Raw genomic sequence first — 71,496 nt, 5'->3', positions numbered from 1 at the left:
ATCAGGATCAATGATCAGTCTGATCAGCTCACTGTGGCACAGAAGTCGATCGATGACGCATGTGAGACGCGACACAACATCCTGACATAAAGACAAAAACATTTGACATTTGTTCACTTCTTCACAGCATAAGTGACTGTTAGCGTGCTATCTACTGTAGAGACACCTCAGCAGCCAATCAGCTCCTCTAATTAACAACAGTCTAATCAATTAACACACATCAAGCAGTCTGTGGAAGCTTTAAGCCTTCACAGTGATGCCAGAGAGGAGACAAACCGGAGGAATGATGCTTTTCTCACCACATCGGTGCAGTTAAGCATCGATAAAGTGTAAAACACACCCACACAGCCCTGTTTCCTTCACCTCAGACCAGAACTCAGAGCTTCCCCGGAGTCCCTGTCTCTGAAGCTCAGAGTCAGAGTGAAGCTCAGAGGAGCAGACGCTGCTTTAAAAAGCTTCTCTTTAAAACATAAAAGGCCGTCTGCAGGGAGAAAAATGATTTAAATGCAGAACAGAGCAACTGGCAGCTCTCTGAGGGCTCCAGCCCGAGAGACCACGCTGTGGAGGATCAGGAACAGAGCGAGGAATCAGATCAGGAGACCACTTTATGCAGATATTTGGTCTGCATCATGGTTCAGCCCATTCTGCAATACTGTTACTGCGAGGGAATCATCTGCACTACAGGACAATATCTGAGTACTCGCAGGAGAAATCGATTATATGAAGAGCTGAGAGTCTCACACACTGATATCGAACAGAGAGTTTGAGCTTTTTTAAGACTCACATCAAACAAACATCAATAATCTGCCAAAAAACAGCTCACACTGAAATATCCGCAGGAAAAGACATGAAGGAATCCTGCTCCAGCAACAGAGTGCATCAGTACTGGTTCCAGAGTACCAGTGAAGTATCCGATACATCACACCTTTAACCAGGAAGCCTCCCAGTGCTTCCAGTCTGACCAGTCGCCTTCCTCCAGTGTCCCAGCAGCACAGTCACACTGAAACGGTTTTCACCTGGATGGCTTCAACATGTTTCTCTCTCTCTCTCTCACACACACACACACACACACACACACCTGCCCATCTGTGTGTGTGTGCGTGTGTGTGTGTGTGTGTGTTTTCTGCAGTATTTCCCCATCTGAAGGCCCAGGTTGTGTTCCAGATGGGTTCGGCCTCCTTCTCTGTATCCTAATCAAAACTAACGACTCCAAACCTGCTCCGAGCAGCAGAAAACTCGCCTGGAGCTCAGGGGGGCTCCGACATTAATCACTGACAAAAGCATTCACAAGTTACAAGAGAAAACATGTCGCCCAGCTTTCATCAACACCTCGATCTCGCTGGTTTTTCAAAGTTAGCGGGAAGAGAAAAAGATCATCTGCTCGCCTACAAACGTAAAGACCTGACGAGAATCCTGCAACCGCACGTGTTGAAACAAAGGTCGAGACCGCAGCCTGATACCAGCATTGCAATCAAAGGCAGAAGCGACTTCAGTCCTTCAGCTGAAGTGTCTCCACTGGACCGAATGCCTGAAACAGCTGAAAGGTAACAAATTAGCATCCCAAAGAGGTTCGCAGTGAGCCCGCTGAAACAAAACATTCCCCGTCGGACGTGTTCACACATCATCCGTCTGTTTCTCGTATCCGTTTTGACTCCTCTGATTGGTTGGAGAGCTCTTCTTCTCTGAATGGGTCTCTGTGTGATGAGGAGCTTGATGAGCCTCCTGAATTTGTGCCCAAAATGCTCTCAGTGAAAAAACTCCTCTGCAGCCTCCATCATTCGCAGTACAGGAAATACAGAGGCGGCATTAATAAAGACTGATTTTAAAATACCACTTAAACAGTGTTGGAAAGGTACTAAATACATCACTGTACTCCAGTACTGCACTTCAGTACAATTCTGCAGTACTTGTACTCCGTTCCCTGCTGCTTTATACAGTTCAGAGGGAAATATTGTCCTTTTTACTCCAATATGTTTGTCTGATGATTTAGTTACTTTGCAGATTCAGATTAATGAGACAAAACATATTCTAATAAAGTATGCTGTGTTATTATGGATAAAACTTTATTGATCTCTTAGAAAAATTTATATATTTACAATCAGCTCACATTTACCAGCTGCAACATTACAGTGATGAACACATTAATGCATCAGTCTAACAGTATGATATACAATACTCTATAATGAGCCATTCTGCATGAAGAGTACTTTACTTTTGGCACTGTAAGAATATTTTGATGTACTTGTATACTGTTGTATTGCTACTTTCACTCAAGTAAACATAAGTACTTACAGGTGGATCAGTATTATCGGACAAACTGTGTATTTTTACTGCATTCACAGAGCAGTCTGTGACCTCTGACCTTTCACCTCAGTTTCTCACAGTGGCGGGAAACAGCTGAAGCTAGTTTGAGCCGCAGGAAGTGAAACATGTGAAGTGCGAGCAGTGCTGGTCCATGCAGAGTGAACCGGTCCCACCGGATCCCTCCACAGATCCTCACAGTCTCTGCGGGGCTGGCTGTGTGGCCGCCTGGCTGTAAATCCCAGCTCTGGCCGGCGCAGAGTCGTGTTCATCCCGGTTTTAATCCGTCCAGCAGCGGGCGGCGGTGGGATTTGGAGGACGGTTTGGCTTTAGTTTCCATGTAAACAGAGAATGAGGTTAAAGCCGGGGACAGCTGGACCGTCACTCACTGTCATCTTCACACAAACAGCAGAACCACAGACAGACAAGCAGCACTGAAAACACTGCTGCTGCTACAGAGGTGGGTTTAACACGCTGTAAAACACTAAATGTTGGCAAAATAAATAAACATTATTAGAAATAAAGCATTTTGAATTCACACCAGAATCCTGGACCAGTTCTGCAGAACAGCGCCTGCAAAGCTCAGAACTGGAACCGACCAGGTAACATAGGACCTGCAGCCTGACCAGTGATTTAACACACAGCCACTCACTGTGAGGAGCTTTTAATGGTGCAAGAGGAAGATGTTGTGTAGGATCATAATCCTCAGCTCCAGATCGATGTTCGCTGAATGTTGTCTGCATGTTTTCAGTCAGTTTGCATGATACAGCTGTTGGATCAGGCTGAAGCAGTTCAGCCCAGTCTCACACCAAAGTGTCTGACAGAATCACAGATCCACGGAGGATAACGTGTCCGTGTGGCGGTTTGCATCACCTACAAGTGGAAAGCACACGCGCGTCTGAAGGTGCAGTACCAGCAGGGGGCGCTAATGATGGGAGTGAAGGAAAAATGTATTGTAAAGGGCAACAAAGTCCATCTGGTGGTGGAGGTTGGGGATGATCTTTTCCTAAACCAAACTGCCACCATCACCTGGAATGTGTCTCAGCAAGCGGGTGCTTTGCTGAAACCACCACTCGTTATTGCTGCAATAGCTGTTCAGTGTTAACATGCAGTAACTAAAACAGCTTTCATTTGTGTGGCTGAACTATAAACAGGCCAAAACGCACCGTCAGTGAACGCACCTTCCTCTGTCGGCTGATGTCTGGATGGATTTACTTCAGTATAACATCATATGAGCATCAACCTTCTCCACATCCACCTGCGTGAGCTGAAAAGCGACGTTCGAAGTCACCTGACTTTCTCACCTCTACAAAGCTGATGAATCACTGCGTGCAAACGTCAGCTTGTCTTCCAAACATCCTGAAGCTGTTCAACCATCCAACAAGCAGCTCTCAATAATTATACCAGCAACTTAAACCGCTGGACCTGCGGCTCCATCCTACCCTCCTCCGCCAGCTCCACCGCCTGAGCATGCAATGTAGCGCTGCAGACTCACCTGTCGGGGGCGCTGCTCCCTCTCTTGGCTGCCGTGGTGCGACCGGCTCTCAGCTCGCCGTTCATCCCGCTGTCTGCAAAACAAAAACAGACTGTCAGATCACGTTAGACAGCGACGGACGACTGTTTCACCACCTGAGCCGAGCGAGACGGCGATGAAGGTGGACAGGTGACACAGTGTCACGGCTGCTGCACAGTAAACAACCAATCCCCAAACACCCCGTGGTTCACACAAGTCACAAAACTAAATGAATAAAGCAGATAGAGCCAACAGAAAAATTACCACACACACACACACCCTGCGGTCTCAGCCGGCCACCTTAACGAGCGGCCTGAGACTCTAATTGGCCTCCATCTGTCAGACTGGAATTAATTTCCTCTCACATTCATGAAGCTTCACCTCTTTCAGCAACAAACATGTAGCTATCAGCCTGAGAGAGAGATGGAGAAACACTCGTTCGGCCTCTGAGGTTAATTTTAGCACCATGAAGCTTAACTGACTTCATAAAATCCTGAGGTTTCAATTAAAGAACTTAACGAGATCTCCCTCCCAAGAAAATCAACAGCATCAGACAGACCGCTGTTCATTTCCTGTTTCCTCCCGACAGTCAAGTGTCTTTTGACAATGATTATGATCGTTCCTTAACCTTAACCTTGGTTATTAGTGTAACCATGACGACCTCTAACCTTAACAAAGTTCTTCTTTTAACCCAGACAACACTCTTTCCCTTCGCAAGTCAGCTTTACATCACCAGACCTTCACTGGGAAGTTACTAACAAAGACTTGTTGAAGTACATGAGAGGTTTAAGGTTTAAAGCAGCATGAATGACTGTTTTGACCACTGGAGGGCAGTATAACAGATGCACAGCCCAGTGCTGCCTTTTCGGAGTTGTTCTGACTAACTTGTTAGCATTTTCCTGCCTTCACAACCAGAAGACACAGAGCAACACGATCATCCAGTCTGATGTATTCTCTCTCTTTTAGCTCTGTTTTTGGTCTCCACCAACTTCTGAGAATCACATCTAACTTTTTAGCTGCTAAATGTTCCACTTTGTTCACCAGCTAGCCTCTCAGACATCATTTATATAAACAAACAGTCCAAGGTTGTTATTTCCATACAAACTGAGGGGTTCATTGATCAGCTGCAGAGGGAATCTATATTGATCGGCAGGGATCGTGGGAAACACTCCTCTGACTGATACGATCTCCTCAAAACCTTTTCTCTCTCAGTCAAATGCATATATTCTTTTGTTGTTACACAAGATAAGAATCAGCTGACCTGCTCAACAGATTTACAGACATATTTTCAGTTTCTTTTGCTGTATTTCCTTTCTACGCCTTTTCATGCAAACCGTCATCAGTCATGGCACTGTTCCACATTTACAGTAGTAAGTGTGATGCAAATACCTGGAAATATTCCTGCTCTGCCCACTTTACTTAGACTGATTTGGGAGCTGACCTGTGTATCAATCCCAGAACTCGAATCGTCAATGAATTCAGATTTGACATTTTTTAGGCTGGAAATTAACTGTTCATACACAAAAAAATACACATGTTGCATGAAAACAACCACCGTGAGGAGCTGCTAGCTGGGTGAGCTCTGCCAGTTAGCATCCATAACAGGTGTGTTCAATCACCTGAGCTCAGCTGTGCGTCTAATGTCCCAGTCACACACTGAATGTACCGCGCCCTCAAAAATCACAGAATAATTTTGTTGTTTTAGATAAAGAGTCTGCAGCATGCTAGCTGCTTTGTGAGGCTTCACCTACACACACCTCTGCTCTGAGCTAAACGCTAACGCCAGCATGCTAACATTCCCGTAGTGACAATGCTAACATGCTGATGTGTTGGCTGGTGGGAATGTAATTAGGTAAGAAGGAACGGAAACCAAAGTACTGATATTTTGACCTCATGGTGGCGCTAGTTAAGGCGCTAGCTAGAAAAGTCAGAGTATCATCAAAGTTTTTACAGTTTATTCTGAAGGGAACATGAGCGCCAAACCGCATTTCATCGCAATTCAACCAATAAATATTGAGGAATTTCACTCAAAAACACAAATATCAGCCTCATGGTGGCGCTACATGAAGAGTCAGGCTTTCCTTGTCATCGTAAAAGAAACGATGTAGTGATACTGAGACAGCAGACTTTGTTCAGATCATCAAGTATCTGCAGTCAGAAGAAAAGAAAACCTTGTTCCAGAGTCTTCTCTGGCTTCCCGCCTCCCCCCGTCTCTTCAGTCAGACTCAAGCGTTCAGTCACCATTTGGGTTTTGTAATTGAAAGCTGAGCGCGGTCTGTCTCTCCGTGACCTCCATCAGAGCCCGGCGCACGGCTCCGAGGACCCCCCGCATGTCAAGCCGTGTTCTGGAAGGCAGCCCCTCTGCCCGCCCGCAGCGCTGACAGTCGGCGGCGGGGTTGTTTACGGTTTCCACGCCGGCTGCAGCTTGTAGGACATTTGTCTTTTAGTGCGAGGTTTATGAGCACCGTCACTCACCATCTGTTAACTGCCGGGGTGCCTTTAATTGTCCCCCCCTCGGAGATCGATAGGGCCGCCAGGGCGCCGCGACTCCCGCCGGGTGCCAAGCGGGTGATTGTGCGTCATCATCTGAGTGATTACAGCTATTTGCTTGCTTATTGCTTCACATTGTTTGGACGACACATCAGCTTTAGAGAGCGGTGGAGAAAGATGGAGAAAGAGGAGGAGAAAATGAGAGTGGAGGGAAGGAAGAAAGAGTGATGACAGGACAATTTCACACCCTCATGGTTATTGGTTTTCAGGGACAGGCTATTCAAAGTTTTGGCAGGAGATGCAGAGGCCGGCCACCGGCGTCGGGATGAGGCCGCGAACATCTCTGCTTGTCAGGTGATATCTGCTCAGGTGTACAGTGAAGACGGCGAGGTGTCCGCCTCCACCAGAGCCAACAGATTCAGAGCTCAGAGGTCAAAATTGTGCATCGGGACAAAAGCTCAAAGTTTGCTGCATCTGATTTCACACAAACTGAGTCGCCGGGACTCAAACTGATCCGCTGGGACTCAAACTGATCCGCTGATTCAGGGAAAGATGGCAGAACGCAACGATCCTTGTTACAAACTGTGTTTCCTGCAGCAAACTGAAGCTTCTCTAAACTAAACTATCAGTGAAAATTTACTTTGCGCCATTAAAAAGAGGCCAAACACAACAGACCTCCACTTTTAGCTTCGTCATTTAGTCACTTAATGAACCGTTTCCCCATCGTGGCGTCCAGACAGGGCCGGAAACTTAAAGGGTTGTCTCAGTTTACTCTGGACTGGACCTCTAAGCACGTCAAACTGAACGTCAAACAAAGTTTTAGAGTCTCTGACGCTGTGCACTGCTCAGGTCACAACAGTACAGGACACACTAACATCCCAAAATATGCAGCTTCAGGCTACATGAAGATTTTCCTCACTACATTGTGGTGTTTGTGTGTTTTACACTAGAAATGGCCTGTGGCTGATTTGAATCAACATGCAGTAAAGAGCACTGAAATTATTCCATCATTAGCCTCATGCAGACAACCAGGCTAACAGGCTAACAGGCTAACGAGAGTCCACATTCTGACTCTGGTGCACGACTGGACAGAGAGTCTGTACGAGAGCTGGTGTCTGGCTTGTGAATTACTTCACTGTGATCTGACATTAAGAGACTTCCTGTTTAAATAAAAGAACTCACCACCTTCAACAAGATGCATACAGGAAATCTATCCAGGTGACCTGATCACATGACTTCTTCCAGTCAGGTGACCTTAAAAGGGTCCTTCTGTAAACTTAATCCATAAAAAGGGCTAAAACCAGCTGTTGTATCATCAAAAATAAGAGCAGCAAGATGAACCTGTTCAGAACATGAAAGAACATATTACTTTAGATGCAGCTGCGCCTGGATGACAGACGAACACACCTGCACGCTAACACGTCAGCCACCACCTGTGTGCTCCATCATGTCTGAAAGGAAGAAATACGTTTACTCATTCTGGATGGCTAGAGTGGAAATAAGAGACCGCTTTAGTTTCCTGTTGCAGAACTCTTTTCGTCTGCTCCACATCCTGGTTTTCATTATTTTCCTTCCGTCCGTCAGTCCGTCTGTCACACTCATTCAGAGGACGAACGACGTGTTTTCTGCTGCCTCGTCATCCGTTTTTATTCACATTTCCAGTTTGTGCATTTAAGAACTCGAGTGGAAAAAACACAGATGTCATATTTCAACCATGTTTTCCATCGTTTCAGCTTTGACCGCAGCTCTGAATGACGTCCTCTTCTTCCACAGCAGTTTAACTGCATCAGCTGGAGAATTAGCTCCACCTACTGTTGTTCTCCATGAGACAACTGGATGGAAACGCACATGAATCTACCTTCGCCAGAAATGTCTTCACTGCTGACGCAAAGTGCTTGTTGCTGTGATTCTGTAGCGCTTCGGATTCAGGCAGTTTCCCAGACTGTAGGTCGACTGCCACCTATCACCAAACTCCATTCTCGAATTTAACATTTTAAGGTGTCTTTGCTTTCATGCCAATGTAGAATCTTGAAGAATATTTACCAATTACTTTTGGAAGCCCACATGAATCACTCTTCACATCTGCATAAATTAGATCCCCTGCACAGCACTTGTTTAAAGCCAGTTCACCTGTTAGTCCGGTTACTTCCTTCCTCCAAAACCATGGCGAAGAACACAAGGAGAAAACACCAGGAGTTGAGTTTTCATTAAAACAAAGTTATCACTGATGTGTTCACTGCATGCCAAATCAATCAGACCACCAAAGGCCAAACTGCTTAATTTACTTAATTTACCATATGATCCGTTTCTGACAAGTAATGTAGCATTTAAAAGGAGGTTTTTTTTTAACAGTCTGGTGCAGTACTCGCCACACACAAAACACACATTAGATCACTTCTAGCACATTTTATGGACAACAACAAGGACAAAACAGCATCACTGATCTGTTTAAACTGAATATTCTCCAGTTTAGCTCAAGTAAAACTAAAAGAACACAAAATCTGTCAGCACGTTTGTAGCCGTGACCAACAACTTTATCTCCACGTCACCTGTCTCTGCTCTGCTGTGTGTGTGTGTGTGTGTGTGTGTGGAGGGACTAAACGATGGTGTGAAATGAATGAATATAGAGGAAACACTGTCAGGTAAGACAGATGTTTGTGCACCAGCTCAGAAGCTCTGAGTTTTTCTTCCGTCTTTGTTTCCGTGCTGAAACAACTTGAATTTTAAACGTCAGGATGAGCCCATGAAAATCTTCAGATCACATCTCATGAAGCCGGAGGAGACGACGCGTCTCACAGCTCATCTCAGACGTGTTCGCTGCTTCCCGCCACCGTCGATGCAAAGCGCTTGCTGCTGTGATTCTGTTGCGTTTTGGGATTGATTGAGTTTGTCTGTAGGTGAGCGGCCACCGACACGTCTGGCAGCCACTGCTCAGTCAGAGGAGCCAGTTTTTCTCAGAGCAGTAAAAACACATTAGAGTTTCAGGGTCATTTCTTCACACCCCGACGATCACAGCCGCCGCTGAAATGTTAGCAGCCGCATCCAGGCCAGCTTTACAAAGTGTAGCGCTGATGTTTCTTCTCATCCGTGACCGAGGACGCCGGTGAGGATGTGAGCGCTGACATTTCCATGATTTTATGGATGAACACACAAAACCTTGAACTTGACTCACGAGTAATGAGTGTGGAGGCTGAAGTGGATTCTGGTCTTCATCAGGGTTAGTGCTGTTTCCGTCTAAACAGACATCTGAGATAAACGCCATAAAAAGGCGGCAAATCTCCATCAGACAAGGAAAAAACAAATACAATGCATGCTGGGAAAAACACTAATAATGGGATTTTGCGGAGAAATTTTAAGTTGACTCCAATTAGATGATACAAGAACAATATTTTCATAAATGCAATGTGATGTTCTCCAGTGGAACAGTCCGGTACAACAGCTCAAACATTCAACATCACAACCATCAAACAGCAGCTGGCGTCTCTCAGCTGTGTCACTGTGCGCCAAACTAATGAAAACACAAGTCAGAAAACGTCCGTGATAGAAAACCTGCACTTCACCGTTCATTCGGACTGAAAACAGGTCGGCGAGGGGCTCGCTGCAGGCGAGACCGTGCAAGAAAACAAATGTGTTCAAAGGCTCATCAGACACCAAAACGCTGCACAGAGCGTTATATGAAAGATTATTTGTCTGGATTCAGCATCTCTGGAAACTTCTCATTTTATCTTTTGTCACAATGACAGTAAGATTTAAAAAAAATACAGCTTCTCTTTTAACGTGGTTGTCGAACAGTTGTATTTTGGTTCGGTTTAGGAAAAGCTTGTGCTTTGCTTTGAAATAAAAACGTTAAAGTCCTGCGTCAAAGCTTGACCCATCCAACGACCCGTCCTCCTCCATAGGTCACGAGCAGTCCAGGGGGCAGACAGGTTGTCGACACGCCCTTTTTATGCACACTTTCAATTTCTGCATTAAAAAACTTGAGTCGAAATGCAGGAAGCTAGGAAAAGAAGCGGAAATATTGTGGAAACGTTTTATGTTTGGATGTGCTGGAAAGCAAAGAAAACAGAATTAGTGAATGAACGATGACAGAAAACATCAGATCTGTGTGGAGCGATGATGTTTTCCATCTTTTCAGGTTCAACTGGAATCATCTCGCTGTGTTTCTTCCTCTGCAGTGGTTTGGAGAATTAGCTCCTGCAGCCGATTATCTCCATCAACCAATGAACTCACATTAACATAACAGGTGTGGATGGAAACACACAATCATTTTTCTTTTCCTTTGTAGATTTTCTGGAAATTTAAAAATGCAGATGCAAACTTGATGCCTGCGTTTTCCAAAGCACAGCTGTGCACTTGTTGAATATGACGTCATTATTGGTGAAATAAGATTTAGTGGAAACGAGAAATATGAGAGCTGTCATAACAAACCAGAGCGACCCTTTCACCCTCACCTTTACGCCAAACCTCAAACCAGAGAAAATGACTTCACCTCTAAAGGTTTGTCTTCATGCAGCACTTCCAGCCAAAGTAAACGACTCTCTCACACACCAATGGCAGCGAGGCGGCCTCATGGAGAGACACCTCCAGCCGTCCAGGTGCAAAACTAAAACTGCCGAACACACACACACACCTGCACACAACTGGCCCAGCAGTTAACAGTGAAAACATCCCCTTGTGATCTGTTAATGAATGAAATATGACACTGAGAACATCTTCCTCATGTGAGCTGATCCATCTTCTGCACAGTCAACATCTCAGCTGAAAGGACGAGTCTGCCAGTTATCACTGCTGCTGCTTCCACGAGTTGTTCCTCACACCAGCACAGGAAATGTACGACGAAGTCGCTGTAATGAACTCAGAGCATCTTTAATCTGATATACACGCACACACACACACACACAAAGAAAAACTCCAAACCACATGCACATGCAACACACACGCCTTCACTTTGCCTGATCACATCTTCACAGTGTAACATCAGCACATCTTCTCAAATACACTGATCTCACTGTGTGTGTGTGTGTGTGTGTGTGTGTGTGTGGTACTCACGTCTGTCTCGGTGGCAGTCGCTCCTGAAATGGGTCATTACAAGAGAAGAAGAAGAAGAAGAGGAAGAGGAGGAGACAGACAAAACCTGACGACTCAGAGTGTGAATGTCTGACTGATGCTTCCCTCACAGAGAGAGAGAGGTGACTGCTGAGTATGGCAGCGGGTCGTACCATCTAACGCTCCTCCGAGGGGGGTGGAGGAGAGATGACCGCTTCATTTATCTGCTGAGCAGGGGGGAGGACGCATGAGTGTGCGTGTGAGTGAGTGTGAGGAAGAGAGGTGAAGCGTGGCTGGTAAAATGGAAGCAATAGAATAAAACAGAAGTCATCCAGGTAATACTACACTGAGCCTCTGCTGTGAGGTTCATCCTCTACATTCTGGCAAATATAACATTAATAACAGTAAGGTAACAGTATCAGTATTTGTCCTGTGGAGGTGCTGCGCCCCCTAGTGGATAAAAACATGGCTGATAATGTGTAATTAAAATTAAACCGCATGTTTATTGTCTCTACAGCGAGTTAATCTGCTCTGTAAATCACATGTTCTCCTCTGAGAAAAAATCAGAAAAAGTTTTCTCTATGTTTTTTGGTGTCAGGATGGCGCCCCCTATCTTTGCATTGATTCGCCCGGCATGAGAGGGGATGCCATCCTCCTTAATCCTCCATGATCTGTTTCTACAGAGTGGGTGAGCTATGAATTCTGGACTTGTTGGTGTGCCACCCCCCTGTTAGAAATTAACAAGTCACTGGCTTCCGTCAGCCAATCACATCTTTGCATAAATCTGTACAGACTTGGAGCTAAGACGCAACATCTGGGGCTGAAAATTGAAGCCAGCGCAGATGTGCCAAAAACTGCAGTTCATCAAAAGGCCACTTGAGGCTCCAAAAGTGAGTAAATCCCCATAGACCCCCATATTAAACTTTACAGCAAAGCTTAACATGTTTACAGCTTCACGGAGGCTACGTCTCTGAGCTACAACTCACATTAGCATTTCTGCTTAAGTCTCCTTCTTATCTAACCATTCTTGTCCTGCAACTTAGCTCGTTGGATGAGCGACCAAACAAACATGTACTGCTAATGTCAATTTGCAAGCTAGGACGCTAGGTAAGCTAGCTGCTCAGCTGCAGCACATTAAACAGCATGTAAAAGTATCTGCAAACATTACGTAGCTCTGTTTAGCATTACGCTGTCAGAGTTCATGTTGACCACATGCTCCCCTGCTGGAGCTCAGCCTGCCAGCTGCTGTCAATCAAACAGACACAAGATGCCCATTTCTGATATTTTTCCAAGCGCCTGTTTTCTTCCTGTTAATAATAAAAAACTAGCACATTTAAAATAACACACAGGGATGTTTAAAAGTGATTTCAGATGGACTTTAACGAGTAATTTGACACTAAATCCATTTGTTAGTTCGTTTGTTTTTTAACATGTGCAGTCACTTTTATCTGTTGATCTTTCTCCTTTTTATAACGTTCACTACAACAGAAGTTATTTTCCTTTTTTAAAATAATCAGTAGTTTTGTCCACTGAACTGTTTCTGCTGACACTTTAAAGTTTGGCTTCAATGCTTCATGTCAACAGTGTATAAAAACACCGTTTCTGTGTTTGCTCTTAGATTTCTTCTTTCTAGTTCAACGACGGTTCACCTCGTCTTCAATAAGCAGTTTGGCCACAGCATCTCCTCCACCGGCTGCGGCTGATCATCATCCAGGGATTCAGACCTGCTGAGACCTGCTGAGAGCTTCTGCCTGCATTTTAGTGGGTTTCCTCTCTCCTGCTGCTCCGTATTCAAGAGATTCAAGATTCAAGAGTCTTTATTGTCATTGCACATGTCAATGAAATTTTCATTGCAACCCCCATGTTAGATGGTAAGAAAGATAAGACTAGAAAGAGTGAATAAAATTAAGATAACTACAATAAAATAAAATAAACCAACAAGCAATAAAAAAAAAAAAAAAAAAAAAAGCTGTATGTAACCAGCAGCACATCAGCACAGCTGCATGGAAGATAAAGTGTGAGGCGGCGATGGTACAACAGTGGTGGCCCCCTCCAGCCCCTGATACGACACAACATGTTAGATATTCACATAGAAGTAACTAAAAAATAACAATCTTCCAGCCACAAGTGATTTCTCTTGGTCAGTTGAAAACAAGGAAAAGTAAAAGTACTCATCATGCAGAAATATCCCCGACAGTATTTTACTGTTGAATCTGATGTTTTTCATGAAATGAAACAGCCTGTTTTCAGCTTTGTGACGATGCATTTTCCGCTGACCCAAGAGGCTTTTCAAACAGTTTAATTATCTGTAGAAGGACGAGAATTTTCTCAAGACACGAAGGAAAACTTCATCCTTCAGTTTATCACAAATATTCAACATCAGCACATCTGGAGATACAAGCTTTACACTGGACAGGAAGGAATCTGAAGAGTAACGAGTAACAACAGCTGTCAGACAGATGTAGTGGAGTAAAAAGTCAAATATTTCCCTCTGAGACGTGGTGCAGCAGAAGTGTAAACTTTAAATTTAAGTATATTTCAGGACAGTACTTGAGTAAATGTACTTAGTTACATTCTGCCATCGGGTATCACACAGTGCAGTTTAATGTGCACGTTGCAGCTTCACATTTATTTTTTAGTAGAAAAAGTCCAAATGAAAATAGAAAATGTAAAAATGTTTGTGCTGAATCGTTGAACATGATTTTTGTTAATCCTCAGTTCGATTTGTCTCGGAGTCTCTTCCAGCCTGAGCCCAGCGGGACGCCCCCCCACAACTCAGGAGGCTTTCATAAGCTGATCAAAGTTTAATCAGTGTTAATAAACTGACCCGGCGAGAGAGAGCCCGACCGACCAGCCGCCATCTCACTCCGCTTTAATTACAAAACCCATTAAATGATTTCGTTTTAATTAAAGCTGTCCTAATTAAGATATGATGATGAGGCGAGTCGGGCGTCTCCCGGGCTTCTGTGTTTATCTTGGAGTTAACCTCCATCAACAGCCGGCCAACAGCCTCCCAGCATGCATTTCAATGAGGGTTTATCCATCAGACCACAGGGTCAGTGCAACACACACACACACACACACACACGTTTAAAACCCTTTTTACAAATGAACATATTTCTGTTCTTCCCTCTGCAGCACTTCAGCGTTTTGCATGTTTTTTCTCCTGCTGTTGCTGTTACATATATCACAGTATGATCTTCATAGCGCGTCATTCTGACAGGACGTGCACGTGAAATAAACACACCTCACTGCTCAGCGATACATTAAAGACGTCATCAGATGGGGAGGCTGCAGCTTTTTACGATGGAAAATAGAGAAGTGCAACAGATTAATTCTTGTTGTATTTGTTTGTTTGTCTTGTCGAGCTGCGTCACCACAGCACACAGCGTCATTACGTCACAAGACTGAAGCTAAAGACGCTCTGACTAACGCTTCGCTGTCACTTCAAGTTTCCAGTGTGAACACGCCTTCATTCAAAACCCTGCTGTGAATGTTTTTTACTGTGGAACTGGGAAAAGGTAGGATGGTACTAAGATGACTGTGATTGGCTAAAACACCTGTCAGTCATGTTAACACAAGTCAAAATAACAACTTTCTTTAACCCTGAATGTTTTTAAAGGACAAAACATCCACTTAGACATGATACGCTGTTACTGCATGTTTATTTGACTCAAACATGCTGTAAATATACTGACTGAATCTGAAACAACTAATCAATGAATTGACAGAAAAATAACTATTTTGAATATTGATTCATCATTTCAGACATTTTTTAAACAAACTGTCCAACAGTCTCAAGCTTCCTAAATAATTATATATTTCAGTCAGATGTAACTTGTAATTTTTGTCCTACTTTTATTTTAATTTCATAAACTGGACGATTAATCGGGAAAATAATCTGCAGATTAATCGATAAAGTCAATGATCAGTAGTTAAAAAACCTAGAAATCGTCACATGCACATCACAACGTGCACCTGTGTCGTTATTCGTTCATATTTACTTCGTTGTATCAGCAGCTGCAGCTCAAACGAAGTTTAATCTAATCTCATTGAATATCATCAGCCGTGTTTCCTGGATGAATAAACTGAATTAATTGGCCGACAGGATGAGAAGCTCACTGTGTTCCTCTCCGAGGAGTTGAACCATCAACCCTGTTGCCATGGTTACCACCTGCCGAGGTGTATTTTCTACACAAAGCAGTTCAGTTTAATCCAACTGTCACTGTCCCAGCTGCTAATCCCTCCGCTTAATGGAGGCTTATAGGGGTTTTCATTCACACACACACACACACACACACACACACACACACACACACACACACACACACACACACCAGGATATATGCAGAGAAATCACACCTGTATAAACACACACAGGAAGGAAGTCTGTCAACGAAGATAAAGTGTCCATAAAAAGACTGAATTAATTTTCACTTCTACTTTTCAAGTTCAGACTTTTTCTGTTGTTGGACAAAAATGCATCCAGAGTAACTCTGAATGTGAAAATATCTTCACACACAGCCTGGAGTGCTTTGTTACATTGCTAAAGAATTTTGAGGTACTTGGGCTACAACAGTAAAATACTGCTCAGTGGTGGAAGAAATATTGAGATCATTTACTGGAGTAAAAGTACAAATACAGCCATGTAAAAAAAGTAAAGGTCCTGCATTAGAAACCCTTCGTAAGTAAAACAGAAGAAACAGCAAAAAGTAATTACTTAAGTATGAAAGTAAAAGTTGTCTCCTGTGACTGATCCAATTCTATCATTTTTTAAAATATATATATTTCTACAGAAGCAACAATTTAACAAGAGAAATTCAATCAAACATTAACTCCTGCAGTGAGTTTCTGTTTCTGAGTGAGTTTTAGCCTTCATTTGGTTTCCAGGATCAAAGCTTCAGGTGATCATAATTAGTGACTTCATCTACATTAATAATCATTTCCCAAAATGCAGCTTAGCCACACGTGAATAAACTTCAGGTGCAAAAACCTCTTTTCTGCAACACAAAGGCTGAAATGACAGACTGAAGCACCACCTGGTGGCCAACAGGAGCACTGCAGCCTCTCAGAATACTTGACAGATTAAGTTACTTTCTAAATTCAGATTTTCACACACAAACATATGAAGAGTTTATAAAATCTGGTGTTTCGTTATAAATTAAACTCCAACAGTTTATACAAGAAACACTGAAACAATCAGTCCATTAATTAATCAGTGGATTGACAGAAAATGAATGATCAACTATTGATGGTTTGAGAGATTTTTGCTGTAAATCATTTGATGTTTCTGCTTCTCAGATGTTTGATTTGCTGCTTTTCCTCTGAATGATCTGAATGTATTTGTAATAATGTGGAGCTTTGGACTGTTGGTCGGACTAAACAAACACTGTGAAGGCGTCACTTTGGCCTCATCGTCACCACATTTCTCACTATTTTCACAATGTTTTTAAACCGAACGATCGATCGATTAATGGAGGAAATAATCAGCAGATTGATCCAGAATGAAAAGAATCATTAGTTAACTAGTTAATTAGTTAATGGAGCTCAACCAGCTCCAACAGTAAAATCCTGCTTTGACATAAACGACTGAGTCACAATAATCTGATGAGATCAGACAGAACAGCAGAACAGTCACAGGGACGTTTTACTGATTATACTTACATACTTTCTTGAAGTAACATGTTCAATGCAGGACTTTTACTTGTTACAGAATATTTTTACAGTGTGGTTTTAGTACTTTTACTGAAGTAAATGATAGAATATTTGATTCAGTCATGGCTGTGGACGTTTAGTCTTGTTTAGATTTGCAGCATCAATATGAACAAGCTCCTACTGCACATTAAATTCAAGGAGCCTTCATGACATTCAAGGCCTGTTTGACAGAAAGAGTAAAAACTCTGAAAGCTTTTATTTGCTTCTCACAAACATGTGAAGGATTGGAGGACGCTCCTACAGGAGACGACAGTGTATGTTCAGAAGCTGCCGTTATCACGCTTCATATGTGAGTTCATGTGAGTGACGGTGCTTTCAGGGTCATTTCTTCATTTCTTAAGGATCCCTGCGGCTCTTTCCCTGCTGGGGGGTAATCCAGGCGGGACTATCAGCAGATATGGCTGCTCTGTCATTTAGGAGCCGCTCCTCGTCATCATGCAAGGCGGCATGTTTAGGGTTTCAGGAAAAAGTGGGACTTTTCAGTTGCTGTAATTGCAGCAGATGTCACATTCCTGAGCCGAGGAGGGAATCCGAAACAGCCACTGAAATGTAGCTGCTTTGTTGTGAGGGTGATGATTAAAAGCCAAACTTCTTCTAATTTGAGGGTTTATTTCTGGGGCTGATGGATCAAAAAGTGAAAGTGTGCTCCAGATGTGGGAGCTGTGAGAGATGTGCTCCACCTCTTCCACCTCCTTTAAAATATCTGACAGGGAGGAGGGCGGAGGGCGGCTGTGAGTGAGCGCAGCAGAAATTTGGCAAGTGCCCTCGAAAAGAAACAGAAGGAGAGGAGATGATTTAGTGCTGGAGGAGCAGCGGAGGAGTCAGACAAAGCTGAGAGCTCACCAGGAGCAGGTTTATCAGGACCAGGATCAGGATGAAGACCGCCGGGGTCGTCGTGTTCATGCTCTGTCTTCAGCAGAGGTGCTTTTCTTCTGCTCAGGTGAGTCCAGGTGACTCTGAACAGCTTGTTGTCAAGTTGTTACGCTTTATTTTCCATCTGACGGGCGTCGTGGCGTCTCTGCTGAGGCAGGAATTCATTTTTATGGCATCCAAACATTTATAACAAACTGAGTCCAGCAGAATTCAGTATGACAATCCTTTAAATACAGCAGATTAAAGGACGCGTTACGACTGATGTTAAAACGACAAAATAATCTTTGTATATCTGCTCAAATTAATGTTTTACAGAAACATTTTATGTTTAAAATGTTCCATTAAAAGCTTCAAGTGCTCACAACTCAAACTGAGGCTACAAGCTACGATTAAGAGTCACTTTTCTTCCTCTTTAAAGAGGTCAGAGGTCAGAGTGGACGTCAGAGTCAAACCTGAGAAAAGACACATCAGGTCAAGAGTTTTGTTTTCTTAAAGTTTCATTTAAATTAAAATAACTTAAGTCAATCTAACCAAGTCGAGTGAGAAGAAACTTTTATTTACTATAATGAGTTATGTAATAAAAACCTAATAATGATGAAGATGAGACAAACTTCACGTCTGTTTTTATTCACCTGCACTGCTGAGGTCAGAGAACTCTTCTCTTTAGGTCGTTTTAGATTTATCATTTATCATTTTACAGATTTTATTTATTTATTTATCATCTGCTTTAGGTTTCAAGGTTTTACTGTTATTGTCTGTCTTTGCCTGGAAACTTTTTAAAATAGATTTTCTTTAGTTTTTTTTTAGCGTTAAATAAAAGGTTAATTCAATCTAAATTTAAGAACATGTGTATAAAGTTTAAAGGTCACAGAGCTTTATCAAAACATTTTTACTGGACCTTTATTTTATTTTTCCATCTCTCTTGTGAACAAGTCAATCAATCAAAGCACATTTTTGTCATTAAAGTTATTATTTAATGCAGAGGACTGTTGAAATAGAGGAACAATTATAGATTTGCTAATTGTTGTTCACATGATGACCACAGACAGTTAAATTAGATACAAGTCAATGCAGATACCAAAAACTTAATGTAACTTGATTTTCAGTTATTGTGACAAATGAGGAAAACTTTTCGAATAAAAGGAAGAACTACGAAAGCATTTTGAAAGTGTCTTAATAAACAGTTGCTATATTTTTAATATAACCTAAACAGCATGTTCGTGACGACCAACAGGGACAATTAGCATCCTAAAATTTACATCAGATTGTTTTTTGTTATTTTGAAGTTTGGCCTCCATTTCAAGCTTTATTTAGTTTGCAAGTGGGTTCGGTTTAATTGAACTTCATTTAATGCTGGAATATTTCATTAGTTTTAGGTTTCTGGTGAGGTTTCTTCTTTTTTTGGGCACACAGTTTTGTAATTGGATATTTCTGCATGTGTTGCGAGCGCAGTCCAACGTGTTGAACTGAAGCTCACCCTCCTCTGTGCCCACTCGCTGCCGTAACAAACCAGAGAAACGCCTCCAAACACCGAACACACAGACCTCAGAGGGTCATTATGTGGCAGCAGTGTTGTGTTGTTTTCAGCGCAGCGTTTTAGTGTTTTAACCGTCGGGGTGAGGTCAGCGGCGGGCCCTGGTCCAGTCCTCACCCAGGTGTTACTGCAGCAGGTCGCGGCTCTGAAAACCTCACCTCTATGTATAGACCTCACACCTGAAACACGCTGCAGACTGACTGTTAGTCTGATGGACTCTTCATCTTTCTCTTCATAACGTAATGTTCCTCTTCTCTGACACACGGGATTTACAAGTTTCTTTGTGGTCTAGCAGGGAAATTTGTAGTGTTTGGGAATATATGAAGGACATTTCATGATTATTTACTTTAACCTACAGTATGACATTTTCAATATATGTTTATGTTTCTTCCCTCCATATACTGTAAGCGTCAGATGTGTTTAGCTTAGCTTAGCATAAAGACAGGAAGCAGGGGGAAACTGCTAGCCTAGCTCCATTCTGACAATTTCAAGGCTGTCTGACTTACATATTGTTTAAAGTTCTCCCTTAAGATAAGATAAAACTTTATTTATCCCCAGCCGGGGAAATTTGGGCATTACAGCAGCATGTGATAGCAGTGGAAAGAAAAATAGCAGCAGAGGTAGAGAGCAATCGGGGAAAAAAAGCAAAGTACTTAATAAAAAGTAGACTATATATATGTACATACGTATTATACTTAAATATACTAGTTGTGATATTCGCCATAAATTACCATTCAAAACACTGTCAAAGCTAACTAGCATGTTGCGACCTGTTCACATAAATATTTGTTGTGCGGGTTTGCTCTATTTTGTGGTAGAAGCTAACAGTCAGTGTGAGTAGAGAAAAGCTTTTTATTAAAAGTTAAATAAATTACACCAGATGAGAAAGAGAGCTGTCAAAGCCAACTTTAGCCTAGCAAGACGAAGGTGGTGGAACCTGCTAGCTTACCTCCATCAAAAGAGGAAAACATTCATCTTCCAACAACTACAAAGATAATTTAGAATTTAAAATAGTTCCCCACTATAATTTTATCTTAATATCCTCCACAAAGTATCATTAAAAACACTGTCACAACTGTTAGCTAACAGTACGCTGCAGATAGCTCACATCACTTTCACCATTCAAAACACTGTCACAACTGTTAGCTGTTAGCTGACGTGTTCACATCATTCCTGTTTTATTTATTAGTCCTGCTTGTTTGCAGTATTTTGTGGTAACTACAGTGTAAACAAATAATCATTGTGACTGTAAAAACACCTTTCGATAAACAAGAAAATAATTGAAACCAGTTGAAAAGGAGAAAGATGAAGCGGGGGAAGCTGCTAGCTCCATCCAAACACCTCCAAAGCTGTCTGATTTACATGTTGTTCCTCGTTAGCTAACAAGCTGACGGTCGATCCTGCGGTGGGTCGGGTTTAGTCCGGGTTTAGTAACCAACCACCGATTTGAGGACAGGACTTTAGAGATGCGGACAACAGCTAGCTCCAATGCTAACTGTTGCTAAACCACAATGTCTTCTTTTTACATTTCTATCTCCTTCTACACGTGTTCAGTATACAAGATGTAATTCAAGTTATAGTTGTTGGTAGCTGATTTTACTTACTTTTTACCTTGAAGATCACAGATAACCTGTTCTGATGTTCTCCAGCAGCATTGGTCTGTCCTCTAACGTCTCCTTGTTCCGTCCACAGGAGTGTCCATCCACCCACAACCTGGTGAACTCGCTGCGGCAGGTGGAGAGGATGTTGGCGGTCCACGAGGCGTCATACCAGCAGGGCCTGCGCTCCCTCAGGAAGAAGATGAGCGCTCTGCACAACAGCACCATGGCCATCTTCAAGACGGGCGGTGAGAGATCTTCACCCGGGAACACTCTGTGATGTACAAAGAGAAAAAAAGCCAGTGTCAGGTAGAAAGTAAGAAACAACACAGACTGCTGAAATATAGTTTCTGGCCACCAGAGGCAGCACTGAGCGCACTGCTGCTGAGCAACACTCCCACCAAGAGCGAGGAAGAAGTTATGTTCCATCTTTGATTTCACGTTGATTGTTTTTTCTTTAAAGGAACTCAGCAGTCTGTGGTTTGACGTCAACGTTCTGGACGTTAGTGATCGTTCACGACAAATAAATATATAAACTAAAAGCCAAATACTGACATGTTTTCATGCATAAACTGGGGAACAAGTTGTGTTCACCTGCACGGAGAAAGCTCAGCTGTGCTTACCTGCTGAACGCTCAGTGAAACGCTGCAAAAACCACAAAACGATGACGAAGTTTCTACTCCGATGAAAAGAAACAAGGCTCAAACAAAGCTACGAAACAGCTTGAACCAGTAACAGGCTGAACGCGCTGAAGTGTTTCATTTTATGATGAACTCAAGTTGAAGGTGTTTGCTTTAAAAAGTTTCCCCTTCACAGTGAACAGTGCAGAGGCACCGCGTCATGAAGGTTTCTGGGAAATAACCACTGAGCCTGGCAAGGACTGTGATGTCTGTATTAGACCTCAAACTCAAAGGAAGGCTCTGAGAACAGAATCCTTCATTAAGACCTCCTGTCAAGATTACAGTATCATTTTAAAGTGGTGTTGAACAGTTCTGGGATTGAATACAAGCTTTTCATCCATTGCAGGTTATGTCACCTGTCTCCATCCAAAGTAATGCAAATTCCATCACTGGTTTACAAAAACAGCTACCGTCAGAGGTCATTTTTTCACACATACTCGAAAATCTGAGTGAGATTAGAGCAATAACCTCCGCTACACCTTTCACTCCTGCATCTGCTGATTCAGATCACACCCTGTTACCACCTCACTCCACCACATCACCACTGTCACATCCTACGTCATCATTTATTCACAAAGTCCGTTCCCGTTTGGGAACTTTTACGCTGCAGCCAAGCGTGAAAAGTTTGCAATTTTTTTTCTATTATAACATGCTTCCACTTTTTTAATGCAGAATTTTCAGGAAAATCAGGAAATCACAACCTGAAGTGACTCTTTGAAGGTTTGAAATGAATCCCAGACTGATGTTAGATGAGATCAAATCATCAGAGCGGTTTAATCCTCTGAGTTCAGAAGGTAAATGAACGTGTTTCTATCTGCTCCCAGCATCCTGCCCCAAACCAGAGCCCCCCGCTCACGGCCGCAGACTGGGGAGGGTCTTCAGCGTCGGACACGAGGTTCACTTCCTGTGTAAGCCGGGCTACGAGCTGATTGGCCCACGGACCCGAGTGTGTCTGGAGGCTCTGAAGTGGAGCGGCCAGCAGCCGATGTGCAGACGTAGGTTCTGATCCTGGACCATGACTGGAAGACCGGCACAGTTCAGCTCCAGCAGTTCGGTGAAGTCTTGTTTCTTCTTTTCTTTTCAGGCCTGAACAACACCCGCAACTCTCTGGCCTCCTTCTCTCCTGCTGCTCCATCCTCCTCCTCTTCCTCCTCTTCTTCCCTCCCCGTCTCTGCCGCACTGTCAGCACCCTCCTTGTCATCATCTACACCTGCTCCCCTTTCCTCTTCATCACCCACATCTTCCTCCCCCTCCTCCTCCGTCCGTCCATCTCACTGCACTCACTTCCTGGGCTCCACCCGCTGCACCTGTGACGTGGGTTTCACCATATCAGGCCGGGACAACAACATCTGCACAGGTGATGAGTATTTCTCTCAAATAACTGACTTTTCAGAGCTTCCTCTGAGGATTCTGCCTGTCTTTCAGATATCGATGAGTGTCGTCTGTTTCCTCTCGGTCAGCCCGGTCGCCTCTGCGTCCATCAGTGCGTCAACACTCCCGGCAGCTTCCACTGCTTCTGTCCGTCCGGCTACGACCTCGCCAGAGACGGCCGCAGCTGCACAGGTCAGAGTTCAAAGGTCATCCTTCAGTCAGGGGAGTGTGCAGAGACGTGTGGTCTGTGTGTTCGTAACGCTCCCCTCCGTCCTTCTCTTCAGACATCGACGAGTGTGAAAACCTGATGCACAACTGCACAGCGGAGCAGGTGTGTGTGAACACCTACGGAGGTTTCCAGTGTGTGATGGTGGAGTGTCCTCACATGAAAAACGCCACGTACATCAAGACTTCACCAATGTAAGAGCAAACCGCCCTGATCCATCCATCCTTCTGCTGAAAGCATTTCCTCTGAGCCCGCCAGTCCCGTCAGACCTCCTGGTGTGGCAGGAAAGGTCAGAGGACTGTTAGTTTCATCACTGCAAAGCTGCCATATGACGTAGCTGCCACAATCCTGGATTGAAGCTTCCTAACATCAACAACAGTTACACCGCTACAGTATAAATTTTACCATGTTCACCATCATAGTCTGTGCATTAGCATGCTAACCTCTGCTAATTATCCCTGAACACAAAGCACAGATGAGGCTGATGGGAAGTCCATTAGTGTCACAGTGAAGATCACAGCGTACCTGTTGACCACTTTTCAGAGAACAGCTGTACAGGTGTGTTGAAGCGTATCACCTGCTGATAGCAGTAAGAACGCTGGTGTCACAGTTAAATCCTGAGTTTGGACTCCTGAGTCCTACTTAAAGTTTGAACTCACAATGGATGCACCGTTTTTAAACTTGGAGACGTAAAATAAGAGTCTACCGCCACAATCGCGGCTCTATAAAGCTGTACTGAGACACAGCAGTGCTTTGAACTAAATGTTAACATTAGCATGCTAGCATGCTCACAATCACAATGCTAACCTGCTAAAGAGCAGGTATATTGTTTACCATGTTCACCATCTTAGTTTAGTGTGTTAGCATGCTAACATTTGCTGATTAGTACTAAACACAAAGTACTGGCTGATGGGAAATCATTAGTTTTGCAGGTGTTTGGTCAAACGAAACACAAATTAAAATTGAGGCTACCACATTGCAGTGCATTTGTTGAGGCATTCAGGAAAAAAATTAACCTCAAGGTGGCGCTAGAGGGAACACTCAGCTTATTAGGACCACGATCATTCATGCTGATATACTTTAGTTTGGTTTTAAGTAATGAAGCTGCTGTCTGACCGTCTCTGCTGCAGAGCCAGAGCTGTCAGGGTTTAGAATGTTTTTAGCATGTTCACAACGCTTTGCATTTGTCCCCCAATTAAACAAAGCTAAGCTAACTAACTTCAGCTAACTGTTGACGTTGTCCGACAGCCTGACTCAAAAGATGTGGACTGATCCAAAACACTGAGCCTGAAGACACTTTTAGCTCGCTAATGAGCTAGCAGCTAACAGCCTAATTGCCTTGTAATAAAGAGTGAAATCACATTTCAAGAACACAATGAAAGTGCAAACAGAGCAGAGGAGGAATGAAAAGTGGACGGATGAAACAAAGGAAACCATAAAACCTCTCACTCCACAGAAGACGAGGATCAGCTGTAAATGACAGGGACAGCCATGGAGACGATGGAAAACAATACGTTTCACCTCCATGTCACCCACTTCCTTTCACCACCCGACATTTAGCTTCATTCCTCCATGAGTAACTGAGAGTCAGACTGAGGTTTGGCTTCAGACGCCCTGCTGAGGTTTCCAGGCTCCAGTCAGCTGATCAGCTGATGGTGGCGGAGAGGCGTGAAACATGTTTCTGGCAGTGAACAGCAGCTAAATGTGTTTACCAAAGTGGTTTTGGTGTATCCCTGCAGCCGGATCATAATTGTATGTTTTAGCAGTGCATGGAGAACAGCGATACTGGGTTAGTTTCAGGTGAAGGGTCATGTGCGCTGTTCGTTCTGCCAGAGACGAGCTTTGGCTGCGACTTCAGTAAAAACAAAGTGTCGTGGTTAGGATGGATAGAAGCTGTTAATTTAAGATTTATGGATAAAAACGGTGCTTTAATAGGATAAATGAGACCAGGACTAAAGACACAGAGGGTCTCGGTGTCGTCTTCTCTGAATGAAGAGCAAATTTTACTTTCTACAACTGCCTTAAAGCTCAGCGTGACGGAAATTTTATCATCTGACCATGTAAAGTAAACTAGCTGCAGCTCAGAATCTCATCAACAAATGTGTCTCACTGCAGACACTCAGTCCACGAATCATTCTGGGGACAATGTTCAGTTTAATTTGATCACTCTGAATCGGGCGTGACCAAAACAAACATGGAGTCTCTGGAGAACCTGAGCGACTCAGAGCGACCTGCCTCTAGGGGAGATGGGAGGAGGTGGAGGAGGAGGAGGAGGAGGAAGATTTCAGCCCTCAGACCACAACCGCAAGTGGTTGACGATGTAAATAAAGTTTTTGCTGACTGATTTCCAAGCTATGACATCGCTTTGCTGGGTAACACAAGTGCAGTTTTATATGATGGGAGCTGTTAGCAGGTTGCAGCTTGCTAAACCCGGCTGCTACAGACCAAACCTGCTGGTCCAGGAAACAAGGATCAGCTGTGGTTTTTAGACAGCAGCTAAAAAGGTGATGTTAGAAGACAGCGCTAGGGAAGTAAACTTCATAGACTTCATGGAAACTGTAGTTTTTTTGTTCCAGTTGCTGAACTTTGTTAGATGCTGTAGAACGTCATTGATCTCTATGACGACGCTGCCTCTGTTTCCCCAGGCGCTGCGAGAGGAACCCATGCATGCTGGGAGACAAGGGATGCACTCAGGCGCCAAGCTCCATCTCCTTCCACTTCCTGTCTGTGGTGTCCAACATGTCCGCCCCACGCGTCCTCTTCCGGGTGTCTGCGGCCCGCGTGCTGGGCGACACGCTGCGTTTCGGCTTGGCGGGCGGACGTGGGCGGGGCCACTTCAGCGTGCAGCGTTCTGGCAGACAAACCGGGACCCTCCTCCTGGTGACGCCCATCACGGGTCCTGCTACTCTGGAGGCCGAGGTGGAGATGAGCGAGCTGGAGCGAAGCTCCCTGCTGGGCCGCTACCTCACCAAGGTCACCCTGTTTGTGTCCCGCTACGAGTTTTAGGGGGGTGACTGATGGGTGGGGGTTTAGGGTTCATCAGGGTTTAACGGGAGTTTGGTGTTTTCCCAGAACTTTTACAGTCCAACTGATGCCACAAATGTATGTTTAGAAGTCAGAAATCAATCATGTCAGTGACTTTTAAATCGATTGATTATCATTTTTATAATTGAGAGGAAGATTTCAGTGGTCACACTCTCATACACTTCTGTCTGTATATTCTGAAATAAAACGACAGTGAGCAGACCGAGAACAAGTTAAAAATCTTTTATCAAGCAGAATACGGGACATTTTTCATCCAGCGGAAAACCGTCAGAACAGCTGAGACAGTTTTAAAGAGATCTTCTGGGTTTTAGCTCTCTGACTCGGATGTAATGCTAATACACGTCAGGCACAAACTCCGACATGAGCACCAAGACTCACAGTAAACAAGCCTGCTCTGGTAAGCTAACAAGTTAACGGCAGACAGCATTTTGTTAGCAGTGGCTCAATCTGTTAAGCTTTTAATTAACTCTGCAGCCTGCTAGCTGTTAACGGCCTCCTGGCGTATGTTGTTTTGTAGCTTGTTCAGCGAACTGGGTGGAAGCTAAGACCTCCATGTTTGTAGATACACGTTAGCTTCAAAGCTAACATTTGCTACGGTTCCTTCTGGTTGTGTCTCAGGCCTGTTAGCGTCACTGTCAGCAGAATAAAAGTTATCGCTTTATGCAAAAACAACATAAAGTTATCGATACATTTGTTTTTATTTTTAAAGGTGCTACATACATATTTATTATTATTATTATTATTATTAAAAACAGTGGCATTTTAGCACCACGAAAAGAAAAATATAAATGTCTTCTTTGTGTGATGATTTCTTCTGACATTTAATTTACAGATCAGAATAAAAAACATGCAGTTAAATTTCAGTTGGATTTTTAAGTTTAGACGAGACTTCGGAAGGCTTATAGATTAGATTTTTGTGTGTTTTCCTTTGAAGTGAAAAAATCAGGAAAGTTACGAAAAGGAAGCGAAACCTGACAACCTCTTTGTGGGTTTAAAGAGCGGGGGGTGGGCGGGAGGGGTGTCAAACCACTGAGTGTTTCTCGCCTTTTTGTAGGTGTCTTACTGTATCTGTTGAACTTCTCATGTTTAACCATTAATTCTGTATATAATGTAGCCAAGCTGAGGTGGACCATCGATCCCTATTTAGTGTTTAGTGAGTTTAATTAAAGCCAACAGAAAGTTTCAACGTTGCGGACAAAGTGAAATTAGAAAGTGTTTTTTTTATAGCTGAAGATGTTTGAGCCTATAACGCATCATCACGACAGCGGTGCTCCAGAGCTAAGACCACTGTCAGCAGCCATCTTTGTTTGGATCAGGAAGTGGAACCACAACCTGGTGATCAGGTTAGAAATCTGTGTGATTCTGCAGCAGATTGAATAAATCTCATCCAGATTTGCTGTTTAACGACCGTCTGGGCTTTAAAAGCTCATCAGTGAGGCTCAGCTCTGTGAGTTAATGAGAGGAGCTCACTGAGGCTACAGCGTGTCCGAGTCAGTATGTTTGCTTTGTGTTTCTGTCACTGTACTTTGTCTTTATTCTGATTATTATTGTTAAATTACACCAATAAACATGTTTACACCGACACCGTGTCATCGCCGTCTGTACTGCGAGAAGCGGGAAATCCTCCACGAAGGTATTTTTGGCTGTTTTGAGACGTTCGAGCTGTGTTTTGGTCCGTCGGACGGAAGAATTTATCACAGATCTGTCAGACAGCCTGAAGCCTCCACAGACCAGACAGAGCACACACACGAAAACAGACGACACACACGCAGGCGTACAGTCAGATACTGTATGTTTACACTGTATGTCTGCAGACACATTCTCACACACACGTACAAGACAGAAAACACGCAAATGTATGGCTGCATGAGGACCACACACGCACACACACACTGACGTCAGCTGTGTTCACTTCAAACATTCACACATGTGAACATTTCTAGATGACCAGATGAATGTTTCCAGATATGAATTCAAATGCAAATGAGACTCTTCTAGATGTCCACATCATTTTTCAAATGAAGACATGAATTCAGTTCAGCTTTAAATCAATAATAATAATAATAAATCAATAATTTTATCTTTTCTGTTGTCGCTGGTGAGTTCCTCAGTCTGTAATCAGACGACCAGACGAGTGTTCGTGACTGTGAGTTAGATAAAAAGGAGACTTTAGCGTGAAGCTAATGTGGGTTGCCGGTCAGAGTCGTCGCTTTTTGTGTTGCTGCTGCTGATTGGCTCAGTGTGACCGTCTGCTCTGCCTGATGCTGACATCACTGCTTTATACAAGATTTGATTGGCTGCATTACAATAAAGTCGTCTGTGGATAATAAAACAGCATTGACAGTAAATAATTCTGGTAATCAAATATTTTAAATAATCTATAAAGAATAAAAGTAATATTCTGGTTCAACCTTCTCAAATGTGAGTTTGCTGGGGTTTTTTTTCTCTTTTTAAATTGAACAAAAGACATTTAAAGGCTCAGAGCTTGTGATAGTCATTTTTCACAGCTCCCACCACCTTATAGATATTTATAGACACTCCATTAACAAGAGCTGATCAGCTGATGGTTCACTGATACAGTCACGTTTTCTATTTGTCAAAGTATCGTCATTGTGATAATGCAGAGAAGAGGACTGATTCCTGCCAACGCGATGCTGTTAAATCAAATGAAATAAAAGCAGACATGACATCGACTGTGATGGATCACGTCCAGCTCAAGTTTTGAGCACATGATTATTTTCATACCTAAATATAATGAAACCACCGGCTGCAGGAAGGGAGGAAGACGACATTTAAAAACAAGCTAAAACAATGGTGGGCTGCCATGTGAAGCTCGCTGCGTGTGTGATTTGTAGTTAACGGGCTCAAACATGCAAAACCACACACACGTCCTTTAATTCACCCAGAGGATGAAGGAAGTCTGACAGGGTTTATTCATGTTTCCATGGTTACAGCTGGATGAGGTGTCGGGTTGGATCTATTTGTAGACGCGGATGAACCCACAACAGTCTGACTGTAACCGTCCAGACAGTGAGGAGGTTTATTTTACTGCCGCTGACAAGACAGAAACAAAGATGGATCTTCATCTGATAATCAGACTGAATGATCTGACGATTCAAAGGTCTGGAAAAGAGTCTGGAGGCAGTTACCAGCATTTACCCCACAGACCCAAAAACTTTAAAATAAGATCTCTTCACTTAATGAAAGACCTTTGTTTTAGGTGAAAAGGACAGCTTTAGAGATGATTTTAGCAATTAAATTCACCTCGTCTGGAATTCCCCTTTACAGGCCCAATTATAGTTTCAAGGTCTGCTGATTCGTCATGTCATAAAATCCACCTGCACAACAACCAAAACCAGCGTCTCTGAAAGGGGAAACCAAGGGAAGCCCCGCTGAGCGTACGTTTGGGAACATAAACGTAACCCCTTGCATAAACCCTTCAGAGCCTCCTGCCAAGCTCCAAGCCCATTGGTTCCTATACTAAAGATGTAAATCTTTAAAAACTCACAAATATATTAATTTCTTAAAAAAAAACCCAGCTCATTTATTTCCTCAAACATCTGCTCACTGCAGTATTTAATCAAGCAAACAGGAAGAAATAGAGTGTTTGTTTGGGACTATTTTCACCAGCGGATGAATCCACATTTGGTTCTGCAGTGAGTGTTTGTGGCAGCAGGACGGTGTGTGTCAATCAGAGTATACTACAGTGTGTGTATTCATGGTGATGAAAGAACATGTCAGCCAGTTTTTGGACCACAATGGAGGTCAATGGCACGGAGGAAGAAGATCCATCAGGATCAAGTAGGCTGTTAGGTTGTGCTTTAAAGAAGGCTTTGAAATAATGACACCAGACAGTAGAATAGAAACCTTGCAGACTTTATTATTATTAACAAACTGTCCAATTTTCATCTGTACAGAACCAAAAGAAACCAAAACAGAAAAGTGGACAGAGAAAAATAAACCAGATGATCAGGAGCTCCGTGGATTCAGACACAAAACAGGGTTTACAAAAAGATCTTAATCATCACAAACTTAAAATCAAAATGTTCTAGTTATCATCGCTCGGGACGACGAGAACAGCGAGGAACCGACCGGAGGTCACACAAACACACACACAGCCACACACACGCACGCACGCACACACGCACACGTTCCTCTGCTGGGTGCTGCAGGGGGTTCTGGGATGTTCTGTACAGCGGGATCCCTCAGCGGGACGGTGAGTAGGCACGCTTTGATCGAACTGACGTCAGATGGAAACAACGTGAAGGCAGTTCAACGAATCGGGACGTCTCATTTACAAGCAGGAGGGCAGCGCTCACCACAGCAAGCTTCAACAATTAGAAAATAATCGAGAGTATAGGCTGACTGCACGGTACGTAGTTTACAGTGTGGCATCACTCAGTATAGTACACATGTACACATGATCGGCTCAAGCCGGGAGAGAGGAGAGCGTCTCCGCTACCGATGTCACATCCACGACTTTCCAAACGAGACCAAAAAGCTCGACGGCTCTGCGACTCTGTGACGGACGATTACGGCGAAGCCTCGCTTGCTCGCAGAAGGCGACTGAGAACAGCCGGCCTGTGGAGCTCTAGGCTGACGGCGTTTCGCTGTGGCGTCTGGTTTGGGTCTCAGGTTCCTTCTTGGTTTGTGCATCTTTCCTCAGTTTTAGAGATGATCCACTGACTGACGGCACTCATGTGACTCAACAGAGAAACTGTGAGTCGATACTGAAACACGAGACGACGTGAGAACTTCAGTCGCACCTGACGTCTGGTTCATTCTGGACTAAAGACGAGAAATGATCCAGCGCTGCCTTCAGCTTCAAGTTCACAGCGACTTGTTCTGACCAAACAACATTTATGGGTTCAGTTCATCACATGTAAGAATTCACTGCTTTTGTTTGTCCTCCATCAAAACATCTGAAGACGCCATCGCGGCGTCGAGAAGACTGATGTCTTCCTTTTTTTTATTGTTTTCTGATAGTTCACTGGCTTAATCATTTATCAAGGAAATCAGCTGAAGAGTAACCAATAGGAGTTCAAGTCAGCCAGGTTTAGAGTGACAGGATGCTGAAGATCTGGATAAAACTCTTCACAGGCTCCGACTGAAGCTCCCTGTTCGTGAAAGCACCATCACATTAAAGACATCCACACCCTCAGCTCACAAAGCCTCACTAATGATCACAGTCACCAAGTATTCAGGATGCCGTGTTCACCGGCCAATCGCGTTCATCACAGCTGATTTCTAACGTGCAGCCGTCTCAAACGTCACCAGAGCAGAACCCTGACTCACTCCGCCTACCGGAGAGGCGTCCACCGACCACACCCGAAAAATCAGCCAGCTGCTGGCGCAGGTTGATGGACGGAGGAGGCCAAACCTTCGCCACCGCGTCTCCCTCCCTCCCTCCTCCCCCTGCAGGAAGGAGGGCGCTCGCTAGAAAAGGCAACCAGAGAACATTCAAATCATAAAAAAAGAACCAAAAACTTTGACCATTAGTAAACAAATAAATAAGGCTATGACAAAACAATATATATATATTTATAGATATAAAAAAAGAACGGAAAATGTGCAATGATTCCAGTATCTTTACACAAAAATGTTCACATCTCTATAATCGTCTAGAATCTTCTCATTTCTTTATGCTGGATTTTTTTCCTGCTCTCAGCTGTTCTGTACCAACCAGCACGAAACCAGCAGCCGCTCTGCGAGTTCATGACTGGAGAAAATAAATCCAGTTCGCCCAGTCTGTCTGCTCCACCCAGTGCTGGATCAGACCGGGATCGCTCCTGCATCACGGCATGGAGGAAGCCAGCCACGGCGTCTCCAGACGAGCGAGCGCGACGCCAACCTCACGTCCCAACCGGCTGCTGGAGCGGTCAAATCGGCTAAACTGGGAGCAGCGGGTGGACGTGGTGCGTTTATGGAACAGGTTGTGCTGGGAAAAAAGAAAAAAATCTGACTGCATTAGAGGAGCGCTGAGGTCGCCAGGTCTGCCTTTAGAAAATAAAAAAAAAAAAGATAAAATAACCACAAATATTTCCCGCTGGAGGAAGAGCTTCGAGCGAGATGGCGGAGTGTTTGTCCCTCTCTTTATCTCATCTGTGGCTTGGTTGGTTGGCACCACCCGCCTGGCAGTCCCATGGCGATAAAATCTAACTAACACACATCAGAAGAAAAAAAAAATCCAGAGCCAACAAAAAAAAAAAACCCCAAAACTCTTTAGCAGGAGGACAAACTAGAACAATATGGTGGTAGAAAGAGATACACACACACACAAGCGCACGCGCACACACACACACACGTACACACACACACACACACACACACACACGCACACACACAGTCATTAAAATACTGGAGTCATTAATCTGCTCTATACATGAGCACTTCCCATCCCACTTTCTACACATTTACACATTACATGATTTCATTCACCCCCCCCTTGCCCCCATATTGACCTCTGACCCCTTATCCATACAATCCCCTCCCTCCCCCCCCTCCCTCTCCTCACCCACCCCCCCGCCCACCCCGCGGTAAAGATGGAGAAAAAAAGGAGTGATGCTGCATCTACATCAGGAGGACTCAGTGCTCTGTTTCGAAGCTCGGGAGGAGAAGGGAAAAAAAAAGATGAAGAAGAAGATGTGACAGTGGGCGTGCCCTCTCGGAGAGGGAACGGGGCTCTTGTAGAAGAAGAGCAGGTGAGTCACTGATCAAGCCCACTTTCGCCAGTGAATTGTGGGTAATGTCATTCCAGCGATGGGAAAAAAGGGGTGAGGAGATCAGGGGAGGCGTTTTCGGGGGCGCGAGGAGAGGGGAATGAAGGTGGAGGTTCTTGTTGGCCGTGGTTGTTTCTCCTGTGGGTGTGTCCTGACCCCGGAGTGGGCGGGGTCTACCTGTCCTTCAGCTCCTGAGTGACGCGTTTGGTGAATCTGCCGCAGAGCAGCCCCATCAGGAAGAGCAGAGCCACACCTGCACCAATCACAGTCAGGATGTAGTTCTTGGATGGTGATGTCATGACCTGCATGGCCAGGTCTGAGAAACCCTCGGCGGGAGCCACCTGACAGGAGGTGAGGACAGGACAGTGTGAGTTCAGCTGTGTTCACATTATTCTTCTGGATGCAGCGTATGTTATAAACTCCAAAATAAAAGCCCCAGAAAACTGATCTAATGCAGCTCGTTAATTACTTACAAAATAAAAGCCCTTTTAAACACTGTTCAATCAACCAGTTTAGACAGACATTGTGTTCCTCATACAATCAATTTAAAAATAAGTTTTTAAAAGTTAAGTTTAAACTCAATGGCTTGGCTTCAAAGTCAAACTCCCTTTAAACTCATTCAGGTTAAAAAAAGTTTGTTGTTGCTCATTCCATCAATTTTAAAATAAAAGCAACCTTCAACCACATTTTCTACAGCTATTCAATTCATTTCAAAATAAAGGACCCTTTTAAACTGATGTTATGGAACACATTCAATTAAATAATTAAACAAACAGATTTAATGCTGCTTCACTCAAATCAAATCAAATACCAACTTACTGATACATATTTTAAGTGGATTCATGGAGCTTGCTTCATTAATAATAAATAAAACGATGTTTCATGCACACACTGAAAAACTCCTTTGAGAAGTTTAAGCTCATAAAAACAAATCTCACTCATTGACTGCACATTCTCTTTAAAAACAAATGAATGTTTAAAGCTCAGTGACTCAGTTCTGACATAGTAATATTATATTTTCATCTTTAGAGGCATCCAGGCCTCCTCAGCTGACCGGTTTCACGCAGCACAGGGATGGAGGAGACTACACTTCCTGTTCGTCTTGCTCTGTGGTGTGAGGCTCCATCATCTCCAGCTGTGTTTTCACACTGTTTGGAGGGTTTCAGCGACAGGGTGACGGAGCTGTGGTTCATGTACCTTGGCAGCGTAGCTCCACATGTCGATGCGATCCTGAAGTCTCTTCTTGCACTCTGGCTGCAGACGGACACGTTTGTCCTGCAGCGCCTCCATCAGGCACGACATCTCTGAGGAAACAACAGAACGTAAGGCGTTACCTCCTGACGCTGCAGCGTCTCAGGTCAGAAGCTCTTTCATCTGTTCTTAGTTTTCACACTGATGCTGAACTAACCTGCTTGTTAAAACTGAATAAATACACTCAGACAACATTTAAATAATGACCTGTTGTGTGTCAATAAAGAGAAGAAAAGTAGCCGAGGGCAAAATATACATTCAAACATGTAAACATCTTGCTGCAGGAAAAAGGTTTGGACTCACGGCGCCCTTTGCCAGGCGGGATGGCTGCACACTGGTGTTTGATGTCCAGAGCGCAGGCTGTGTGGAGGACGGGGTCGACGAAGATGTCCGCCTTACTCTCCTTCAGCATGTTCAACACCTCCTGCGGGAGGGCGGGGGAAGAGATGGGGCGGTGGAGGAGGACGGAAAGAAGACGACGAAGGAGGAAATATTGATGGGGGATAAATAAGAGCAGGAAGTAGTTGAGGAAGAGGAGAAAAGAGGAAGATTTCATATGTTATAAATCTGACAAAAATAGTGATATCGGTTGATTGATACTGAAAATCTAGAGATGAGATTTTCTATGTAAACTGCTCATTATTATTATTGTAATTATAGTTATTATTATTATGTTTTTGCTGTTCGTGCCAGTGAAGAAGCTGTTGTGTCTTCAAATGAAAATAAACTGATCCTGTACAGACTGTATGTCCTGATGATGTGATTTACGTTCCCCTCAGTGGTCAGTGAAGGCAGCAGAGAGTTCCTTTACCTTCTTACATCCTTCCTGTTTGATCTTCAGCAGGTTCACCTTCAGACACTCCTCCACCTGCCCCGTCTGTTCCTGAGCTGCCGCCTCCTCCGGACACAGCCTGGAAATCTGAACACACGCGCACATAATTCACTTTTTTAATAGAATTTCATCATCTTCCTGTTTGTGTGTTTTTTTTTTTATTTTGGCTTTCATGCTTTCACCAGCTTGAGCTTAAAGTTAATGTCTTTTTTTTTTTTTTTTACAAAACTTTTGTTTTCATATGTAAAAAAAATTTAAGAGATTTTAAAATTCATCCTTTAAGCCAATCACAACAGCTGGCTTCACCTGGACTACCAATCAAAACAGTGCAGCAGTTTCTTCTCCTCTGCCAGTGAATGGATTATCATCACCCCCTGCTGGCCACTCAGCCACATGACAACAAATGATTCCAGGTGAGTCCAGTTCCATAATGTAGTATATACAGTATACTTATAATATCAAGTATCAGTGCAACATTTGGGCCGTTAATCTAATTGTCAAAATATAATTCAACATTTTGGATTAATGGGAAATAATGCCGGAAGATGACAGATATCTGTCTAAACTAATTTAAGAATGTTTGAGGAAACATCTAAAAAGTAATTAAAATCACAGACATTCAGAGTGTGTGTTGAAAGAAAGCAGAAATGTGTGAACCTCTTGTGTGCAGTGGAGCTGAAGCTGAGGGTCCAGTCTGTAGTCCAGCGCTGATTCCTGCAGGATGACCCGGATCTGATCCTCACAGTCTGGAGACAAGCGCTGTCACGACAAACAGGAAGAGTTTCACAACTAAAATAATGACTTCAACCACTTCGCAGACTCAAGGGTCTCATTGATAAACCGCCGCCTCGATGACACATCGTGGATTTAATCTGATTGATTTCATATTCAGCGTATCAGTGGTATAAAAACGCATTTCTGATGAGTCTCCTCTGACAAATATACACAAAGATGAAGAGCTGCCCTCTGAAGATCTAGCTTTAAGCTCTCTATGTTTTTTCATCTTTCACCCTGAAAAGCTGAACGGTCCAACAGAAACTGGTTTCTATGACTGTGATGAACATATGAGCTTATTTAAAGGAAGAAAAAAGGAGCTTTCTGTTAGCATTCAACGACTCCTGAGCCTTTAAAAAAGATTATTTTGATGGTTGTCAGTGGAGAGTGTGACAGGAAACATGTGGAGAGAGAGCTGTTTGACTGTCTGAACACGACGAGTCAAAGAGAGATGACTGAACCGACTCGAGCCGTCATCGTTTTATAAAAGATGTTCTCTCGCGGAGTCTACAAGACTGTACCCGACCCGAACATCATTGAGAAGTAATGCTGCTGGACTTGAACCAGGTTGCAGGTTTTAAGGATGCATCTTAACCCTAAGACCAAAAGGGCAACTCCTATGAGTCTGAGGTGTAGCTGCACCATCAGCACCTTATCTAACGGTGATGTTACGTTCGTGAACGATCTGATTCTTTTCAATGGCTCCTTGGTACGAATGAAGGGAATCAAGTCGTTCTTTTTTAGCGTTGCCTAAATTTCAGACCCTGTCTCCCTTCAGAGAGCTGTAATTCCATCACTATCATGGAACAAAATTTGTTTTATCTTGGTTCAAATACCAAAACGTTCTAATGTTATTGTCCAGTACAGCAGTAGATCCTTAATTCTTTATTCAGATCCCCCTTTGATCAGCTTCCACTAAATAGTCACTGGTCTGCCTTGGGTCCACACAAAACAATAATAAAAAGACAACAATCAAATTCACATCATGTGGACAAAAAGCACCAAACAAGCCAAATAAAAAGATCAGAAAACAAGAGAAGGAGCAGATATCAGCTGATCTCAGAGTCCGGACAGGAAACCTCAGTATCTTAAAGAAACCCTCGATGGAACAGTAAAGAACAAGAATCAGAGTTTGGAAGTGAGGAGGGACCGTCTACACCAACAAGGTGTCCTGGTTGTTTACAGGGACGTCAATCAAAGTGTCTGACCTGGTCGGCGTATTTGAGTTTGAGGCAGGAGATGACCTGACCCTCCAGCTCCGTGTCGGCCGTCGCCCTGTTCAGGATGGGCTGACAGAACTTTGGGATGTCGGCTTTACAGGCCTTCCTCAGCACCGGGTTCAGCCTGTAGTCTGCAGACAGAGACACACAAACAGAGACAGAAAGAGACAGAGACAGACAGAGACAAACAGAGACAGACAGAAAGAGACATACAGAGACAGACAGAGACAAACAGAGACAAACAGAGACAGATAGACAGAGACATACAGAGACAGACAGAGACAGAGAGACAGAGACATACAGAGACAGACAGAGATATACAGAGACAGACAGAGACAGAGAGACAGAGACATACAGAGACAGAGACAGATAGACAGAGACATACAGAGACAGAGACAGACAGAGACAGAGACAGACAGAGACAGACAGAGACAGACAGGCAGAGAGAGACACACACACACAGAGTGGAGATGATCAATGTCAAATGAGACACTGGACCTGATTGTGTACTCGTGTTGTTTCTGTGTGTGTGTTCATGTGCGTGTGTGTGTGAGTGTGCGTGTGTGTGTGAGTGTGTGTACATACCTGTGTGTGTGTGTGTGTGTGAGTGTGTGTGTGTGTGTGCATGTGTACCTGTGTTCTGGGTGATCTGTCTCTTGGTGATCATCTGTTTGCATTTGGGATCCATCAGCTCACTGTTCTTGTTCTGTTTCAGACACTGAAGAACGTTCTTTCCCTCCGACTCAGTGCAGAACCGCTGAAACACACATTCACACGAAGCTGCTGTGATAAACAGGAACACACACAACACGTCAGGATTACAGCAAACTGATCATGTGACCCTCGTTTCACTGGCCTACCCTGATCATGTGCTTGCAGACTCTCATCAGCTGGTAGTCCAGTTCAGGATCGACCATCTCCACCTCCTGGAGCTTGAAGATCCGCTGGTGGCAGCGCTGTGTCAGATCACGCTTGTTCTCCTTCAGACACTCGATAACCTGCAGAGATAAACACGTGATCGTTAGTGAATCGCCTGAAGTGTCTGTGATGAAGAAGGTCTCTCTCAAACTGAAGAATCGACGAAGACCCTGGCCGTAAAATGTTTTCACACGTTTGAGTTTTCAGTTTCAGGATTTACACAAAGTCCTTCATCAGATCAAACTCAGGAAGCTTCATCAGGAATGATGGAGTCTGAGGACAGACGTGTTATTAATGAAATGAGTACAGTTGTGCACATCTGCTGCAGAAGGCAAGCGGCTAAAAGTGCTTTATCATTTCTGACGGTTCTCTTAATTCTCTTAATGTTGTAAACGCTGAGTCTGCAGAGTCTGTGTGTTATGATGTTTATCTTCAGAGCGGATGTGGTCCGTCCTGAGGGCTCAGGAGAAAACTGCCAACACTTTTGTTTCCTAAACTCATCAGGAAATGTTCCTCAGCCTTTAATCTGATGAACAGAACACCATTCACACGACGTGGCTGCACCGTGTTCACACCCGCTGCTCAAGGGAGACCGATCTGACACCACACAGACGGTTCTCAAATGTTGATGACGTTACCAGAACGCTTCAGACACACTCTGCAGTCTTTCCTAACGTGTTCACAGAGTACAGGTGTAATGACAGACAACAGGTGTGTGTCGGCGTGTGCAGCCGCTGACCTGTGCGTTGCCGAAGGCCACGTTCTGACACAGCTTGTTGATATCCTGCTTACACGACTCGTACAGCTCCGGCTCCAGGCGGATGTCCTCCGACTGCAGAGGTTCAGGGAGGAGTTAGTGGATTCGCAGAAGACATGCAGGGAAAACACAGAAACTTTTAATCCGTGCAGCCAGAAAGAAGAAACTCAGACCGTCTGAAGGAAACATCTCAGGAGAGATGAAACCATCAGAGCAAGAGCTCAGAAACTGAGATCTGCTTCCTGTTGGTCTGCTGAGGATTTAATGGCAGAGACATCCAATCTACTGAACTGCTGCTCTGATTCCTGTCAGCCCAGTTGTTCTTATACACACACATCAGTTAGTGACAGCAATAATAACACAGCTTTCTGTCTCGTGTGTTGGATCCATGAGCTTTCACTAAGTGCTCGCCAGTCGTGATCTGGGTTCATGAAATGGAAAAACAGTCCACATGTTATTGAACTGCTCCTGTTTTTCTCTGATGAAAGTTTTAGATGAATAAACACACGACTGGGAAAACATTACGTAAGCTTTAAAATTCAGGGTGTTCAGAGAGTTCAGACACTATGTGGCCAAAAGTATGTAGACAAGCTGTCTATGACTGTATGTTTTTCCTGGTTCAGTGAAGCATACAACGAGATTTTAGACAAGAATGTTCTTCTAGCTTTGTATCAACAGTTGGTGTTTGTCTCGTTTCTGTTTCATACCTCCACCCCGCTTCCACCACCCCTCCCACTGGTCTACTGTGGTTGGACTTCCTGTCTCTGGGCAGCGGCTCAGTAGCTTTTGGAGTGACAGTGAGGCTCTTTGGAAACTAACTAACCAAACGTTACACCGGACCGCTGACTGACGGACATCGACTGTGCTGTGTGTGAGCGAACGTACCATCTCCACCTCCTCCACTCGCAGCTGTTTACGACATTTGACGGACACTCGCTGCTCCTTGGCGTCCTGCAGGGTGTCGTTCCTCACGGTGGTGCTGAGGCAGATCACAACGTCCACCCTGAACGGTGGGAAGACGAGAGGTTAAGCACCTGTCTGACTTACATCTTATAACATGTCGAGATTATTTCTACGCCTGGCTGAAGATGGGGGAGTCTGTTGATCAGGTGTGGATGTGTTTTGCTTCATGCTTTAAGACAAACCTTCCATAAATTCTTATATAAAGCCCAGCATTCAAATGATGGCAGTGTCAAATAACAGCCAAGCAAATAAAGGCGGCTGCTGATGAAGGGCAGGTCAAGTAAACACACCGGGGGCTGAAATTACCTGCAGAGCCTGAACAGCTCACCTGGTTTATTTGGCATAATGTCCATTTGTACAGCACTATTTCCATCAGTGCAACAACAGTCATTCTCACCACTTTGCTACTTGCAGTTTCTACTTTAACTGAAATTATGTTTCCATTCTCTGTTTGTCCTCCAGATTGATGAAACTACCATCAACAAAGTTCAACACCTTCTGATGTCCTTTGACGTAAAAATATCTACATATAAAAGGAAAGATGCAATGCTTTTAATGTGAAAAACCTGGAGGAAGTGTTGAGTTTCTTGTTGAGGTACCGATGGATGTAGTGCTGTGGAAATACATATTAAACTGCATTTATCAAGACGGCTGGTGAACACGGAGGAAGTGTTGAGTTTGTTAACTGGGGAACATGGGAAATTAGATATAAAGATGTCTCTAATCTCAAATGACAAACAAACAAAGGCCTGGTCTCCCTGCTAATGACATAAATACTATTTGAGTATTTGCGGCCACTGGAGTAAATCATGCAGTACTTTCAGTGTCAGTCTTATCTTAAAACAATTTTTAATATTAATGTAATATTTTCCGTAAAATAGACTTAAATGACTCCAAGATACACGAGCAACAACCTCTCAAAACTCATCAGAGTTCACGGCTGGACGTGTTTTTCAAGAGGTGAGATTATTTTTCAACCTCTGGCGCACACGTCAAAGCTTTGCTCAGTATTTGCTGGACTGCTGGATGGAAACAGGCTGTTGGCAGCTAACGTTACAATTCAGTCACCAGTCCTCTGAATCATAGAGCTGAAACCCTCACCAAGAGTTCCAGGAAAGTGAACTGACCAACCATCATTTACAAAAACACCTGAAGAAATGTGAGCATGAAAGTTCATTTTCCACCTGCAGCAATTTACAAGATCATCTTCTACACTCAAAGGTCCACTTACTAGCTTTCAGCCTCAAGACTGATGAAGCTACTAAAGCAGGTCAGCGGACCCTTTGTCTGGATTGGTTAGTCATAGTAGTGATTTTTTTTGTGCAGTATTTGTATGAACTTCTGCAGATATGAAGCACAGGCTGCTGTATCGTCTCTGAAACACCAGTTAGTGTTTGTCTCTTACTTCTTCTTGATATTGGGGCACAGTTTGAGGACGTCCTCCTTGCAGGCAGTCTTGAACTTGTAGGAGAAACGGAAATCTTTGATCTGAATCTGCAGACAGACAGGTGGACAGAGCAGCTGGTTAGTGATGAGTTCAGGAGATAATATGGCTGCAGACTCATCACCGCATGCTGAAGTTGTGATGCTTATACACAGACATGTAACAAATAACTCAACAAGCTCAACTGTGAAGAGTATGAACCGATGCATTATGCACGTTTTTAATAGACATCTGTCTATTTGTGTCATTATCTGTGTTGCAGAACGAAGTATTCCTGAACGCAGAGCGTGTTGTTCATCAGTCTGCTCACCAGCTGGAAGTGCGTCACTCCCACCGCACACTTCTCATTCATCTCCTTCTGGTGTTTGTTCTGAACCAAACAGTCCATCAGGTCACCAGTGTCGATCTGATTATCAGCCACCTCCTGACAGACAGACAGACAACTCGTGTTATTAATACTGATCATTATCTTTTAAAACAAGTTCTTCAGACCACATAATTCAATATTAGCAGAGGACGATATGGATAAACTCCCTAAACCTACACTATTCAACATTCACAGTAAGATAGAAGGTGTAATATAGACCCAACAGACTCAGAGAAAATGATTACAGTCAAGATAAGACAGGAAGAAGAGGAAGCGCTCGTCAAAACATAAACTTCCTGTTTGTGCAGCCTTCGTTCTGCACTCGGTGTATTAATACTTCAGATCAGTTCATGTGAAACTCTCACTGCTTCCTTCTTGTTGTGAAACATTTTCACACTCTGGGCCTCGTTACACCAGACCGACAGATCTCTTACTTTGATGCAGCTGAGCCAAAAACCACTAACTCAGCTGACTCTGGATTTAAAGCGCTGTGGGACAGCAAGCCTCTCAGCGCACACTCACATGGCAGTGGGCCTGGATGACGGGTTCACAGGCTCTCATCAGCAGCGCCTCGATCTGAATGTCCTGAGGACACAAAAACAGATGCTCAGTGAGACCGGAGGAGGCCATTGTACGGCTGGAACGTCAGGAGTCTCTTCTTCATGTGTCGTTGGCTGCTGGGCCAGTTAGAGTTGCATCGTGGGTAGCAGCAGCGCAGGTGTGATGTTTACCTCTGACTCCAGCTCCGTCAGGTTTCCCACCACGTCTCTGCAGTCCGACACCAGATCCTCCAGGTGATCCTGCAGACATTCCAGCTCCTGTCCGGCCTCCGTCTTCTCGCTGCACCACTTCCCCAGGTCGGTCATGCACAGTCTCTGGAGCTCAGGGTCCAGCTTCACATCCAGCGCCCTCTGGTGGAGAATCCTCTGCACCTCCACCTTACAGTCCCTGGAAAGCTGCAGGAGGACAAACGCGTTGAGTTAGAGGACAGAAGAGAAACGGCTCACTTTTATTGGTCAAACAGGCCTTAAACTGATACTCCACTCCAGATTTTTAGTATCTTTGTCCTTCCTCTTAAAGTGTGTCGATTTGTAAGTGAGTTTATTTCGACAGTCACAAAGCGATTCTCAATAAAAGACAGAGGCAACGCAATTTAAGAATACATTGAATTGAATACATTGTTCCAGTGGAGCTTCAGAGCCTCCAGGAGAGCAATAATATGAAGGATCTCAGCAGAAGGAGGTGCAGCGAAACTCATCCTCACTGAACACATCGCTCTAGAAACTGTGTCGTAGCAACCTGATGTTGTAGTACAGGCCAGTGTTTGACACTAAAACAATGTATCTGGGTGGAGGATCACTTTAAGGACAGTTAACACTTACAACTCTTCTGATTTTATCAAACACTTCATTTGATGTTTTCCATATCTGGAGATTTGAAGCGATTTTTTCACATCTCAGTTCAGAAGCTCCTTCACTTCAATTACTCTGCAAAGTCAGCCCCAACATGCAAGAATTACAGATCACAATCACTTCCCCTACAAACCACCAGTCATCATGACAGGCATGTTCAGTTTTCTGTGATCATCATCATCATCATCATCATCATATCAGCAGCAGGACGTACTCACAGTCACATCAGGGTTTTCTGCATCAGACACTCCACTGGGGAGCTACGAGGACATTCTCTGGTCAGTGAGAAGTTCACACTTCCTGCACATTTACTGCAGTTTTTATTTTCTTCTACTTCCTGACAATCTACTGAAATACATCTGTATGTTTATTGTCAGTTTGGGCATTTATCTGATGCTCTTAAGCAACTTCCAGTGAGTACAAAAGTATAAAAAGCCTTTAAGCTTAGATCAGGAGTTTTAAGACCCAAATGACCAACACAGTTTCTCTCTCACTGGCGGCTGAGATACATTATCCAAATCATTGTGATTCCTGCAGTTTAGATTTCAGCCGTCACCCCAGTGAGCTGGAGGTGAATGTCCATGTGGCACTCACAGTATTTACAAAGATACATACAAGATCTGGGAGAAACTAGCTGAGACTGGCTCAGATATTTCATCAGTCTCTGTAGACAGAGACCACTGCAGGTTAACTGGGACATTAACGTTGAGTGAACTGATCCTTCTACACTTCAGAGCTCTGACCAAGCATCTGACGGTGGAGAAAAGCTGCAGACTCACCCTCCGTCCCTGCTCCACAGAGCGGTAGGCGTGGCGGTACAGGCAGGAGAAAATGGTGCCGGGCGGCATCATTTCGCTGGTCTCGTTCCAGCCGTGGGTGTGGCAGAGCCGGGCAGCGTCGCCCTGACATTTCTTATACAAGATGGGATCCAACCTGGGCAACAACACAGAGAGCGATGCAGCGGTTAACAGCATGATCTTTCACCATTTCTGACGTGAAACAGACGTCGCCTGTCAGATCTGTTCCACTGAGTTTCAAATCTGTTCGTCACATAGAATCGTAGAAGGTAGAATCGCAGTGAAACGGGTTCAGATCTTAAATCTCACAGTGTGTGTTTTTGCTTTCAGAAGTCTTGATTGTAAAGCAGTTTATACGCTTGGTGGTAATAAAGAATAAAGCTGCAGGTTTACTTCCAGTCTCTGGCGATGAAGTACTGCAGCTCCAGCAGTCTGTGTTCACAGTCCTCCACCATCTTGTCGGTGTACAGATGCTCCATCAGACAGGACAGGATCCTGCAGGATCACCAACGCAAATACACATATCAAATACTGAATGTTCGATCTTTAGATTATTGCAGATGTTTGCCACACACAGAACATTCAGTCTAACTTTTCCTGAGTCATGATCGAAAACTGATAACATTTTTCTGACTGAAATCAGTGAATTAAAAGAGTTTGAGAGAAAACACAGAGCAAAATTACAAAAGAAACAAATATAAAAACATAATTAACTTCTAACACTAAGGTATAAAGATGGGTCGTATCAGGTTGGGCTCCAAACTATGATAATTATAATTGTTTTTGTGGTTATTAGTTTACATGAGAGTAAAAGCCTGTTTTATCTTGTGTTCCTGTTATTTTGTCTACCCTCTGAATGAATGGTTTAATTCACCCTGATGCAGAGATAATTCACCAGTGAAACACGTGTAGGCAGAGAAAATGGAAAATATGAAATCTATCAGAAACACGAGACAAACAGCACTAAAACGGAGAGAGACAGTGCGTGGAATGCACCGTCAGACCATCTCATAACGCAGCATTCAAGGACTCACATGGGGTCTCCGTTGCGGATGTGTTTGCAGGCAGTCTGGATGACGGACTCACAGGCCTCGTTGAGCGCTCGGTCGATGCGATAGTCGGCTCCGGGGTCGGCTTCCTGCATCAGGTTCTGGAGCTGAGGGAGGAAAACAGGACGACGTCGATAAAAAAAATCCAGGTGGAAAACAGCTGGCGGTTTGTTAAACGATCCGTTTCCTGTTTATTTATTCCTGTGAACGACTTTTTCCACCTGTTATTCTAAAGACTCGTGTGTGATACAGAAAAATGTGATCAGAAACGATAACATCCTGTGTAATATGACAAAGCATTTCCCTTAATGTTTGCAGGGTAAGACAGAAAATATCTTACCGCCCTCTGGCAGTTGGGCTCGATGGCGCCCATGTCCCCTCGGCCGACCCTCATCAGGCAGTGCAGCGTTCTTCCCTTGCGGTGCAGACCGGAGCAGTGACCCTCGATCTCGCTCCGACAGTGCAGCACGATCTCCGGACTCAGGGAGAAATCCTCCATCAGCATCCGCCTGTAGTCCATCATCTCACCCTGACACTCGCCGCTGACCACACGACCTGACACACACACACACAAACACACGCTGAGCGGCGCAACACTCAACACACGCTGAAAGCAGCAATAAAAACAACCTCAGTGCTGCTTCTTTTTCTCTGATCTGAGCCTTCGTCCCTCCTCTTTTCTACTCGAGACTAATGAAAGAGGTTCATTGTGCAATTGAGAAGTCAATAAATTACTCGTGGACAGCGACCGTCTCTGACAGATATTCAGCTAACGGTGGCTCTGACCATCAGTTGAGGACATAAATGAGTGGACAGGATTGAGAGAGATGGCCGGCAGGAGGCTGGCTGTGAGGCGGAGCTGCTTACCTCGATGCACAGCAGACTCCAGGCACAGCAGCAGGTAGGACAGGCGAGCTTCTCGGGCTCGCGGCATGCTGGAGTCCGCGCTGCAGCGGTATTTCCTCAGGTCCGACTTGCAGGCTTTGGCCAGCGAGTAGCTCACCTTGTAGTCCTGAGCGATCAGCTTCTGTCTGGTGGTCAGAGCCTCGCGGCACTGAGGACACAAAGCCGCCGTCAGCATCACAACAAACACTCAAACTACGAGGGAGTCGATTTTCAGCTTGGCTTCTACTCTGTTCAGGTTTTAGTGTGACACCGTGACCTTCAGCATCACCACATCAGTCACTAATGGAAAGCTGTTTCTCAGCACTCACCCTCTCAGACATCGCCTCCTCAAACTTGTGATTGAAGAGACATTTGTAAACTCGTCCCTCCCCGGCCAGCGTCTGGGGAAGAAAAATAAAATAAATCAAAGACCGTCAATCAACAGCAGAAAGAGTTTCATTATTCCATCAGCCAAAAATTCACAACCATGTTACATCACGTGAAGAGACGACTGATCCTGACAGACGCTGACTGATCTCCTCTGATCCAAACATTATTCTATCACAGGAGTGTTTCCAGAGTGGATGAAATCTTATTAAGGAATGAAACACTTCCACTGCCTCAATATGAAGCTGCAACCACCTGCTGAAACATCACCTGCAAAACATCACCTGCAGAAACATCACCTGCAGAAACATCACCTGCAGAAAATGAATTTGTGTTAAGCAGAACAGAAAGGATGCAGATTCCTGGATTTAAAATAAGAAAAACAAGAAGTCACTGCTATAAAACGCTGCATTTGGGACAGTCGGCTGCTTTACGAAACCAGAACTGTAGACGACTTTTCACGGTCCAACAAATCCTCACGTTTTCACAGAAGCGCTCTCGGTCCTCGCGGCAGGCGAAGTAGAGGTAGCGATCCAGGTGGAAGTCATCCGAGGAGAGCTCGGCGACTCTCATGATGGACTTCTTACATTCCTCTTTGATGGCGTGCGCCCCCGGCTGCTCCTCGGCCTCCCGCACCAAACCTTTCTCCAGACAGGCGATGACCTCGCCCTGAGAGTGGACGTCCTGCACACAGAGCAAAGGGGGGTCGGACTTAGCCTCATTCGGCTCTGATAGGATTAGGATTCCTTTTCAGACAACAGCTGAAGGACAAAATAGAGTTCAATATAATTTTGTGTTTTAATTGTTGCTTTTTTTTTTCATTAATTCAAGTCAATCAGTTCTTCTGAACCGAACCGTGACTCCTGTGCACTGTTACACCCCTACTGTCAACACATTGAAAGGGATAGGTTGTTTTTTGAGTGGGACTGTGTGAGGTACTTGCTAGATGGATGTCAGCAGGCCCATCAGTTTGAAGAAGCAGACAGGAGTACAGCATCTACTGCAGGTATACACTGTCAGTGCATAAGTACCTCATACAAAAAACCTGAACTATTCCTTTAATCTCTTCAATGTGGCAACATGTTGCTGCAGTTTATTGGGTGGGATTTTACCTTCAGTTCCAATACAATAGCAGCTATTGCCTGACCATTAACAAATACAGCAGAAACACCTTGAAAATGTGTCTTTAAATGCAATGATGAAAGTCTTAAAGACTGTTTCCTGTTTTCCTCCCAAAGAAACTCAAATCCACTGAGAACAAACACTTTGAAATGTGGCATCCTTTCCTTTTCCAGGTAGAAGTCAAGATTTTAGTGAGACGTCCAAAACGCTGAACCCTTATTTTGGGAAAAAGAAGAAAACGGAACTTTTTCACATTTTTTTTAAACACACACTCCCAAATGTTCCCAGTTTTAAAGCAATGACAGTGTAGATTATAGAATCACTAATCCCACACAGAGTGAGGATTCCTTTCACTCCATCAGTCATCTTGTGTGAGTGTGAGAGTGTGTGTGTGTGTGTGTGTGTGTGTGTGTGTGTGTGTGTGTGTGTGAAGACGAGGCTTTGGAGCCGAGTAAACATGGTCAGTCTAATCTCCTCTCCGAGCAGCTCCGAACACAGAATGAGTCACCGTGACAAATTCCCGATAATGAAACCGACCCCGCTGCCGCTGACAAATAAATAATTTGCTCCGAGTTATAATTGTGCCGGTGTGATATCCCATAATAACAGCGTGTCTAAAAGGCTTATGAGGTTCAGCTTGGCTCAGCGGCAGGAAAACACGTTCAGAGGAGATCGATTCGCTCTGCTCGCTCACAAACTGCTGTCAAACTTCTCTTTTCTCAGTCCAGCTGAGTCACACTTGGAACAGAGTTTCTGGGGTTTTCAGACTGAAGAAGGTTCGTAAGACCCACAACAAAATCTGAGAAACCTCAGCTGCACACAGCTGTCATACGCTCAGTTCAGACTTCCTTCACCTGCAGACAACCAACATGGTCTACCAGACCCTCCGCCTGCTCTGACACACACAAATGCTGGATAGGACAGTCCTTCATTAGCTCCTGCCTCATCAGTAATCGGTCACGGGCTACATTCTGGATTTAGTTTTCCATTAGACACAAGACACAAGTCATAAAGCGCTGCAGCCCCGACTTGTTAAAACACTGATTCATGTGTAATGCAGTCAAACCTCCTGAGCTGAATCAGAGCGGTCCTGATACGTTTTGTGCTGTTCTTATCATATAATTAATAAAAGTTGAATAACTTCTTGGTCTGAGCAGGAGGGCGAGGCGGTGCGCCTCCACTCCAACGCCCTGCGGGACATTTTGTAATATCACGTCATCCAATGACAGATTCAAATGAAGTCCTGACGACTAATTCAGAGCAAAGTTGCTTCCATGTTTCTCGTGTTTAGCATGCAGTTTGCTGAGTTCATCAGTGGACAGAGTGATGAAGGTGGTCTGCATTTTCTTATTCTCAACAAAAAGACCAAATCCAACAACGCGTTAGTCCATTTCTCAATAATCCGTCTGTGGCTCTCAGCTCCAAACCCGAAGACGTAAATCTTTAAAAACGACTCAAATACAGTTTCATGTTGTAAACAGGCTCAGTTCCTAAAACAGCTGCAGACTGTAGCTTTGACAAAAGTCACTCCGGAGGAAACAGAGCCGTCATCTGGGACTATATTCAGCGGCAGATTAATCCACATTCGGTGCTGTAGTGAGCGTTTGTGTGTGTGAGTCAGAATAAACTACAGTGTGTGTGTTCATGGTAATGAAGGACCGAGCAACAGTGAGCCTCACTGATGTGTTTTTAATGGGGTTCAACTGTTCAGAAGAATGAATACAATGTTGGTTTGATCTTCTGTGGGAATTTGTGCAAATAATAACCGTCAAAACTGTATTCAAGTACCAGACGACATCTTAAAGTATCTGCATCCTGTCAGTCACATCTTCTATGATCTGTTTTAAACTACTGAGTTTCCATCTAGATCGACAGTCATACGTGTCAACACACATGTAGCGTCACTGCACTCAGCTATTTGATGCCGGGAGGAAGTGTCATTAACAGTGGTGAACCAGAAGCAGCTGATTTAAACTGAACATTTAACTTGTTCATTTCAAAAAAAAAAAAAAAAAAAAGGTTATTATTATTTATTCTTTATTTTCCAAATTAACCAAACTGACTCACGGAATATCTCCTCATTCATGAAGAATAATGGTATTAGTGGCCTGAACCTGCTGAACATAAAAACTGCCGTCTTTGTGCTGTCCTTTCTTTTAATGTGACAAGCATCAGAATCACGATTCAACAGGAACTTAAAACAATTAACAGACGAGGCGGATCAATTAACAGCACCTAATGCTAACTGATGTGAAAGTTGTATGTTTTCAGTTCTCAGGCCTCACCTTCTCTCCGGTGCTGATGCTGCCGCAGTGCAGAGTGTTGATGTCATCGCGACATTTGTCCATGAAGCCACAGATCAGCCGGTAGTCGCTGAAGACGATGCTCGTCATCTTGGTGATGTACTGGTTGCACTGGTAGTCGCTGATGTTGCCACGGTGATCCACCAGGCAGGACACCAGGTAGCCCTTCCCCAGCTCCTCCGCCGCACATTCTTTAATCTGAACGAAGAGCAGACCGAGTGTCGTGACTCAGGACAAGAGCGTTGAAATGTGCTCTAAAAACGAATTATCGGACGCTACGTGCAGATATAGCTAAGATGCTCATCCGTCACCAGAATGTCCGACTGTCAGACCAAGCTAGGATTTTAGGTGATATTTAGATTTACATTAGTCCTTATTAACACACTGCAACATTTAACTTCCTGATTTGCATACAGTTTTACTTCCTGATTTGCATTCTGTCAATCATTCATCGTAAACTTCAATGAGCTCTGTCTGGTTCCCAGTTACAGTGTTCGTCGGATAACTTATGAATAAGGAACAGCTGGTCTTAATATTTATTCATATTTTATTGTTTTTTTACTTTGTTCCCTGTCAAATCAGTGTTGTATGACAGGCTGTTGTAGAAGCTTTTGTCTTCCTCTCTCTCGGCACATTTCTTACCAACTTGTCTGTAATTCCTGTATTTTCTCTGTGCAAATATATGAACAAATGCACTAATAAACCGTCTATAATCTAAGCTATTTCAGTAAAATAACACTTTTTTTAAGCCCAATGCAAAGCTTCAGTTTGCTGCAGGAGCTAAACACACTCCAATTCATTCTTTTTTTTGGCCACTTGGGGGCAGCGTAACAAGCAGTAAACAAGCTGACATATTATCACCTTACTGAGTTGTTGTGGCGGACAGTCTGACAGAGACACAGACCAACCTTATCATCCCATTGTTGGGTTTATTTACACCCAACAAATCTAAGTTCAATATTCATGGTCCTTTTAACTCTGGTTTAGTCTCCACCAGCTCCTGAGAAAAATGCCTGGCTCTCTGAGCTGTGCACAGCTGGTGCTGTTGCTGCTGCTGCTGGTAGCAAAGCTGATAAGATCACTGAGGCTGAACCGAAACCCCAACAAGGAGCTGAAAGATGCTGCAGCGCTCTGTAGATCTGAGAGGAGCTTCATCACAACCAGGAACCACTTTCACACATTCGCCACTTCGTATGCGTCTGTTTTCTGTTGAGCCACTGCACAAAACTATTCATTGATAAAACAAGCAGGCTGAGCTACTATCATGTGGTCTATGAAGGAAATGAAATGATCAGCAACAGCTGAGTTCAGACTCCTGAACTCAGCTCACAGTCATTTTTATCACTCTGTTTTTACTGCTTGATTGCTACTAGAAAGCAAATTAAGACACAATTCTATAAATATAAGTCCTGCCAGTGGTTCAAAATGAAGGACTGACGAAGTGAGCTTAGTAAAAGGCAGTGAGCTGATGTTCCAGGAAGCTTCACGGGTCTCTCAGGCTGTTTAAAAGTAAATATAATGAAGCTAGATGGCACTCGACTTGTTAGCAGCTTCATGTAGGAACTATTTTCTTTCATCGTCATCTATCATCGTATCATTGTGCAGGAGGCCGAGTGCATCTGCTCATGGACCAGAGGCTCGTCTGCATGGCAGCGCGGGATGTAAAAATTAACGGCGTCCGTGCCTGACCTGAACATTAGCATTAGCATATTAGCAGTATTAGTTTGGTATTATCTCCACTAGCTAGTAATATCAGACTGGGGTTTGGGGAGCAGACGCACACTTCCTTCTGCGCAGTGATACGGTTGTGGTTCTAGAAAATAGTTCCTACATGCTAATAACAAGGTCTGTGGATCATCTTGAGTAACTGGGTCATGACTTCTGCTGTAGAGGCTTTCAAGTGTATGTAAGTGAGAGCACATTCATTACACTTCACACCTCTAAAAAAGGCACCTGTCTGAAATCCAGGTAGCTCAATCTTTCTTTACAATCCTCCGGAGGCTGAAATAAAACACTGGAGCTAAGCGGTAGAGGTTTGGTTTTTAGCGACTGACCTGGGAGATGGTGGTCTTGCAGACCTCCACGGCGACAGACTCAAACTTTGAGTCGGTGGTCAGGTTCAACTTGTAGTTCCACAACAGCTGGAGGAGAGAAGAAAAAGAAAACGTCTGAACGCCTTCACTTCGACAGTTTCCCAGACTCATCCGAGACACAAACAAACTGACAGAATAACGTTTTAAATATATTCCAGAAATCAACTATTATGTTTTATATTTAGCTTTATTTTACTTTTATTTTTCTGTTGATTAGTGCCAAAACCTTTATTTATACCAACTGTAATCAATGTAGTAACAGGTAATACGTGACAAAGTTTTATACTTTTTACATGGGGGATGTCCTGTTTTTGACTGAATATACAGTACATTCACCTTTGGTCCCCACTCTTATGTGGGTTCCCAGCTTAGTGACAGCATATGGGAGCCTGTGCAGACTGCCAACAGAATCCTCCCAGAAAAAACAGCAAATAACACCCAAAAAAACTGACGTCTACATACAGCAGACAGTAACAGAGCTTGATGTCCAGCTATTAAAGAACAGCAGGCAGTTCATGGACTGTCCAGTTCAGTTCTCAGCAAACATTCATTTGATATGCATGCCAAAGGAAGTCCAGACTTCTACTGTGGAGGAAAACTTGGATGAAAGGTTTGTGCTTCGTGTTTAATGACAGTTATCTAAATGCTGCTGAAACAACAGATTAAGTCTGCAGCTTCAACATCTAAAACATCTTCACTGTTCAGCCTAATCGTACTGAGATTTAACCCATTCAACCCAGATGTGTAGACGTGTGAATACAGGTACCAAACTAATGTATTCATATATATGTGGAAAATCATTGTCTCTGCTGCTCCGTGCTTCACACACACTACATGGAACCACAGGTTGCATGTCCATGGTGCATGCTGGGAAGTGGTGTTTTAAAGGTAGGAGTGAGGACACTTACATGGTTGCATTCGGCGGCGATCTCTGTTTCCTGAAAGAGGAGAGGAAGGAGAGGTGAGAGTGTAAACTGGATATAACTTTAGCTCTCAGATCATTTCTCCAGAGATTCTCGTCTTTATGAGGCATTTAATGAAGAGCTATGGTGATGTGAGATTGAACAGTAAGTGTGTCACATTGGGTCGACCACACTGTGCCATTTCTCAAGCCTGGAAGAAATGTGGCTTTTGCCTAGAGTTAGAGGACACAGCAGTGTATCCTTTGCAACCCGTAACATCCCATAATGCACTGCAAGCTTGTCTGTACTGTAGCAGTGTGTTGAGGCGGTTGTTGTTGAGCGTAGCAGAGCTGCAGACATCACGGCTGAGCCTCTGCAGACGGGACAGATGCAGTTTTGGTCCGTTGGCTCCCAGCAGAACGCACCTTCATTGAGTCATTTTCCTGCTGTGTTGCGTTGACCTGAGGTGACCTTCCTGCCCCAAACAGCAGCCAAACTTCTACAGACCACGACCCCACCCTCCCCTTTAACCAGAGAAAAGTGCCAATCACTCCACATTTCAAACGAAAGACCAGTTAAATGGGGACAGAAGCCGTCCCTCCGATTGGGAAAAGGCAGATTTTTTGGGTCATTAGTTAAGGAAATGAATGTAAGTCTAAGTAATGTCCCAAAAAGTTACCGAAGCCAGTGTGTGTGTGTGTGTGTGTGTGTGTGTGTCTTTGAAATCACAGCTCTGCAGAAGGCCGAAGAGTTTCTGACTGTTTACCACATGGCAGCCACACTGTGAGCCAGGAATAGGCTGTGTGTGTGTGTGTGTGTGTGTGTGTGTGTGTGTGTTCTATTTGCAGTCCAGTGTCACAATGCTCTTCACACAGACAGTAAATGCAGCGTGGTGGTGGTGGGGGTCTCTCAGCGTGGTGGTACTGAAGAAGAGGACGGTACGGTGGGCGGAGGACTGACAGATGTTATAAACAGCACAGAGCTGACTCAGTGGTCAACCGGGGAGGAAAAAAATAAATAAATGGTCCTGGAAATGTGACCTGGACTGACCCGTTACCACTGACACACCCACCACCGGGACAGCAGGGCACAGCCTGTGTAGCTCACATTGAGCTACAGCTTTGTATTCCCATCATCGGGCCTGGCACGGTTTGAGTATTTGGGAAGGAGGTGTGCTCGGACGGAGCCGGAGATACAGACGTGGAATGCGGATTTCAAAATAAAGGCGTTTCTGAAGATGATGATATTGGATCGCTAATCATTGAAGCGAGACAACAATCCACATCGATGGATCGTTACACCCCTGACTTACAAAATAAAAAACACAGATGGCAATTAAGAGCAGGCGAGCGGAGTTAAATCTTCTAAATTTAAAATCACAACATCGATACAAATACACGTTTTCTGGAAATTAAGGTACTAAATGTCCTGCTCTCTGATTGGCAGCTGTACCTGCACTGGTCATATTGTCACATAACGAATCCTTGAAGACAACCATTAAAAACAAAAATGTTTCTAGCTTTTCAAAGCTGATCCTGTATTCAGGTTATGATCGCCGTCTTGCCAAACACAGAAAATAGATTGTTCCTGTATTTCCTGCCTTTATTTTTTGCTTCTGATGGCTCAAACTGTAAATTCTGGTGCTTCTGACTTGTACCTGAAAGCGTCATGCTGTTTTGTAGAGTCAACAGTCATTCTGTCAGTGTCAGCACAGTGTACGAAAGGCAGAATGTACCACAGTAAAGCTGATTGGTGGGGGGGTAGCTAACCTGGATGGAGCCGGCCAGTCTGATGCTAGATCAAACAGCAGAGAGGACATTTGTTCTATTTTCTCTGCTTCTGGACCGGCCATGGGCCATGGGCCTCCAGGGAAAACCCCACCTCTGCACAAACTCAGTCCACCTCTGGAGCGAACAGCCAAACACCACATCACACTGCTGCAGAGCACGCTGTGACTCATGTGGGCGTCTACCCAGCTCAGTCAGGGGATCTGCACATCCAGAAAGCCAAAACTTCTCATCCGCTCAATTCTACATCGATTTAAAAAGTAAAAAAAAAAAAAAACAACTAACAATGTTGAATCTTACACGGCAACAGGATATACCTGTTCAGGTGAACTGCACTAATATAACAGTTGGCTGGCATATTTGCATTGTGGCCATCTGTTAGAGCAGTAATCTAACACAGCAGGAGGGAATAAAACCAATACAGCTGACACACCCTTTCACATTCTTCAGTCAGACTGAAACATTCAGGCTCTTTGTTTACCGACGTCCCCGCTCCACTCGCTGAAAACCTCCATCTCGCTTAATAGCTGCAGCTAAATTAAACTTAATCATCTCTCCTCATTTTGTCTTGGGAAAACCGGCATGAGGCTGAGCTATAATTGGAAGTGGGTGAGAGAAAGAGATGGAGAGAGAAAATGACACATGAAGCGATCGAAAGAGGACAGAATCCGGAGGGAAACCAGCCATTTCCAACACCTTCTGAGTCATGAAGCACAGAGCACAGCAGCTGGGTTCACACAGCCTTCATCTTCATCTTCATCAGCGCTTTTTGAGCCCTGATTCCTCAAGCTGACACCAGTGCTCGTGGAACTGAAATCAAATCTAATGAAAACCTTAAACCAGAGTTTAATAGAAATAAAATAAAATCATTTGGAACAGCAGCTTCCAGCAGAGTCACACTAAATAAACACCATCACGTTTTTACTTTGGACCTGTATTACCTGATTAATGAATATTATTATTGATAAATCTGTGTTTAGTTTGGTCTCTAAAATGTCAGAAAACAATGAAAAGCATCCATCATAATTTCTTGAAAGCCAGCTAATGTCTTTAAATTCTTTTGCTGAACAGTCAAAAAACCAACAACATTCAATTTAATATAACTAGAAAATCTTCACATTGGAGAAGCTGCAGCCAGATCTTGTTTTTTTGTTTTTGTTTTTTTTGCAGATAAATTAATTAAATTATTACTCAATTATCAAAATTGCTGCAGATTAAGTTGGACAGAAAATTGGCTAAAATTGTTTTAGCTTTGAATGTAGGGTTGCAGGGAACGATTAATTTAATTCCACATTAACCCACCATTTACTTCCATGAATGATCAATTACAGTTACGTCTGTAAAATGTAAGAAAATAGTGAAAAGTGCTCTCTTTGGTCCGGTCAATGGCTCAAATCTCAAAGATATTCTGTTAACAGTTATATCAGTGAAGAACAGAACGGCAGCCACGGCAAAGCCGGAACCTGAAGCTGCTGCATCCTGTAACGCTGCTGGTGGCTGCACCTTCAATCGGCCAATAAGAAACTAATCACGGATGACTTGAGGCGCCGTGTCAGCAAACAGCAGCTGCTCGACCACTTTTTCATGGCCGAGGTGAGCTACAAACACTCCTCAACCGATTCTCTGCACGTGGTTTTATTCAACTCTCCACCCAGATAACAGCTGAGGGGGCTGAATTCAGGTCAGGTGGGTGACAGGTGTGTGTGTGTGTGTGTTACCAGTGATGACACACAAGATAGACTGAAAACAGCTTGTGAGTCTGTCATTTCATCAAACTGTGAAATCACACACACACTATATTTATACTACGTATGTATACTGCTACAGTATACTATATATTATATATTATAACAGGGATTTACAAGCGAGTTAGTCTGAACCACTGCCCCCGTCTCTTATGTATTGGTTGAGTGAGATCTAGTGAGGTTCCACTGGTTGGAAAACAACCAAACTAATCAGAGTTCTGCAGATGGATTAAAGATGGAGATTGTTCTTCCTACACTGTCAGCTAGCTACCAGGATTTATCATGAAGAATAACAGAAAAACAACAACAAGCCTGGATGAGACTGAAGCAGAAAAAAACCCAAAAACAAAGATAACAATAACAATAAAAATAATAGTAATAACACACACACACGCACATTTCTTAAGAGTGTTGTGAAAAACATTTAAGCGAGCGACAAATAACACTTATGATGCGATCTCCTGGTCCTACCGGCTGCAACACTGAACTCTTCACTTAAATTCACTTATTAAAATGAGTGAAAATGCTTTTCACCGCTCTTGAACTTATCTTTCCAACTTTAAAAGAAAGACCATCTTATTTCTGCTTTCTGTTTATAGCCTCACCATAACTCAGCTGCTGCCAGCGACCGCGACTCTGAGAGACTGAAAAAAAAAAAAAAAAAGGGAAGCAAAACAGGATGACGATTCAGTCTGATCATCAGGATTCATGTGAGTCCAGACAACTAATTAATCAATAAATCTAAGAGGGGAGGATGAGCCAGAGGCAGCTTGTTTGTTTTTAAATTCCTGCTAACGTCACTGTTACAACAGTAGCAGAGCTGCAGATGGATGAACACTTTTGGATAAATGTCAACAATAAGCCTGAAGACACTGGAAGGACACAAAAGGATGTTGCTTAGCAACCAGGTTTTTTTTTCTTTTTGGTTGAGTACCAAAATAAATACATGAGAACAAACTAAAAGCTCCCATCTTTGTTTAGGATAATGCACGCTAAGCTTGAAAGCACCAGCACATTTGTAAGGATTCAGTTCTGAGAGATGCTGAAATGTTTCCACTATTATTGGATGTGATGGTCCTGAGACTGACAACCTGTTGACATTCACACTGATGTTCAACAACAGTACCACAGCAGCAGTAACACACTAACACAGTAACAGTACCACAGCAGCAGTAACACACTAACACAGTAACAGTACCACTGCAACGGTAACACACTAACACAGTAACAGTACCACGGCAGCAGTAACACACTAACACAGTAACAGTACCACAGCAGCAGTAACACACTAACACAGTAACAGTACCACAGCAGCAGTACCACAGTAACACAGTAACAGTGCCACAGCAGAAGTACCACAGTACCACAGCTACAGTAACCACATTCCATATTCAGACTGTCTTTTCCACTGATGTGTGATTTAAATTATTATTATTTCAATAATTACTTCCCTTAATTCACTCTCATGGAGTACTCTACCTATCAGTACATACTGATATTTTACTGTGACATACATATATTTATTACTGTGCAATATCATAAATGCTGTAGTCACCTTTTCCCCCCTTGTGCAATTCATGGAACATCTGTGAAATCCCATAGATTTTTTTTGTCAGTATATTTTTACGGCAATTCTTCTCATAGTTCTTTGTGGCAATAAATAAATTAATTAATTAATATTTATTTTTTACACATTTTTCTTTTATATAGTCATTTGTATAAATGTACATATATATAGTCAGTTTTTATTTTGTATTTCTGTTTGTGTACTTTTGGCCTGTAGTGGTCTTTCCTGATCCGGACTCTGTAGTTCCACTAAAGGGAAATCTTAATGCTACAGCGGTGATAAAACGTGTTCTTCCAACAGATGGAGGCAACACTTCAGGGAAGGCTGTTTTCTGCTTCAACATGACAATGCCCCCGTGCACAAACCCAGCTCACAATGTTTTCTTAGGGGTGCACAATAACTATCGGGCCGATAACAGGAAATCATGACGTCATTGTCGATGATTTAATCATGGACGTGATGGTGCTTCACTTACTATGGACTGCACTTTTTCAGTTTGTTTACATAGAAATGCTTGAATCTAACATGCCAGTGCATTAATTTTCTATGTATATTTATTTTTTGTAAACTTCTGGAATGCACTTTTACAGTTTGTGATCCTGATGCATGTATTTGCATCAGTTCAAGGGCCCTTTATTTTTTATATCAGTAAGTAATGCACCTTATTTAAATTGATGTGAGATGTCAATTATGTTTGTTTAAGAGCTTTAAGAAAATGTTCGAGAGGCTTGCCAATAGTTTTTCATTGGAAAAAAAATAAATATCTCTTCATTTCAAGAGTCAAAACTGTTTTTGGTTTTGGTCATAGTATTGATGTCATGATCTTGGTATATGTGTGTGTTATCAGTTATCTGTATCAGCCTGTAGGAGCTGAAAGTAATCGGTTATTGAGCATCCCTACGATTTCTCAGTTCGGTGTGGGAGAACTGGACTGGCTTTGCACAGAGGTTTGACCTGAACCCCATCTAGCGCCTTCAGGATAAACTGGAATGTCAACTGTGAGCCAGATGGTATCACCCAGCATCAGTGCTGTAACCAGTGGCTAAATCCATCAGACATACTGAATTAACAGTAAACAGTACAATCATTTAGCTCTGATACACAATCGAAGTTAAAAAGAGAAAACCAAGAATCAACAACTGTATTTAAACACTTTTGCCAATGAAGTTTTTAGATTTGCATCTCGCTCAGATGGAGGTAAAAACACTATGACACTGCCTGAGTTGGTGCAACAGGTGCAGCAAAACAGCCGAATATACACCAACATGTCTGGTCATTAAAGGGAAAGTCCTCTCACCTTAATGTGCTAATTGGCAATTATCAAACTGGGTACAACTGGGAGGCTGAGACAGAAACAGACACATGGAGGCTTCACACAGGCAAGGGGGCCAGAGCGAAGCCTCCAATCTCCAGAGCCTCCTCCCTCTGGACTCCCAGTCTCTGCACCACGTACACAAAACCACAGCCACCAGCAGGACTGACAGCGGGCAGGCCGGAGACACACAAGAATGCTACGAGTCTAAAAGCAGCTCTTAATCTCACCCTTCAATCAGAGAACAGCAGCAGCAGCAGCAGCACAGTGCCAGCTGGGCAGCTCGGGGATGTCACGCAGGAGGTGGACGAGCTGTACAGCAGCTGCTCGGCGGCAGCATTCGCGGTGGGCCTGAGAGACGAGACGTCGCACCCCAAAAAACTGGGTTCACTGGGCCTTCAGCTGCATTCATGTCATAAAAACAACAGGATCGAGCCTTTTGCTAGAAAAGACAGCTGATAGAGAGTGACTGACTCTCCTTTAGACCCGAGTAAGAAACTACAAAACACATTAAATCAAGACAGAGCTGGAGGGCTTATTGATATAACTGATGCACACTGGACGTACTGAAGTGTGTTTAACTGATGGACTTAATGATTACACGGACGATCAATCAAATCAAGCTGCTCATCCCATTGAATGCATTTACTTTAATACAGCTGAAGTACTTCAGTAGTAGTTGTGATATCTTTGAATTGTTTTAAACAGCTAACATATACGTGGCAGTTTCAGTTTTCACTGTTTTCATTCCAAAGCACAAAGAAATTGTGCAGTGGAAGCAGTCCGACATTTGGTGCTATCATGCAAAAAAAAAAAAAAAATGCTTTTCAGTTTGCAGCCAAGAATTTCAGATTTAAGTCTGATTCAGTTATTCCTGTGTGATATATTCAAAGAACACAACTCACAGAGCTCATCATATCTCATTTAGAAGAAAAGTGCGTAACAAGCTGACTCAAGAGGGAAGAAGAAAACACGTTGAACGATAAAGAAGGAAAAGTCGGGTTTTTAACGTCTTTTTAAGCTGTCTGGAAGTTGACTTGTAAATGAGAGAAAAAACATTATGATAATGTTAAATGATTCTCGTCGTCAGCGAGACCTCGGCGAGGTTTTTCAGATCTGAACTTTACTATGTAATAAAAACAAGAATGAGGAAGCTCTTCTTGGGTCTGAGTGAATGATCACAAGATAAGTTGTGATAAAAATTCTCTTTAAGTCGAGGCATACGTCTCACATCATTACCCATGAAGCACTTCAAAACCAGGGGAAAGAAACAAATAAATATCTGATATGAAAGCTTTGACTTCAGGAGTCTTGATAAAAAAATTAAAAAAAAACAGGCAGCAACCTTGAGCAGATTCGTCAATCTGCCACCGTGTGTGCGGAATGAAAAACTTTTAAGTGATTCAGCGTCCACAGCTAGCATCCAATCAGAAGTGTCAAGATACGCGTGTTAGCCAATCACAGCACAGTTTCAGATCGAGCCTTTATATCTACAGAAGGAGCAGGTCGTCTTCCACAGAGTCCGCCATGTTGCACCGCCATGTTGCTACAGTAGCCCAGAACGGACAAACTTTAGCTCTACAGAGAGCCATTCGCGCTGTTAACCGCCACTGAAGGTTCTCCTACATGTTTGGTCGGGGAGGGTGAGGCGATGGGTATTCAGTTGGCTGTAATCTGCAACCTCACCACTAGATGTCACTAAATCCTCCACACTGGTCATTTAGTTCACTTTCTGACTCATGTCATTGATTTCCTCTTTTTTTAAAACGGCAGACAGGACACAAATATTTGTGGTTGATTTGCATTCAGATGTGACATCTGATGCTTCTCTGCCTTCAGCCAGATTATTACTGATTAATCTGCTGATGTTTTTTATTGTTTGGTCTAGGAAATCAGAAAATTATGAACACTTATCACAGTTTCCCTGTGATGTTTTCCAATTAGGGCTACGACTAAATACTGATTAATGTTGGTTATTTTAGCATAAAAAAATACTGAAACAATGAATCCATTATTAAGATAGTTGCCATTTATCTAAGTCGATCAACTAATCTGTTAGTCGTGTCTACTGCAGATGCCTACTTTGTCAAACCAAGAGTCAAAAACCCAAAGATGTTCCATTTCCAGCAAGATAAAAACAGAGTAAACTGGTAAAAACAGAATTTTAGCCTAATAATTACCAAACAGATTAATTTTCTGCAATTCATTCCAGGTCTAGTTATGTTCTTCACTCCGTGTGTTCCAGCCAGTCTGAAAACTCAAACTGGTTAGTTGCCTTTTTTTAATAGTCAAGCTGTCGATACGTGTTTTCTCTCACGTCTTGTTCAATACTTCCTTCTTTAAAATCTTACACTCAAGTCTTTCAGTCTTTCTTTCCAGCAGCTTCTGCTGCACAGTTTCTTTACGAGACAGAGCTTTTCATGTTTTTCACCACCAGGGAGGACGCTGTCTTGTGATTTTGAGTAAGCAGATAATGGGCACAAACCAAGGCTTGTCTTAGCTGCTGTAAGCTCCTGTTGCAGGATATAGAGATCTCTCAGTCTGCTGTAGTTGTGCTGTTGACAAGCAGCTAATGAGCTTAAAGAAAAGAGCGAGCAGTCAGCCGCCACCCGGCCAGCAGCCACGGTCCTGGGCCGATCTCTCAGGACACACTTGAATGGGCCTAAAGGTCGCGAAAGCAACCTAGTGACCTGAAAATCACAAGTTCAACCAAAACGCTTGAGAAAGATTCCTCACTGTGAGTCTGAGCGTGTGTGAGTAAGGACTGAGTAATCCTCCACCTTTCCTAAACAACTACCTGTGGACTGGGTTGGAACAAGATAAACAGAATCCACTCCCTGCTGGGAAACTACGCTTCATCTATTTCTCAACAGCTTCCCTCGGGACAGATAAAGATCTTTTCATCTCACCGCACACGAGGACGACAGATATCGGTTATATCTCTCACGAGTGTGTGAACGTATGTGTCAATGTGTGCGTGAACAACAAGTCCTGCAGCCGCGTGTTTTTGGACTGTTGGCTGAACTAAGAAGACATTAGAGGACATCGCTTCATCTTTGTCCCATATTTGTGCCACTGACATTTTGACTAACTGATTGATTGATTGATTGATTAGTTTGCCGACACTGAATGTTTGGTAAGATTCTTGTTTGTTTTATAATGGCTGATTTGATCACAGTTTTCATAACTTTAAACAGTATTTTCCACAGGCAATGCTGTGAAGGAATTTAAAATAAACAAACACTTAAATTACAAATTACTCTTGCCATGAAAAACAAACCTTTTGCACAATATAGTCTGATATCGACAGATATCGGTTATATCTCTCACGAGTGTGTGAACGTATGTGTCAATGTGTGCGTGAACAACAAGTCCTGCAGCCGCGTGTTTTTGGACTGTTGGCTGAACTAAGAAGACATTAGAGGACATCGCTTCATCTTTGTCCCATATTTGTGCCACTGACATTTTGACTAACTGATTGATTGATTGATTGATTAGTTTGCCGACACTGAATGTTTGGTAAGATTCTTGTTTGTTTTATAATGGCTGATTTGATCACAGTTTTCATAACTTTAAACAGTATTTTCCACAGGCAATGCTGTGAAGGAATTTAAAATAAACAAACACTTAAATTACAAATTACTCTTGCCATGAAAAACAAACCTTTTGCACAATATAGTCTGCACATCAAGAGATAAAATGCATGCTCCTAGCACTGGTTTTAAAAGCAGAAGAGTTTCATCTTATCATTTAAGATAAATAATGTGTTGCCTAAACATGTCCTCATCCCGGGAAAAGCAGCGTCTCTGCAGACAAAAACGGATTTAAAGTGTCTGTCTGAGTCACATTAACATGAGCTGCAGAAAAACTCAAAAAGCAGGCTGAACCCGCACACCATCAATAACCAGTTCAGTTGGTCGTCAGTCATTAAAGTCATTACAGCTAATTGCTGTGTACATCACGGACTGAAATTAAAGGAAAAGTTGTAATTACCGATAGGACACAGAGGCAAAAATCAACGAGCGAAAGGCTGCGCAGTGATTATCTGGGCTAACATCTTGTTGAGGCTGCAATTGCTAGCAGAGTTCGGACAGCGGTTAGCACAACAGCTAGCTGCCTAATGGTGGCTAACCTGGTTTAAAAAGTTACCAGGTGACTGAGCCATCTGAAACATGCTGCGGTGAGTTGTGGTTTTGGACTGTTACGCCCGCAGGTTAGCCGATTTTGAGGCCAATCTTACATTTAGCCGCGAACGTTAGCTAACCGTCCAGATGCACAACGTCCTGTGACTCCGAACTGCGCTAACAATCTGTCGGTTTAACGTTAAATGTCACCGTTAAATCACTGACACCAAGCACGGTAAAGTTTATCGGTTCAATCTGTAACAACTGTGTCTTCTGCTAAAATCGGCTCACACATATTGCATAGAGCAACATTTGCTCGAGTATTATTCAGTTGTTTTTTTGTGCTAATCGACGTAACGATATTTCGACATGTGTATTTAAGAGAAACGGTAAAGACAAGAAATACGAGGCGACCAAATTCCAAAACTTGCTCGTCCTGAAGCGGGTAAGCGCCCTTCGTGGCATTTGCTTCATGCCGAACTGAGGACCGGATCCTGGCGACTCTGAATGTGTGATCAGTTGTGTTGTACAATGCGTGCCATACTGAGGATGATAGCACAGGTAAATAACTTGCTGAAATTTTGGCCGACATTTAGCGTGACGTCCTCTCAATACTAGGGCTAGCGGCTGGCTAACGGTGGCAGCTAATGTTAGCTGGTTCGTTCAGCAGGCACACCCTGCCTCTTTCCCTGCGACCACGGTACCCTGTCCCCCTAGTTTACCTCTTTCCTGTCCTGGAGACACTCCAACAAGGCCAGGTTGTTGTTCCAGGAATGTTTGGGGCAAAGCCGGGTCAGGTCTTCCCTGCACACCGCCTCCTCAGCCAACTTCCAGCCGGCAGAGCGCCTCCGAGGCAGCGAGGCCCCAGCGCCAAGGTTCCTCTCAGCGGCTCCTGGGTTCACCGCGGCCGGCCCCGGACCTCCGGGTGGATTCTGTGGGTTATCAGCTTTAACAGCAGCTTTGGCGACAAAGTTGTTTTCACCTCGAATTGGATGCACAGATAACAAGATGCACATCAGAACCAGGAGCAGAGGAACACGTATACAGTCCGCCATCTTCACAGAGCCAGTCAGCCTGCCGCTGCATTCAGGAGCTGTCGGAAATATGGAATCTAGGAGTAAAGTTGCAGACGTTTTTGTTTTTTTTTTCTTTCTAGGATGGCAGTGGAGAGCTCATGAATAAGTAATGAATGTGTGTGGCTTCATGCTCTGAGTCATCCAATTATAAAACCACTTCTGAAATGTCCTCTCGCAGCATTCCTTATTATTTACTGGCAGCTTTGCACATTTAAAAGCAGCCAGTAAGCTGTGTACACGTATTGACGCTGTACTGCTTTGACATTCAGGACCGCAGAAACCTGTTTGTTCAAAAGGAGAAAGTTTGCACCAACTGACATCAATCAAAAGTTGCCACCACCAACTTTAGATTCTCACCGTCAGTTTTCATTCGTTAAACGTTGAACATTTTGTGAATGATGTGTAAAAAGCAGGTGGGAGTCTCACCTGAACACTTTCCAGAGTAGTATTTATAGACAGTTGGGTTTTGGTACAAATACCATAATTTTTCCAGAGAATTCTTTATTTTATTTTCCATAAAACTCATTTTTTTCATTTAACAAAAGAAACCTGAGTTTTCATGGAACATAGGACACGTTTAAAGCTCAAACACTCGTCTGTGGCTCTGAGCTTCAGGCCCTACTGGTCCCTACTAAGGACACAAGTCCTTAAAAATGGCCCACAAACAGTTTCAATCTTCAAAAAACAACTGGTTTCTGTAATTTCTAAGTGACTCGAGCAGGAGGAAATAGCACATTTATTGGGGACTATTTTCAGTGGCGGATGAATCCACATTTGGTGTTTGTGTGTGTGTGAGTCAAAATAAACTACAGTGTGTGTGTTCATGTTGATGAAGGAACATGTCAGCAAGAACAACAATGAGGCTCAGTGATGTGATTTTAATTGTTTTTGGACAACAATGGAGCTCTGTGGCTCAGAGGAAGAAGATCAGTCTGTCATCCACACTCAGTCCTTGTTTAGAGAAGTGTTTCATGGCATGATCCTGTGTAATCTGATTACCTGATGGTCACATGAGGTATAAAAATATATGAGTTTGAATTCAAATGAAGTGCAAACCTTGGCAGAGACATTTCTTGTTTCACTTCCTGTTAGAACAAAGTGAATTATAATGCTGAACAGATTTGGTATCTGGGTATTTGTCAGCTGAGAAGCAACAAGAAATACCAAAGATGTTTGTGCTGTGTTGTTTGATGTTTGTGTTTACCCGAGAGCACCGATGGCTGATTTCTCTGGGTGAAACCCCCCTTCTCGGTACATCTGTCGCAGCTCTTTAAGGACCAAAATCAAAGATCCTTCTCAAAATACTGAGCTCGCTGTTTAGATGATAATGCTGTCTAAAATGTAAAAAGTGCAAAATGTCCATCACAAGTCAACAGAAGCACGGTGACGTCTTCCGATGTCTTCTTCTGTTCGACCAAGAGTCTAAAATCCAAAGAAATCTAGTTTACAGTGACGATAAATGAATGAAATGACTAATTAGAAAAGTGTTGATGTATTTTGGACTTGAGATGACGGCGACAGCAGCCTGAAGTGGAGCACAGCGCTCACAGGTGGAGTCATCCAATTATAAAACCACCTCTGAAATGTCCTCTCGCAGCATTCCTTATTATTCACTGGCAGCTTTGCAAAGTTAAAAGCAGCCACGTACACGTACTGACGCTGCACTGCTTTGACATTCAGGACCGCAGAAACCTGTTTGTTCAAAAGGAGACATTTGGTACAGACTGACATCAATCAAAAGTCGTCACCACCAACTTTGGATTCTCGCAGTCAGTTTTCATTCGTTAAACGTTGAACACTTTGTTGAATAGTGTGTAAAAAGCAGGTGGGTGACAGGAACACGTTCTCTGTGGCTCTCAGCTTCAAGCCCATCAGTCCCGACTGAAGACGTCCTTAAAAATGTCTCATTCTTTTATACTTTAAAACTTTTTGACTGTAAACTGGATTTCTTTGGATTTTAGACTCATTCGAAGACGTCATCTCGGTTCTTGACTTGTGACGGACTTTTTTGTTTGACAAGCAGAAGAACTGGATCCTGAGCGAGTACATCCACTCACATAAGGGCACGTAAGCACTGTAACAAGCAGCACTGCCTTTCTTCAGGTACACAGACGCACGCAGACGCACTGTGGTGTTCACCTTCATGCTTTCAACTGACTGGTAAGACCTACTGTAAGGCTGGAGAATAAAACAGAGCCACAACATGCTATGCTAACTGAAGAAGAGCTTCTATTTCTACACTCTGTCAAAACATTTCCCTGAAATCGTGACTCAAAACAAAAAAGGCCTTACAGACGTATTTCCAGCAACGAGCCTCAAACAGCAGCACACGTTACATTTGTCACTGTTGGAATGTAAAGTAGGAATTTACAAGCATTCCTTGAAAGCATCATCAAGTGGAAGAAAAGCTCAATGTTTCCAGATCGAAGTGTCTCATAATGACTGAGCTGGAGGAGAGTGATGAAGTCCAGTAAATGATGAAGATGACACTCGTTTGATGAGGATTTGTCCTCTTTGAAGTTCTCTCAGCGACACAACGCGTCACTTCAGTGAGATTTATTCTCGTTCATGACATATTGTGACATTTCAGAGGGAAATGTTGCACTTTGAACTGATTAAACTCTTTCTGTTCTCAACAGAGGCTGCAGCACAGCCAACGCCATTAAAATACCTCATTTATTCTTCACAATGAAAACCTTTTACTTCACCACTCAAGGACATTTTGAGGCATTTGTTTGGCTCTGACTGAAGGGTCAGTTCATCATCAAAACCACTGATTATGGAGATTTGAAGGTGCCACCACAGTGATTGAAGTGTTTAATTATAACCAATTTAAAAAATGTAATAAAAGGGAAAAAGAAATTCAAATTAAATTGTAACGATGCATTATAAAACTGAAATAAAAACATTAAGTTCTTAACATAAAACTTGCCAATTAATAATTGTCAAATGGAATCACAAGAAGATAAGATAGAACTTTATTTATCCCCAGCCGGGGAAATTTGGGAAAAAAGGCATTGGAATTTGTTTGACCTCCACCTCACAACTGATTTGTCTCCTGCTTCAACACTGAGATTCATCACTGTGTTTAAAAACTGCTCTTTAAAGATGTGCGAGCAGTCTGCAGCCATGCTAGCAGCTCTGAGGCCGGACTTAGCCACAAAGCTAGCCAAATGCTAACGTGTGTTTATTATGTTCAAAATCTTACTTTAGCATTCTAACATTTGCTCATTCTGTACAGGTGAGGCTGATGGGAGTGTCATTAGTTTGCGGGTATTTCCTGAGGATTGGACTTGGATTAAACTTTTGACCTGATGATGGCGCTATAAGAAAAGTCAAAGGATCAGCAACAAGTCGTCCTGAGGGGACAATGAATGTCTGTGCAAAAGTTTATGACAATCCATCCAAAAGTTGTAGAGATGCTTCAGTCTAGACCAAAGTGTTGGACCGACAGTTAACGCTGCCTCGTTGTTGAGCTCTGATTGGTCAGGCTGCTGCTGACACACAGCAGCTGGTCACCGTAGCAACCTGAGTGCCACATCTCCCTCCAGGCATCTCTCAGCATTATTAGAGTTGATTTAATTCAAATGTTTTTGGTGCTCAGTGCTGCAGTCAAACATCAAACAGTCCACTCTGACAACTTTTATTAAAAATAACTCATAATTTTTATTAACTCTGAAGTCGTACACAAACAGTTGGTAGCAAATATACATATGTACAACTTCCTTTAGAAAGAAAAGTAAAATTTACAACAGCAGAGTCTTTTGGCACTTAATGTTTGAGCTGAGAGTGAAGTTAAAAGAATGAAATGAGACAGAGGATGATAAGAGTAAAGCGGACTGACGGACTGTGAGGAGCCTTTTCCTGTTCGAGAGAAATTACCATTAAAATCCGACGTGTTCAGAACGAGGGATGAGGCCATAGATGTGGAAACAACTTGGGCGACTGTTCGTTCTGATACGAAACAAACTTTGCGGTAGAGGTTTCAGTTGGGTTCAAATCAAAGTGTAAAAAGTTGTTCTGTAAACCAGTTCTGGAGGATCAGGAGGATCAGCCATCGGTTAAAAATTCACTTCAGAGTAGAAAACCCGACCGTCATGTGGCGATACCTGACCTGTCCAAGCTGGACGTAATGTTTTCTGTCCACAGCTGACTCAGGCGTCACTCAGCTTCCTGCACAGGTCAAAGGTCAACGGACGCAGTGACGTGGACGTCTGATCCAAAAGAGACAAAACTGATGAAGAGAGAGTTTCCTCTGCCCGGTCGCTCGCAGGAAGTGTTTTTTGTAAACATACAGATTAATGTTGAGCAGCATTGGATTCTCGCCATCGTCTCCTCGCTCTCTCGGACTTTGTGTGTGTGTTTTTTTTTTATTTTCTGGATGAGACACAGTGTTCTTCTTCCTCACTCCCACCTGTAGATCTTCAGCATCTTCTCAGTGAGCGAGGCCAGGAAGTGCTCGCCGTTCACCGCGAACGGACTGATGTCCAACACCGGGAGGTCGGCCGGAAGCTTCTGCAGCAGAGAGCCGCTGCCTGCATCCCACACCTGAGGAGGAGGAGGAGGAAGATACAGCAGGAGGATGGAGACAAATGAAAGAGTATTATTATTAACTTTATGCTCTTTTGAATGGAAAACCAAAAAAAAAAAATTGAATAAAATAAACTTTAAAATGCTAAAGGCAGCTTTGAGTTTTTTAAAGTGACAGTAAACAAAGAGGCAAGACAGGAAATACAACAAGAAATATTTCACATTTTTTACTAAACAGCTAATACTTTAATTGAATGAAAGTTAACAGGCAACTTTGGTCTCTTTGGACTGACAAAATAAAGCAGAAAAAAACAATTTAATGTAAATAAAGCTATTGGGAAACTTTATGTTCTTTAAAAGGACAATAAACAAACATAAAAACGGAAATGAAAATACAAAAAGAATAAACTCAACTAGATTCAACAAAATATAATCAACTTAAATACAAAAAAAAATTCTAAACACACACACGCACACACGACTGACCATGGTGGAGTTGGAGGCCTCGTCCCCGGCGCAGACCAGCGTCCCGTCCCCGTCTGGACTCCTGAAGACGGCGTTCTTGGTGAGCAGCTTGCAGGACGAGCCGGCGCTGAACGTCTGCACCGGCGAGCAGGAGCAGCTGGGCAGCTGACTCGAGTCCTGCTGAGGCGTCCTGTTCAGAGCCATGAGGACGCAGCGCAGGGACGGGTTGGAGCGTCCTGCGGGAGAGACGGAGACAGCTGGCAGAACATCCAGAGAAACACATCTGTCCTGAGGCAGACGCCGCCTTTCATCTGCCGCTCGAAACACTTTTTACAATAATCAAAGTTCAGGACGAGCAGCCAAAAATCATCTGCATGCAACCGAGAGACATTTCAGACAGCGTCCACCAGAGAGACACGTTTCGTCTTCCACTGAACAAACAACTGCAGAGCTCCTCTGTTCTGCCTGCTCGTCTTTTCCTCTCGGCAGATTCAGATGGTCTGCGAAGGATTTCTGCTTTCAAGCAGATCAATAAATCCAACAGACGAAACTTAAAAAGGACAAAGAGGCTTCAAAGCTGTCAGAAAACACAGCCGACGTTTGTGGAAAGTGTTGGGACGCGAACAAACTGCACGTTATTCACAGAGCAGCAGGTACAGGTGGTTAGTAACACCTGCAGTCAGCAGCTGATCATGAATCAGCATGTTTCCTGCTGCAGACGGCGACAAAAATGTTTAAAAAACAGGCTCAACCTGCAGGAAGTTTCCGCTCTGGTTGATAAGTGCTGGATATTATAAACTTCACTATTATCATTATTATTAGAACTATTACCATCGTCTCCATCCTCACATGACGCTCATTATGTGTTATGTTCAGTCTGAGGGTTTGTGTTCGTGGGGTCGGGGTCTCACCTGGCCTGTAGGTGACCAGACAGTGGCGGCTCTCCGTCTCCACCTGGATGTCGGTGCAGCCGGCGGCCTCCAGCGGCAGGATGTGAGGTCTGTAGGTGGTCTCGTTGACCTGCTCCCAGAAGCACCCTCCCTCCAGAGAGCCGGCGATCAGCCCGCCGCAGGGGAACGAGCTGGACGCCGCCCGCGGGACGTAGCACAGGGACGCCACCGGACATCTGGAAGCGGCAAGAGTTCAGCAGCTCGTCATGAACGAGCGGTTTTGACCAGATCCACACGAAAACATCTTTACCTTTCATCCTCTTTCCAAAACTTCCCCAAGATGCTCTTCAAAGTAAATAAATCTGAAAACACCTGCCTGTGTGTGTGCGTGTATACCTGGAGCGCAGCGGCTGCAGCTCCTGGACGTGTGTGCTGGTGTCTCTGGTGTCGTAGACGAGCACCGAGCCGTTGCTCAGACCTGCGTAGACGTAGTTACTGTTGTCCAAACACCAGCAGCAGCTCCACACGGGTTTACCTGCGTTATAGGTCTGAACCACCGTGTTGGTGAGCAGACTGCACACACGTGCACGCACAAACACGCACACAGACACACACATACATGCAAAATTTATCACATGATAACATGGCTCATTGTCATCATCTCTGTGTATACGGAGATTTCGGAGAAGGAAAGGTGGGCATGACTTCCTGATAATCATTATACTTTATAATGCACAGGTGTGTGTGTGTCTGTGTGTGTGTGTGTACCTGGTCAGTTTGATGGTGTTGTCCAGAGCAGCAGACAGCAGCAGACTGTCATTCTGCCTGTTGAAGGACAGACCTCGGATCTGTTTGCTGTGGATGGGAACGTACTGACTCGCCTTCATGTTGACCACGCTCACCTTCTTCACGCCACAGCCTGAGGGAGGAGACAGGAAGGAATCAGAGCCGGGTGACACCAGAAGACTTTCCACCTGCCTGCGTCTGGAGTTTCACAGTGTTTAAAGTGTGTCTTTAGGATGACAGGTTGTGGGTTCAGTCTCTTTCAGGACAACAGTCTAATGGTCCTTTTCCACCACAGGTCCAGAAACCAAACTGGGACCAATTTTCTTTGCAACATGTTTCCACACAATCTGAAGAACCACCAAGACACCACAATAACCAACACAACAACTCCGAACTCACTACACACCTACACCACACATGGACACACGCACTTTATCTCACACACATCCATATGCTGGACTCAAACCGACTATTGCACACAGTTACTTTGCACAACTGCACTACTGCGCACATATTTAACTGCTCGAATGTTTAGTTCAAATGTTTATCCTGTGGTTCAGCTGTTTATCCTGTATAGCTTAGTTCTTTTTTTTTCACTATTTTTTCTTATATTGTTATTTTGTATTT

At 43.6% G+C, this 71,496-nt stretch overlaps 3 protein-coding genes across 5 annotated transcripts in view; 1 reads left to right on the top strand and 2 right to left on the bottom strand.

Annotated features, from left to right (window-relative positions):
- The first annotated feature begins 17,891 nt into the window (after positions 1-17,891).
- Positions 17,892-26,353, top strand: LOC121608510 (fibulin-7-like). The gene is made up of 7 exons (XM_041939813.1): positions 17,892-18,005; positions 21,165-21,318; positions 22,575-22,745; positions 22,835-23,107; positions 23,176-23,313; positions 23,406-23,541; positions 25,993-26,353. The coding sequence occupies exons 1-7, from the start codon at positions 17,940-17,942 to the stop codon at positions 26,351-26,353; spliced, it is 1,299 nt and encodes a 432-aa protein (XP_041795747.1). The 5' UTR covers positions 17,892-17,939.
- A 6,575-nt stretch (positions 26,354-32,928) lies between these two features.
- Positions 32,929-64,208, bottom strand: glg1a (golgi glycoprotein 1a). 2 transcript variants are annotated; one of them, XM_041938471.1, is made up of 26 exons: positions 63,845-64,208; positions 52,594-52,623; positions 51,647-51,733; positions 49,575-49,790; positions 46,648-46,851; positions 46,110-46,181; positions 45,763-45,949; positions 45,236-45,450; positions 44,881-45,002; positions 44,240-44,341; positions 43,829-43,982; positions 43,268-43,309; positions 42,369-42,593; positions 42,160-42,222; positions 41,581-41,694; positions 41,232-41,320; positions 39,749-39,866; positions 38,846-38,938; positions 38,049-38,186; positions 37,822-37,945; positions 37,177-37,319; positions 35,852-35,953; positions 35,174-35,281; positions 34,666-34,786; positions 34,309-34,415; positions 32,929-33,452 (listed from the first exon to the last, which is right to left on the bottom strand). In XM_041938471.1, the coding sequence occupies exons 1-26, from the start codon at positions 64,175-64,177 to the stop codon at positions 33,285-33,287; spliced, it is 3,477 nt and encodes a 1,158-aa protein (XP_041794405.1). In that variant the 5' UTR covers positions 64,178-64,208; the 3' UTR covers positions 32,929-33,284. The 2 variants fall into 2 exon arrangements, with proteins under 2 accessions (XP_041794405.1, XP_041794406.1); XM_041938472.1 differs by lacking the exon at positions 43,268-43,309.
- Positions 64,209-67,851: 3,643 nt separating this feature from the next.
- rfwd3 (ring finger and WD repeat domain 3) overlaps positions 67,852-71,496 on the bottom strand; it is a 9,169-nt gene continuing 5,524 nt past the window's right edge. For both annotated transcript variants that reach the window (XM_041939049.1, XM_041939050.1), the window contains exons 9-13: positions 70,852-71,002; positions 70,480-70,656; positions 70,105-70,319; positions 69,215-69,429; positions 67,852-68,746 (exon numbers count right to left, since the gene is read on the bottom strand). In XM_041939049.1, the coding sequence (XP_041794983.1) occupies positions 68,603-68,746; positions 69,215-69,429; positions 70,105-70,319; positions 70,480-70,656; positions 70,852-71,002 (902 nt within the window). In that variant the 3' untranslated portion in view covers positions 67,852-68,602. The remainder of the gene's footprint in view (positions 68,747-69,214; positions 69,430-70,104; positions 70,320-70,479; positions 70,657-70,851; positions 71,003-71,496) is intronic.

Source organism: Chelmon rostratus, chromosome 6 (genome assembly GCF_017976325.1).
Source record: "Chelmon rostratus isolate fCheRos1 chromosome 6, fCheRos1.pri, whole genome shotgun sequence".
In the NCBI taxonomy this organism is placed as follows: Eukaryota; Metazoa; Chordata; class Actinopteri; order Chaetodontiformes; family Chaetodontidae; genus Chelmon; species Chelmon rostratus.
Note: the sequence above shows the minus strand (reverse complement) of the source record. Positions and strands in the feature narration are given on the sequence as shown.

Excerpts from the sequence above, each read along its gene's own strand:
- LOC121608510 (XM_041939813.1), top strand. The coding sequence starts at position 17,940 with ATGAAGACCGCCGGGGTCGTCGTGTTCATGCTCTGTCTTCAGCAGAGG. Across the intron at positions 18,006-21,164 it reads GGTGCTTTTCTTCTGCTCAG|GAGTGTCCATCCACCCACAA; the intron begins GTGAGTCCAGGT and ends TTCCGTCCACAG. Across the intron at positions 22,746-22,834 it reads CCAGCAGCCGATGTGCAGAC|GCCTGAACAACACCCGCAAC; the intron begins GTAGGTTCTGAT and ends TTTTCTTTTCAG.
- glg1a (XM_041938471.1), bottom strand. The coding sequence starts at position 64,177 with ATGGCGGACTGTATACGTGTTCCTCTGCTCCTGGTTCTGATGTGCATC. Across the intron at positions 38,939-39,748 it reads GAGTGGAGGAGGTGGAGATG|TCGGAGGACATCCGCCTGGA; the intron begins GTACGTTCGCTC and ends GAACCTCTGCAG. Across the intron at positions 37,320-37,821 it reads ACAGATCACCCAGAACACAG|ACTACAGGCTGAACCCGGTG; the intron begins GTACACATGCAC and ends CTCTGTCTGCAG.